At 41.3% G+C, this 56,277-nt stretch overlaps 2 protein-coding genes across 6 annotated transcripts in view; both read right to left on the bottom strand.

The window, feature by feature from the left end:
* Positions 1-5,375: 5,375 nt before the first annotated feature.
* LYSMD2 (LysM domain containing 2) lies at positions 5,376-16,781 on the bottom strand. 3 transcript variants are annotated; one of them, XM_068410721.1, is made up of 3 exons: positions 16,512-16,778; positions 10,946-11,283; positions 5,376-6,172 (listed from the first exon to the last, which is right to left on the bottom strand). In XM_068410721.1, the coding sequence occupies exons 1-3, from the start codon at positions 16,707-16,709 to the stop codon at positions 6,121-6,123; spliced, it is 588 nt and encodes a 195-aa protein (XP_068266822.1). In that variant the 5' UTR covers positions 16,710-16,778; the 3' UTR covers positions 5,376-6,120. The 3 variants fall into 3 exon arrangements, with proteins under 3 accessions (XP_068266822.1, XP_068266823.1, XP_068266821.1); XM_068410720.1 differs by lacking the exon at positions 5,376-6,172 and adding an exon at positions 6,179-8,930 and having other exon boundaries at positions 16,512-16,780; XM_068410722.1 differs by lacking the exon at positions 10,946-11,283 and having other exon boundaries at positions 16,512-16,781.
* Positions 16,782-45,270: 28,489 nt separating this feature from the next.
* LOC137668558 (tropomodulin-2) overlaps positions 45,271-56,277 on the bottom strand; it is a 22,842-nt gene continuing 11,835 nt past the window's right edge. Inside the window, exons 3-9 of one of the 3 annotated variants that reach the window (XM_068410169.1) lie at positions 54,414-54,536; positions 52,514-52,600; positions 49,054-49,184; positions 48,363-48,470; positions 47,952-48,095; positions 47,480-47,624; positions 45,271-45,343 (exon numbers count right to left, since the gene is read on the bottom strand). In XM_068410169.1, the coding sequence (XP_068266270.1) occupies positions 45,309-45,343; positions 47,480-47,624; positions 47,952-48,095; positions 48,363-48,470; positions 49,054-49,184; positions 52,514-52,600; positions 54,414-54,536 (773 nt within the window). In that variant the 3' untranslated portion in view covers positions 45,271-45,308. Of the gene's footprint in view, positions 45,344-47,479; positions 47,625-47,951; positions 48,096-48,362; positions 48,471-49,053; positions 49,209-52,513; positions 52,601-54,413; positions 54,537-56,277 lie in introns of all 3 variants that reach the window. The other 2 variants (XM_068410168.1, XM_068410170.1) reach the window with 2 other exon arrangements.

The following is a 56,277-nucleotide window of genomic DNA, read 5'->3' as shown; positions in this document are numbered from 1 at the left end:
GGAGTTTGCAACTAGAGATGTTTTTAGAAACATGGGCCTTGCTTTTCAGAAAGACTTAAAGAACCTATCATATCTCAGCATCTCTGAATATCAAGGCTGTGGTGTATTTACTGACTTTTGATCTGTGTTGAGCAGTATTATTCTGGAAAACTATTTTTTGGGCATACATATGATATCATTAGTGAAGAATTTGGTACCTCCCTCCTAAAGAATGAAAAAGGAAAACAAAAATGTTGCCCTCATTCTTCTTTCTCAACTTACAGAGTTTTTGAAGAATGGTTTATGAGATCTTTTATATTTAAGTGAATGGATAATTTTATGTATGAAGAACTCATGAAGCAAGATGAAAGGTAAAGATGTTATTAGAAAAGTACATTTTAAACTGAGTTCCAGAAGATCTAAGTCCTGAGACTTATCCCCTGCAGCAGTCATTTGTCTAAATGAACTCCAGGAAAGCCCTGTTCTCTGTACTTACAGGTTCTTCATTGATAATTGAGGTTACCCCTGCTGATTTTTTTTTTTTTAAAAACTCAAGATACAGTCAAAAAGTGTTAGCTGATGCAGAGGTCGGTAGCTGCCTGCCAATGAAGGGAGATGCTGCCTTACAGCACTGCCTGCACAGCACAAAGTTCTGTAAATGTTCAATGGGCAGATTGTTTCCTTCCTTCTTTTCTCAGCACGGTTGGAGATTGAGGAGGAGATGTGAGCAATGTTTCTTAGCCAACTGAAGTGAACTTTGAAACCTCTGCAAAACATAAATTATCAACTGAACATTAGTGGTAACAAATATTAAATGAATGTGATAGCAATGAGGTTTACCAGCATTATCTATTTGAAAACTGATGATACATAAGCCAACGAATGCTTTCTAGCATACAAAAAGTACGTCACTGCCTGCTCATACGCATCCTGATATGGATCACTGAACTGCAATATCAGTCACTAATGGTAGTATTTATTTTAAGATAAAAACTGTATCCAGAAATGTAGTCATTATAACCTTCCTGTTGGAAAAATAGTCCCTTAGAAACACTGCAGAAAATAATTAGGAAAAAGGAATTCCTGTTATTTTCAATCAGTGTATTTGTTCTCATCTAAACCCTCTAATCTTTTTTTTTTAATTATTATTTGCTACTGTTCCCAAATAACAGAATTTCTTCCTGTCCCTATAGATCTCAGTTGTTTTCTGCAACAGCTTGTGACTTACATTCTTATGTGAGTATCATACTGGAAAAGTGTACTTTTGGACTTATGAAAAAAAAACAAAACAGGAGAAAGATAACTAAGCATAGACCTTTACAGTTGGGGAAGTGGTAGTGATCTAGGATCTGCACTTAAAAAACAAAAAGGACAAACTTTCCTTCCCTAATGGCTACTTAAAAAAAAAAAAAAGGAAAATTTCTTCTCCTGTCAATATAATGAGTAGTATAACAATATTTTTAATTTTCATTGGAAGTTTGGTACTTTGGCCTCTTGGGAGTCTATGCAGGAGTCTGGTACTAATAGAAAGATGTCCTCAACTAGAAACCTGTGATCATGAACAGTTTGTGTACATAAAAAGGCTAGTAGAATATTTTTAACCTCTCAGTTTTGCAAATTTTATAGCTTCAACAAAGCATAGATGACATCATTTAGAAAAAAAAAAGTCCAAGCAATGGGTATGACCTGATTCTAGTTCAGGACCTGTTCTGTGCTTATGCTGCTGCTGTGCATCACTTGGGGTCCATACATAGACCAATTAGACCAACCCACTGACTATCTGAGAACAGAGCAAGCCCTCTGATGGAGAGATGAGCAATCTCAGCTACAGTCTTCAAACTAGATTCACTTCCCACCCTGCCCAAGCCCATTAAACTTGTTATTTGAATGCTTCAAATACTGGTGTCATTGCTGGTACAGCAAATGAACATTTTGGTAAATCCCACCTTTCAGAACTAGATGGTAAAAACACAGCCAGCCTGATGAATCACCCTGCATTTCTAAAAGGCCACAACTTAGGCTAAGTAAAATCAAGCTGAGTGATGTGAGTTTCAACCTGCACCACAGATGAGTCCTTACTTTGAAGGGAACACTTGGAGCACATTAGCATTGGACAGCTGCTGCTGGTGTGTTTAGTATGTACTTAGTAAATCATATTCTGTCAGTGCTTTCCTTTTTCCTGGTGAGAAAGGTATTTTCAACACCTGCACATCTCTGGTTCTAAACTGACAAAAATCAGTTTCTATGTTGTTTGTATCCCTGCTGGATCCTTCAGAAATCCTTCACTCCATAAATTATCACTGAAAATGTAACAAGTACAATATATATGGTATTAACCTTTTCAGCTTTTCTATTAGACTATTGTTTCTGATACTGTACTTTATTAAACACTTTACTACAAGCTACAGTAGTACAAGGCTGCTTTTGTGTGTTAAAGAGAATGCTTATTTTACATCCGCTGCCCAGCTTTTTTTTGAGGACGTCCTGCACCACGAGCAATAGGCGTTCATCGCCATGTCTGCAGGAAGGAGGATGCACCTCTGAGAATGTTAGATGCAACTACAGCACCTGATGGCTGAGTTTGCTGCGGGATTTACAGGGGCTTAGTAGCCTCCAGACACACTGAAATGAGTCCCAAATGAAAACTTCTTATTGGGTATGTCCTGCATTTCATTTTAAAAGATCCTAGTTCAAGCCTGCCCAGGTTTTGACTTTTCAAGCTTTGGCTGAAGAAATAGGTAAAAGCAAAACTACAAACATGCAGGTGTCCCACCACAGAATCACTGCAAAACATGGAATTTTACCTGCAGTGTGTGCTTCACTTCTGCCTGAAATTGCCCCATTCCAACCCTAAACCACACCTTGTAGGAGTGGTATAAATATATAAACAAAGAATGAAGTTACAAGTGTAGGAAGAATAAAGGCAGAGTAAGAAGCAAAATATACAGCATAATGTATAAACAATATATAAAATATACAGGAAAAACTGTCATTTTATTTAGTAATATGACAATGTCAATTAAGATATGAAAACATTAGTTATTTCAGTCTTAAGAACCCTTTTTTTCCAGAGCAGGAAAACTCCATCCTGAATTACTCTGACTATATTCCCGACATGCTATTTCCAGGCACCATTTTCTTTCACCTGCTCTGTTACCCTGGGGCTGAGCAGACTCGGGGTGCACTGGGTGCCTGCTGGGGGGGGCGGTGTGCCCAGGGGTGCAGCCCAGCCATGCAGCAGCAGCGCCAAGTCACAGGACCTCCTGCCAATGAAGGGGTGCGAGAAACTTGCAGAGGCACAGTAAAGCGATTTCAGATATTTTACCTATACATAAAAAATGGGCATTCAGTCCCTGATTTGTCTAAATGAATTATGGGATTATTTCATAGGGATTATGAAACACCACATCTATCTACCCGAAAACCAGGAACAGGCATTAATTGAACACAACGAAATCTAACTTTTCACTCACGCTGCAATAGGCTGCTGGGACAATCCCATGTAATCAGCGCTCAGGCGAAGGCCAGGCTGGCCCCAGCTGCTGCCCTGGGGCTGAGGAGACCCAGCTGGCCCAGGAGGGCTCGACAGGGTCCAGCTGGGACTGGGGGTTCCTCGGGGCCCAGCCGGACCAGGGGATCGTCAGGGCCCAGCTGGGCCTGGGGGCTCGTCAGGCCCCAGGGCCCGCTGGGAGGCCCCGCAGCCATAAAGAGCAGCCTCCCGTGAGTGTGGGGGAGAGGGTTGTTGCAGATTTGGGTAAGTGGGATTGGAAGAGCCAAGGAAGATGGAGTGGAAGCATAAAGCTGAGGCCTGCTCTGGCCTGATGCTGAGTTGTGTGCCCTCGGGGTGCTGTGAAGAGTGTCTGTGTAGCAGACAAGGAGCGGATACCTGCTCTGGAGCCGTGGCCAGCAAGGTAGGGCCTCTTGCAGGCAGCCTTTGTTGTTGTTCTCGGTGGTGCTAATTTTCTCCCTGTGGGAAAATGCTTGTGTGGAAGGGACAGGTTAGGTGTCTCTGCGGGGTTATGCTAATGGTTTTGCAATGGATGCCATGCTAAGTGCTGGTGCGGTGGGGTTTCCAGGGATCCTGTGGGTCAATTTAGGTGCTGCTGGCCTGAGCTGTGGGTCTGGGCTGGAATCTGTCTGCATCTGAGGCAAAGGGCCTGCAGCAGTGGGTCTCTGCCCAACTATGTCTCCAGGTTGGCACAGCTGCTTCTTCCCTTGTGGTTCTGTATGGCTTTCTCAGTCAGGAAAAGTAGATTTAAATGGTGTCACAGATCTTCTGTTGCTTGTCCTGAAGGTCCCTCCAGCCCACGAGCACAGCAGTGCTCTTGGTAAGGATGGAGTGAAATGTGGCTCTGCCAGTAGCTTGGTCAGCCTCGTGTGGCTGCTAGGAGGTGTGCTTGCTGTGCAAGTAAAGCTGTGCTTCTGACCCGCTCAGCAAAGCACCCTGGTCCTGTGTGTGCTGGGTAGGTGGGGGTATTACAATAGCAGGTCTTTGGTAGAAAAGGAGTAAATTTTTCTGTTGGATTATAAAATACAACTGGGCTTGAAGCTAGGGTCGCCTTTGGAAATTAGTTTATTCCGGCTCTAGTAATGTCCTACTGAAATTAATTGACAATACAAGTTACTATCCTGTAAGGAAAAAATACAAATCCCAATTTAAGACAAGATCTAAAACTAATTCACCAGCCTCTTCAAGAAAAATCAATGCTTCTTTTTATTCACTCTAAGCTTTCCCTGTTCTTGTTAATTTGCATGCCACTGCATACCTCCTCTTTAGGACCAGAGCTAGAGATTATTTGAATGAGCCTGCTGGGTCTGAGTTCCTGCAAGCTCTAGGGAAATACTAATTCCTGTCTAGCTTTGAATTTTTATTTCTAGTTTTAGTAAATTAATTTAACTTCCTCTATTGCTTCCATCTGAACATGTTGCAGAAAGTTTTTGCTTTGAGGGAGCAATAAACTATATAAATGAGCTGATACATAGGAAACAGCATCTGTCACAGCAGGGATCCAGCAATTCTTTACTGATAAGAGTTTTGTGAAGCTTATTGAATACTTCAGGAAAAATTGCAGGATGCTTAACAAGAAGTTGATAATGCATTACCTTCAGGAATGAATGCAGTCTGCACTCTGCCTTCCTGAGCTTCAGGTGGGGTCTGCTGGCAGCCTTGCATACTGGCCTCTCTTCTCAGAACAGCAAAGACTTACCAGTGTGGCTCTTTGTAATCTTAATACAGTTTTCTTGACTGCGCAACTAGATCAAATAGTTCTTTGAGGTCTCATTTAGGAGGGTGAGCTATATGGTAAAGGACATTATTTGCCCTGAAATTAGCATCTAATAGCTCGTGTAACTAGGCAAACCATTCTTCACAAGAAACAGACTAGAACCAAGCTGACTTCATTATGAACAGACACATGAGTATTTTTGTATTTATTAAATTAAAACCACACAAAATATAACTGCACACAAGAAAACATCTGATATTCCAATGACATATCTCACAAAGAAAAATCTCTTGCTGTAACTCTTCCCTTTTATCAGCAGAAATCCAATTTGTGAACAGTTGTTTAACCATAAAGGCTTTAACTAATGAAAACAAGTTAAATTCCCCTTTCTAGGAATACATCATAACCACACAGACACACACACACACAGAGTTCAGAGGCAAGTTCTGCAGCCCTGAAAGAGACAAAACTTCCACAGCAAATTTGCCTGTGTTTGCAGAATAAGTAAATTTCTATTATTTTCATAGTTTGTCATTTACAAGCAAACTTAGTTAATATTTTTAAATACTTAAACAAATTTCACTTTAACAAATATTTACAAAGTCTTTACTAAAGATCAACATCCTGCATAAAGATGACCTCAAGGATATATTGTTGCTACCATGCTACAGTTTGCACAGACAGGGTATAAAGGCCATTGCTAGTTTTGGAAGGCTTAAACCCTTTGTTGATATAGCATAAGGACGTTAACCTATGGAAGGCAGAAGAGGTCATAATTTCAGTGCAATTACCCATTCATGACTTGTTTTAAGTACATCACATGATGAGTCCAAAAGACTTGGTTTTTGAATTATTGACCATTTAGTTCTTTAAGAACTGATTTCATGGAAAGCTTTCAGGCCATCACATCTGTCTTCTACTGGTGATACGAAGAAGATGCATAGGGACCTTCCTCATTCTCCTCCTCTCTAAAAAGAAAATGATGATAACCATCAGATCAGGAGCATACCATGTCTCAACAGTAAAACTGTAATGCAAATGCAGATAACCAGTTTTCCTAATGGATCAAAACAGAGAAGACTGGCATTGCCTAACACGAATACTACTTGCAGTATGTTGTTGCAAGAACAGAATGCTGAAAACAAGTAAAGCTGTTTAAGTTCAACATCAGAATGTATTTAGAGTTTAATGAACTATTCTTGACACTGCCAAATCAATAAGAAATACTGTAAAGGATAAAGAAGTGGAGGGCATGCTGGAGTTCCAGCTCTTTACTGTTCCTTTCAATTTCTTTTTTTTCCTTTTTTTTTTTTTTTTTAAGTAAGCTTAGTTGTAGGCTTGTTTCAGCCTTTTGAATGGCAGGAGGTGCAAATGGACTAAATGAGGCAAGAGCAGGAACAGTCCATCATAGTTGTAGCTGGATCTGTCTTGATGCTGCAAGGATATTCCTTGAGTGGGCTCCTTGGTGTATATCAATGGCCCACAATCAACAACACAGCAGTGTGCATATGTTTAATGACTAAATAATTTTCTTCACTTTTAAGATGCTTAAAATAGCAAAGCAGTAAGTCACTGCAACATTCTCCTTCAGGCAAAGGGAAAGGAACAGCACAGCATCACAGTGCTTTGTAGCACTGTCTCTTCCTGTCTGCTGTTGCCACTTTGCCCAGGGGGTTACAGGAGCTGAAAGACATCTACTGCAAGCTATTGTATGCACTGGGCCACAATAAAAAATGGTAATAACCACTTCTGTAAAACCAAGCACACCTGAGTGTGAACAAGTAAACTTGAATCCAATGCTTGGACGCTTCCAGAATCCCCAATTAAACAAGGCAGCAATCTGAGTTTGAGTAATAGCTTTTGGAAGTCTGAAAACAGGATTTTCCACAGGCAGCCTCTTTTATTGAAGTATCTGGGTTTTTTAGCTGACAGCCAATGATGGTGAACAGTTATTGGGCAAATTAACTCAATTAGTTATTAGTGTCAAATGCTTCAACACCCTACTCTTTTTTAGGTTCAGGTCAAGGCAACTGAGTAGATGACAATATACGTCTTAGAGGTGGACTTGGCAGTGTTACGTTTACAGTTGGGCTTGATCTTAAAGGTCTCTTCCAACCTAAATGATTCTATGGTTCTGTTCCAGTGCTGCACACCAGTTAATTATACTGGCTCGTACAAGCAATAATGCTTAGAGTAGCTCTGTTCAATTACAAGGTTTTCAAAATGAGTCACTAAAAGGCAAATGCAGTAAGATGTGGCCTGTCCCAGAAGCACAGTTTATGGCCCTAGTGTTCTAGCCTACCACAGTACCACCCTAAAATACTAAGGACTATAAAGACCTTGCATTAGACCTCTGGTGTTCAACTATCTGATACAAAAAGCATCACTAAACTTAATTTCAGTTTTGGCATCCTGAAACATGTGTAACAGCGTTTTGGGCAGGATGAAGCACTACTGTATTTTCTCAAACTATTACAAGCTGCTCTTCTTCCACGTGTGAATAAAACTAATAATGGGCATTCTTCTCTAATATGCAAATATGTGAGTTAGTGACATATGCTACAAACACCTATATTAATACTTCTGCATTTCTTTTGGCCTATTATAAAAATATTGCCCCAAACTGCATCTTGGGTAAATACGCCTGATTGCAGGACTCATTAACCACTCAATGATTTCTTGCTTAATGAAGCTCTCTAGTAAAAGTAGTATTACATGCAGATCCAGCCGTATGCTTACATAAACTCTAATAGTGAAAGGCAGCTGGCACAAACTGAGTGGATCACATTCTATACTTTTTAATGCTTGTCTACTTGCATGGCTATTAAAGCTTAATATCTAGTCTAAATCTGCACCTATGTGCTCCTCAGTTTTTTCTGCCTAACAGCAAGATACTTCAGCCGGGAAGAAGCTGACTTTAGAGATTAAGTGCTCTCAAAGGAATAAAGGATCTTAAAGGTGTGACTTCAAGAGTTACGATTAAACAATGTAATTCACCTGAAGCTGTCTTTGTAGCACAAGGCAGTTTTCTGCCTATGAAACTGCCTGTAGTTTGGTCAGAATCAGTGCATGTATGTGCATGCATTCTTGGCAACTTTAAGGGAGACCAACGTAAAGAGCAATTTAAGAGATGTCGTGATTCTCTCCATCTGTCAAGTCAGGCTCACAGGTATGGTGAGAAGTTATGGCTCTTCATGTTCTGGAACTGATAGTCTGCTTCTGCTTGCAGTTTTCTTAGTTCCAATGTCCCTTTTGGTGGTGGTAGATATAACTCTAGGTGCTCCTTTCTTACTCTCAAACAGGCACTTAAGTAAACTGCAGTGTTGGTGCATGTCACATTCTAAACAGGCCTTAGCAAGGCAATCTGAATACAGAAAGCCAGAGTAGTTGGAAACACCACTCTTAATTTCATAAATGGCTTTCATGTTAAAATTGAAAATTTGCCTGTTCAGGAGGCTGGTTTACTATCATGATGGCTGTCCAGTTTTCAAGGCCCCCTGTTCCAAGCAAGGGACAAGAAAGGTATAGGCAGGAGGGTTAACAGGTCCTTTGTGGGGGGCTGCAGGAGCAGAGTAAGGAATGCTGCCACCTTCCAGTGTGGGCCCAGAAATACCATTGATGGTACATAGCTGAAAAGTAGCTCCAGGGCTTTTGGCAGTGGTTTCCCTCTACTCCTCTCTGCACGGAGTAAACATCCACTTCGGTCCTTTGGCACTTCCTGTCGGACTGTAAAAGGGTGAAGAGTTGGAGAAGATAAGGCAAGGATGGCTTTTGTGAGCCATAACTGAAAGCCAGAGGTGGTGGGGTGGAAGGTGACATTATGAAGACTTTACCAGACATATAGGAAGCTTTTCTCTTCAGAAGCTTTGGATAACATCCTACTTGGCAGACAGCCTGCAGCTCTGTACTTCATGCTTCCTGTAGCATTGTGACCAATAAAAATCTGTGCTCTATGCATAATTAACAAAATTACCTGCTAAATCTGAACAGGAGGTGGGAAAGTAACTCATCCTCCTGTATCCATTAGTTCTTTAGAGGAAACTTGGTACCAGGCCCTCATTTCCCAAGGTGTAACTTAAGCAATATAGGAAATGGATATTAGTAGCAGCACTGTATTATTTGTGCCGTGTCACTCTCTCTGTATTGGCTCTGCTTATGGTGTAGCAAGGTCTAAGTGAATTTCCTTCTGTAAATTAGCACGTTATTTTTTTGAAGGGATGTTAAAATATTTGCCTTCCTCTGGCAGGGACTGGTTTCCTGTCATCCAGCTTAACTGCTGGGTCAACACCTACTCTAACCTGTGTTAGATACGTATGTCTAATGATCTGAGAGTCAGAAGTTGCACGTTTTGATGGATGATCTATGTTGTTTCAAATATAACAAACAAGGGAATGAGTTTGAATAGAGAAGGATCTGCATTCCAACAGCTATTTTTCCTCTTTCATGTAATCAAGTCAAAAGAAATAATTGACAAGTGTTAACAAGATGTAAAAGCATTCTAGCCTTCCCTGAGACTGTAACTCTAAACCAGTGTCCTGGCAATAGAGTTGTACATGGAGCGCAATAGGTAATGAATTACCTTAAGCTGTCTTATGGGATATTTCTCCAGATGAGGCTTGTCCCATTGCTCAATGCGATATAATGCTCCCCCTCAAATTTTTGTATATTCAATTAAGTTTTTAAGTTGCTGAAATAATCCCTTAACTTTCTTTTTTAAAAAAAGATAGGACTCTACGCTCAATAGACTTGGTTCTGATAGGTTACTTTCTTCTTAACATGAAAAGTATGTTGCTTGCACTCAAAATCAGAGTATGTGAAGTGAACCAGGATAATAGAAGTTGTTTTGCATTAAACAAATCTGCAAAAACAAAGTACATATCTGCAGGCATAACCTCTCTCCAGCTCTCTGGTAAGAGAAGTGACACCAGTCCCCTGCAGCCATATCTTTTATTGTCATGAGAAAGGCCACTTCAGCATCAACCACTGAGGCAATTTCTGCAGAGAATAAATAGGTCACACAACCAGCCCAAGAGACTGCTGGTGAACAAGCTGAGGAAGCTTGTCCCAAGAACATGGGAAAACAAACACTACTGAAGTCCATTCTTGCTCTAAGTCTTTCTGTACACTCCATGGGATGCCCACACATGTGAGGGGATAATCACTGTGGCAGAGAGGTCAAAAGGTACTGCTTTTTCTAGGAGTAAAGTGTGTGGGAGCTCCTGGCTGTAGAAGAAATACTGAAGAAAAGATAGAAGTCTACAGAGGGAGGGACTACATAGGGAAAGGAGATAGGATAGCTTAACTGAAACTGCAACACAGAGAATACTTCCACAATTATGAGGCAATTTGGCACAGAAGAAAAATGTAATCATGCCTTGCTGTATGCAACCAGCTTCCACATAGGCCTTGGCTTAGTAGTCTACTGAAAACTATGGGTTTGTGTAAATAGTTGCCTACTTACATAGCAAGACATCCTGGAGAATACCGGCCTTCTAGTTTTCATGGAATATTATTGCTATTCTATAAACAATGTATTGTGAGGTGGCCTTTAGAACTGCCATATCAAGGCATCTGCTAACGGTGTGCTCTGAATATATCTGGTGCATGATAATAGCATAGCCTTGCTGTTGATAAATTAGAACTACAGATGCTGTCTGAGATACCCCACAAAGAGGGTTCAGCTTAGACTAAAAAGCCTTCAGGATGAGATTAAGATGCTTAATACTAAAAGTGGCATTTACCTGACACTGTCATCTTTTAGTTTTCTGGCTGCTTGTTTGGATAACTTAATCTGCAAGTCCAATCTCTGTAGGAAATCTTTGGCAGATAGTTCTTCCGGTGCAGTGGGCTGATTGTCAGGCTCTTGAGGACTGGGAGAAGAACTACTTTCTTCCTGAACTGTCACTAGTCCTTCATCACAAGAAGGGGAGCTGTCAACAGTTTCATTCTCAGGAGACTCCAGTGAATTAAGTCCATTGAACAGTAATGGTTTCTCTGATATAATAGGAATATTCAGGGTTTTCCTCAGAAATATACAGTCATTAGTGAACAGTTTATTTGCCCTCTTTATTTGTTCCATCTGAAAAAGATAGGGAAAATGTAAGTTATTAGGTTTTGGAAAAGTATAAAGTAGTAACTTTCTGAAGCTTTAGTAACCTTTAGTTACAATAAATCTATACTTTCTTTGCAGCAGCAATGACTTCAGGAAATGATTTTTTTTTTTTGCATTCAAAGTGATTTCAGAGTGCATGCTCTGTCTTAGCCTTGTTAACTCAACACCCAAGCTGCTTCCTTTTATGTAGACTTGACTCCAAAATATTGGTCTTTCTAAAGTCTTGCATTACCTAAAGATGCTTTTCTTGAACAGTATTGCAATCTCTATACAGGCTCACATGAACAACTTGCCAAAGAATAAAAATTCTATTGCAAAAGTGATGCTGATTTGGATTTATATCAGAGTAAGGCTCAGAATTGCTAGCAGCTGCTGTAGGTGAATTCTCTGGTAAAAAGCATGCATAATACAAACAAGGGGCGATAAAGTTACCTTAAGCATTCTAGGACATGCTAGTTATGAACAGTGAGCACCACAAGTCTTGGAAGAGCAGTATATGCCTCATTGATAATATTTTCCCCCAGCTGATGTAACGAATTCAGACTTCAGATGAAGTCCTTATTTTCAGTGAGAAGTCAGGCAGTGAAAAGAATAGGGGGACTCTTAAACACTTTGCAATCAGCTGCATAGGCTAGTGGCTGCATTTGTCCAGTAAACTGAATCTACAGTATGATCAATGGCAACCTCACATATGTAATAATGCATGGTAACAGCCACCACATAACTGTTAAATACTTTTTATGCAACTTTTGCCCAAAGTACTACTTACAACTTATCAGTACAGATGATCTCACAACAGAAGCAAGACAACAACCCCATCTTTCTCAGAGTACTAATGCATAAAGCCTCACTTGTTCTATACCTAACCTGAGAAGCTATCATTAATTCCATTGCTTTACAAGCAAAGAAAAGCTCCCAGTAAATGTTTATACTGTCTCCTTACTAAGAATGTTGTTTAAGTTCTTACTCACCAAAATTTCCCTTTGAAGTCAGTAACAGTTACAATAGCTTCCTATTTCTCAACTGCAAGCTTTAAAAAAGCATAGAAATAATTATCCATGATTATGTGACTTTAAGCTTTAGTTACAACCTGAACTCATGATTTCATTAGGAAAAGTCCTAAGTGCAAGAAAGAAAAAAGACCATTCTGGTCTCCTGGTGACTGCAATAAGCAGAAATTCCTAATCACTACAGTACTGCAATGATAAATGCATTCTAATTAAAACCTGCTTGAAACAAGTATAAAGAGAACTGAAAATACCTCTTGCCTGCATTAGAAGCGTTATTTATTTTTATTAAACTAAATAAAGCTAAACTGAGTAAGGTTACAAGACACAGGCTTTATTAATAGGAGTCTTACTGCTAGTATAATAATCCAGAAAAAGCTAAGTTCTTTAAGCACTAGCCACTCACTACTTCAAAGTATCCTCAGTTCAGCACTCAGATGATGAAAAAATTGCTCTGCCATCTTACACTTGTCAGTCTTAAAACACTTTAAACTTTGCTCTGACACTACTTGGAGTCCTTTCCAATTGCAAAAGAAAAGACCATTGTTAACAGATAACTGGCCTAACATGCCTGTGCATTTCTTACACTGAACATACTAGCAGGGGAAGCTGTCTAAAACCAAGGCAAAACAGTAGAGATGTTAGCCTGTCTTCTCTGTGCAGATGTGAGACTGTGGCCGCTTGCAGAACTGGAATAAACTCCTGCATGCAATGCAGACCTGTACTGTGTGGTAAGAGTATCTGCTGCAGTGCCATTATAGAGCTGGTGCCATGTATGGATGCATTTGCTTGGGTCCTGGAAGCCTGATGAAATCTTTCTCTGTAAAAATAAACAGGAGATTCTCTCTAGAAAGGCTAGGTGTCTGGGAGAGTGAGAGTAGTGAAAATGATGCAGTAAAGCTCAGCAGTATGCTATTTCTACCATTAAATATATAAAAATAGTATTCTCAAAGACAACCCCAACCTGTTGCTGGAGATGGCTAAGATGATGGAATGATTAGATTTAATAACCACTTTCAAAAGCTGAGTAACTAATACCCAGTGTCAGATAGTAAGCTACTATTTCAAGTAAGGGAAGCTTGTTACTCTTCCAGTTCCTGAAGTCTGGAAACTATTTTTAGTCAGCCTCATACAGTATATGGTGTATCTCTTAAGTCTTCTCCCAAGCTGAGTACCATCTGAAGGGCATAAAGGAAGCTTCACCTGACTTGGTAATGATGGCCATCAGATGCTAGCTTAAATGTCAATTGTCAAAATGTCTAAAAGTTGTCTGTCTTGATGGGTATCAAAAAATGTTTAAAATTCTAGCTGGAGCTTTTCTCTAAAAATAAAATACAAAGGCTGAAAACTGAGATCTCTACTACAGGGGAATTGGAAGGTGATGCTTCAACAGCTGATAAATAATGCACTGTACTGCCGTTCTCTATGCTACTGCACTGTAACTCTACCTCTGGTTATTTCTTGCTAAAACACCTTTTAAATATTATCTTTTGGCATTTGAAAGACTGTGCCTCTGCACTGATTAACAATGACATAGGAAATACTTGGTTCTAAAAAGAACATCACTCAGCCTTCAGCACGTTACGATAGCTGTAATATATACTGCTCCTTCTACAACTCGGTATGACTCCATACCTTCATAGGTGTATGGAGAGCAGGATTTAACACTAGTTTTCTTAGTGCTAGGAAAACTGAACTAATTTTTATTAGCTACAGACCTGTAACAGCGAAAGCATGTGCTAAAGTGTTTGCTCTTGATACTTTAACTGAAGCTTCACTAATGCATAAACTGGTGCTGAACTAATCCTTCAAAACTGCTTCTACTGACAGTGAAACCATATAGTCCTCTCCCCTCAAAAGGGATACCTTTGTATGATGGAAAACAGCATTCCAGCTGAACCATAAATATGATACTAAACATTAATTCCCAGTGTTAATTTACCCAACAGTCTTCAAAGGAATAACTAATGAACACAAGCCATACAAGATTAATAGACAGTATCTGGGGGAGAGGGGTGAAAGGCAGAGGATGAGGCCAAACAAAAAGCACACTGATCTCTCTCTCTCCCTCCCAACATTTTCACCCCTCTTAAACTGCCTATGCTATGTCATGTCAAGGCAGGCACTGGACAGGATGTTTCTGGCTGCAAAGTAACTCCCAGTGAGGAAAACCACAGGGGGAAGCTTCTAAAAACAGTAATACTGGAGGCAATGACAGCCAAAGATAATTCTGATGTTCCCATTGCAGCAACTCTCACTTCTAGCCAAGTATACAGGACACAGGAAGCAAATGCAATGACTCTTTAGAGGAAGTCAGTCCTTGTCATTGTGTGAACACGTAAGATTCTTCATTTTGCTAAAAGCAAATGTGTTTGCACACATTCCTACCCTGGGCTGAAACCCATTAAAGCAGAAACACAATGTCTGATTTCAGCTAACTTGTCATTCTTCTTAGGGACAGTTCATGTCAGTTTAACCCTTCTCAACTGAAGTCCATAATGATGCATGCAGCTCTGGTTTCTTAAGCACAATACTAGCAACACTAAATCAAGTAACATATGAGATTTTTTTTTAAAAAAACCCAGCATTTATACTTTAATAAGCTTTTGCTATGCTAACAATGCATTTAAACTCATACTATGAACAAAGTTTATGGTTCTTAAGTTAAACCTATTTTTTCAGACTGTACAGGTTTGATACACAACTTCACTTTAGCTGAAAGGGAGTTCTAAAGTGTTTAGAAATGCCTTTCTTCTAGAAAACTATTTTAGTAATCTGTTTATTTTTCACATACTGCAGCGAGCAAATACACTTCTGAATGAAGAACAACATGTCTCTGGCCTAAATGACTTAGCTTTTATCCATTATGGAAAGGCTGTCAAAAAAAAAAAAAATATCCAATGAGCAGCTCAGGCCACTTTACTTTGCCCTCTAGTGAGTAAAACTTTGTTTTAATGTGGACCGATGTAAATCCAAAGTGTCATTAGTCCTGTTGTCAAGACTTTGGTATAAAATATGGCTGTAACCTTTCTTAAGGGGAGAGAAATAGACTGTTAGCCCTTTTTCACAACAAAGAGGTTGTTGAAGTTGCTGGAAGGATTTAGTAGACCTTTCAAAACCAGAGAGGAGAAGGAAAGCGAAAACCCATTGTAGTTCAGAACCTATTAATTGGGACTGCATGCTACCTCTTCTAGAAAGAGCCCAACTGAAGGTGCTCTTAGTGGTGATGTGAAAGTGAAATTGACTGTGTACTGGTACCATGCTGTTAGCTATGTTCATCAGCTGCTTGGCCCCAGCAATTCTGCATGCTGGGACTACTGAAGCTGCGTACCTGTATGCCAGTTGGTAGCTCACTGGGCTGCAAATAAGCAGGAATGAAGGCAGGGTAGGTGAAGCTCTGCTCTCGTGGACAATGGTAGTGTGTTAGGCTGGCTGGTAGACCTACTGGACCCTGCCATGTCTTAGGCTGGCATAAGCCTTTCAATATTTTCCACAGAAAGTAAACTTTCCTTCCTGTAGGGAGTAGAAAAGCAGCAACGCTTTCAAATCAGTGTAAATCACCTCCATGACTGGAAGAATTTTTAGCTCTGAAACTACCGAAATTCTTTCTTTTTGTCCCAGCCCATGTGTCAAGCTCAATAATGATTCTTTTCAAGACTAGTTTAATTACATTGGCCTTTTAATCTGAGTGAGTGTAGTGGGGAACTGTCACGTGAGCAGAGGTTCACTGGGTGGGAGTAAGTGCATCTCCCTTCCTAGAGGCCACCGGCCAGTCCCGTGATCCCAGAGCTACCCAGTTTCAGGCCTGTGCTGGAGAGGCCCTGTGCCCTGTCTCGGGCAGTGCGGCCTTCAGCCATTTACCGCCAGAACCGGGTGCTGACCGCTCCACGTAGGTCACAATTCCCATGTCAGCATTTTGGATACTGAAACTAAAACGAGCACCGCATCCGCGGAGAGAACTGACTCTTCTGCCCACTGCGGGCAGGAAATGCTCTACGAGACACCTTCATGCTGCAGCCCCGCGGCTGTTTTTCACTTCCAGCGCCTCTTCCCCTTTTGCTTCCATTATTTACTGGCCCTAACAACTGCGCGCCCCGTTACGGGAGCCAACCGCCGCTACCGGCCCCGCAGCCCCCGGGCTGAGCCCCTCCCCGGGACGGTAGGCTGCCGCGGCGGCGCTCGCCTTACCGTGACGCCGTACTTGAGGGCGATGCCCTGCAGCGTGTCGCCGGCGCTGAGCCGGTGCTCTACGTAGCGCTCGGCCAGCGGCGCCACCACGCTCGCCGTGCTGCCGTACGAGCGGGCCTTGGTGCGGGCCAGCCGCTGCGACAGCTCGGCCTCCGACTCCGGCCCGCCCGGCGGCTCCTCCCGCAGCGACTCGGCCATGCTCCCGCCGCGCCTCAGCGACCGCGGCTCCGCGCCGGCGCCGCCACCGCCCCCCGGGGCATGGCGCGCCACCACCGCCCCTCCGGCGCCGCCCGCCCGGCAACCGCGGACGCTGCGGCCCGGCTGGCGGCAGGCCCGCCGCGCATGCGCCACCGCCCGCGGGAGGGAGTGCGCATGCCCAGTGCCGGCCTGGCGCCGCGCCTGCGCAGTGGCTGGTCTGTGCGCCTCGAGGCTTGGTGGTGCTGGCGGCCCGGGCGGGCTTGTCGGGTGTTTGGCTAATGCTCCAGCTGATAAAAAACGCACTTTTTCGTAGAAAAAAAAATCACCAAGCGAACAAAGTGTCCCCTGTTTCCATGCACCCGCTTTGTGAGGTGGCCTCCATGCAGGCCGTGGGCCTCTGCTCTGCGCTTCCCCAAAACCCCCTCTGCCTCGGCTATGTGCCTGGGGCCCCGAGGCCCACACAGAAGGGCTGAGAGTACAGAGCAGGGGATTTATTTGTCACTTAAGAAAAAGAATAAATTTCTTTGTGCTGGGTCCCGAAATCTCTATCACTCCAGTAGAGACTTGTGATGTCTCTTACCAGTTACAAAGGAGCAAGCACAGAGTACTCGTGGCTGTTGAGAATTCAACCCATTTGTCAGCTGGAAGTCCTGGCAATGCACGCTGTCATCGAGACTGAGAAGCAAAGTTTAAAAAAAAAAAAATTGTGTGTAAGTGCACAAATACAGAAGTGTAGCAATTACGCCAGATTTATTGGAATAACAGAAGTGGGAAAATGAGGAAAAACTAGGTCGCTTCCAACCTCAACCACGCTGTGATTCTGAGAAGTGGTGTATGTGTAATAAACACCTAGTTTGCTATAACTCTTTTTTTTCTGAGAAATCTTAGAAAGATAGACTTCCAGCTTGAACTTAAGCAAGATAGACATGCAAGAGGTCTTAATTGGTTTATGTGATAACCTCAGCATTCTTCAGCCCACATCCACATAATTATTTGGAAAAACAAAATGCATCATCTGACATAATATCTAGTTGTGGTTTTTAGATTAATTATGTTCAGTGGGTGGATCATGGAGTCTCTCCAAGGAATACAGTACAAAAATCAAGGCAGATATGACAAAGGTTGCTAATTTGATTACAAGTTTCCAGGCATAAGTTAGGAAAATGTAAAAGCTGCCCTGCAAGATGCATGAGTTACTGATAAGGAATGACACATCAGCACGTCATCATCACATGAGAGAAGCCAGTGTGACAATCCTAGAGTTCCTGAACAGAAGAACTGTAGGCAATGAGTAGGTACATGAGAATAGTGCAAGAAATTATATAAACTGATGGCAAAAAAAGGTTAACTTTAATTTTTCTGTAGTTCTACTGTACATTTGGGAAGTTGGAGGCTCCCCTGGGAATGTCCAATTGAGGTTATACTAGCTGTAGAAAGAGAGCACCACATTGTGACATCTCTGCTTTCAGTTCCTTGTGAGACTCCTTAATCTGCTGGGCTGCATCAGCAATTCAGCCGTGACCCACCTACCAAAACGGCTAAATTGCAGGTCAGCATTTATTAAAAATGTCTACTGTGTGTGCAGTGTGGAGTTGTGGCTCAGCTTCAGGCTGGAATGGCTCAGACCAGTTGCTTCAGCTAAAGTGGCTTTTAGTCAAGGGGAGTTGCAGTTCAATAAAATGGAAATGTTTAATGTTACTGATACGATGAGCTGAACATGCAATATCAATTAGTTTGAAAATGTGTTTGACAGGTACACTAATATTAAACGGTATTATTCCTTCTAATGTTTTCTTAAACTCTATATATGAAGTTTGTGCAATACACTTTAAATCAGCTGTCACAACTCTGAGAACAGCAACAGCATCCCTTGCATTAGTGTAAAGATACCACAGATATTTTAATGCTGAAAGCTTTACTTTAATAAAAAAACCTTTTCAAGGATATAGATGAGGTTTTTTTCTTCTGGAGTTGGTGAATTGTCTTTTCTTTGCATCAGCAATTTGTGGAGATGTTTGTTTCTTACTCCAAAATCCATATTATAGCCAGAGGAACATTTGGATCTGGGATGTTGCCAAGATACTTGATCTGATTAGCTGTCTGCCTGTTCTCTACATAAAGTTAATACCCTCTAAACCAAGAATTGAGTTAAAAATTTGAGCCAGAGCTTAAATTAGGTAACCCATTTTTACCTGTGTTTTTAATATGCATTCAGAATGAGTTACAGAAGAAGCAAGAAGTGTCTTGATAATGAGACTTCATTTTTAAGGAAGAAAATTGTGTTAGCAGGGAGAATGTGGTGTCCATGCTACTGAAATACCTTCATGGAGTGGTCTATGATCTTGTGAAAGCTAAGGGAAATACTAGCTTGCCTAGGGTTTCTTGGTTTTAAGTTTAAGACGAGAGGCTCTGAGAGGTTGTTAGTTGTCAACCCCCTCTATGACAGGTAGAAGTTGGAGCTCACTTGCTTCACAAGTGGGGGGCTTGAGTTGGCACTATGGTGCAAAGTGGCATTGTGCCTGCGCTGCCTGCTTGTTGGGTTGCCCTGTGTATGACTCCAGACAAGCTGACCGAGCTCCTCTGGTGGGCTGCAGGAAGGAACGGTTGGCACTGGTTACCCACCCCTCAAGGTGTGAGCTTTCAAGGTAGGGACATCAAACTTGCCACATTAGAAGAGTCCCTGCTATAGCTTTGGGATTCTCACTTCCCCATAGCAATATTCTCCCTCCTGATCTCTGAATCAGCAGCTTATTGACATATGTGGGTATGTCCTAATGGGCAGGGGCTATATGGCAATTAGTTTTAATTCCTTGATTTACTGCCTGCTCATGATCTTCTCTGTTCAGCAAGGGAGTCTCTTGGCACTACGGACTCCACTTCCTTCCTCCCTGCTCTCTTCTGTCCTTCCTGTTTCCCTATTACTGCTTCTGTGATTTCTTTCCCCACATTAGTTTCCAGTTCCAAGGAGCTGTACTTGCCCAAACCTGTTTCTTGCATTAAAATCAGTAATTCTTTAGGTCATGCTGGCATTGAAGTCATGTAACTGGGGATTGGACTTGACACTCTCATCAGACTTACACAGGACAGAGAAGTTCACTCCTCTGAGTCGTTGTTCCAAGGCTGGCTGCAGATGCTGTTACGTCTATTACTCATTTCACATTTGGGAGGTTACTGCTGCAACTATTACAGCTAGAAACATACTTTTAAAAATGAAAGCTTTAATCTCGGAGACCTCAGCTAATCCCTGTGGAGTGCCTGCCTGACCTAAGGGTTCCTTAGAGCTGAGTCTGAAGAAGGGGAAACCCCTTTCTGCATTTGTTTTCTCAGGGACACGTTCACACCTAGATAACATAGCTTTGCATTCTTATATAAAACCCTTGAACAGGAATTGGATAAGGACAGAAAAGATTTATGGGGGCTAATATTACAATATTTACTCATGAAGAAGTAGTTATAGATAACTCTAATGAATCATTCATTTTAGGAATTCTCCCTGCCTCTTCTGTCTTCCTGAATTTGTTCTGAGGATGAGAGTTTTCTTTTCAGTAGAGCTTCATGATGAATTTTCTAAATAATGAACAGTATTTAAGTCTGTGCAGTCCATTGACTTCCAGTTAGTACTGGATACTTAGCTGCCATTTTATCATTGAAAATCATCCATATCTGGATCAGTAAGTGCACAGTAGTCTTGATTTATTTTAAATACTATCTAGATCAACATACTAAAGTCAGCAGTCTTCTGAAATAGAGATCAGTATCAACTGAGTCTAGTTAAGGTGGCCCATATGATTTAACAGCAAAGTAAGCAGAGAAAAGAATGCCTTCTAGCTGGGTAATCATTCTGTTAATGATCAGATATACACCAGCTACTCTGACAGTAAAGAAACCCAAATTTGCTTAGTAAAGGGTTAAATGAAACAACGAGTATTTCCTAACTTTGTTTATGATGCAAGCTGAGAACATTACCATTTGTAATAGTTGTACTGATGTAGGACAGGGATGTTTTAATTTCAGGAACAATAAAAAAACTATCCTTGTGGGCTATGTGTGTGGGCAGATTCACAGTAATTAGGACAGAATAGACTGAAAGGCGGCTGCCCCCGGTAATGCGTGGTGTATCAAGCTGTGCCATCCACCTCTGCTCACGTTGCAACCTCTGATTTTAAAAAAAAAAAGTAATGTAGGACAAAGATCAGAGACAAATCCTACCCTTTATGAATAATAGCCCTGGGTTCTGCAATTAATTGCAGTGAGGAGAGAGAGTCCTGCATGAATTTCAAAAGAAAAGTAGGTTTGTCTGAACTGATGCACATTACTTAAGCTGTGCACATATTCCTCATCAAAATAAGCCCATTATGTAGCAGTAGCAGCTGTGAGCCATTATTAATATTTAACGCTCTTAGCAGGGGTTACTATGGGTTTCTGTAATAAGGTTACAAGACAATGTTGCAATATCACGTGCTGTGAGTTTGCATTCTCAGAGCTTTTTTGGCTTTGTACTAAGAGCCAGTGAAGTTTTATTTATTCCCCTTCCCTACCATTTGCAGAGGCTGAATGTCCTTGTAAGTTGCATTGTAGTGCATGATTATCCATTCTTCATTGCCTCTAGCTTTATTCATACATCACCTGCTACTTAGTAATGTGAGCGTTGCAAGTCCCATGCTGATAGGAGTCATCTCACACAGGAAAGGATGCAAGTGGTTTGGGTCCCATGGTGAGGGCTGGCTTGTGCTGTGAGAGCTGTGTTCTGTTTCCTCCAGCCATGTGGCTTTTGGTGTGAGCTGCTGGAGAATGATGATGACAGTCAGCCTCTTCTTCCTAACTACATCTTTTGACTGATATTTGTTTTCTGCATTTGCGTGCTGAAAGGGCAGGCAATTCTTGGGCGATTCATAGTTGTTTCCACTGAAAATAGGTGGGCCGAACATGCAAGATGGAATCGCCATGTTTTGCCCATCTGCATCTGAGAGGGGGCCATCCATGGCTATATTAGACCTTGGGTCATGGGGCCAGCAGGCAGTACCCAGCACAGCATAGGGGACTAGGCAGGCAGGGAGTTGATGCTGATGCTGCTTTGGAGGAGTGTGGGACAAGCTGTCCAGTGGCTCTTCAGGGACAGCCTCTGGCTTTCAGGCTCTCTTTTTGCTTAGGTCTTTTTTTAGCCTTTTTATTGTTAGTTAACTTTTCCTTTAAGTCATAAAATCCTTGGAAATCAAACTGTTTACAGCTCCAGTTAATAAGTTATCAGGCAGTGAGGTCAACAGTACAGAAAGAGGAAGCTTTTGGAGCAGCAGCATATATATCCATTAATAACACAAACTACATAAAATGCTGCTCTACACTAAGAAGCAGTTGTTAGGAAGGTGCCCTGGGACAGTATCTGCTGTCCTTCAGTGACTTCTGGGTTAAATGTATTCAACTGACAACTGAAATGTCAGGCTATATCCTTCCTTAAATTCATGCATTGCTGATGATGTATGCAACTTTGAATTAGGTGTAGCAGATGGATACATGTTGACTAACTCCATAACGTGTCAATAGCACGGTCCCTTTTACACTGTTTAGTTAGTTGTTAGTGATAGGAGGTATTGGCAACATACCTTTTACCTCCCAGGATGGCTTATAGATTTGCAGATGGTGTTGCCTTGTGTGCTTATCTGTTGTTGTCCATGTAAACCCTGCTGTAAGACAACAGCAGCACATCATGCTCATTTTGGAAGGGGATGAGTGCAGAGAGAGACACCAAAAAAGTGTTGAAAACATGGAGGTAGAAATGTGTGAAGAACAGACAACTTCTTGAGTGACTCCTGGACAGCTGACGTTTATCACTAGACCTCATGACACCGTATTTGATTTCAATTTCCAAAGTGAAATTAATGTCAAAATCGGTTCTTACGTATTGTATTAGAATATTAGTCATTGCAGAATACTTCTGAGTTTAAGCATGTTTGTACTTTAGCTTCTGTATGTTCCTATTCACACTGCCTCACTGTCCACGCTAACTGCTGCTCCCCATAAGCTTCCTCTGTTCACATGCGCCTGCACCCCAGCTATAGCCTAACTGCTCCCAGTATGCAGGATCCTCACCATTATCCCACTCTGCCATTGCTGCTGAGCCTTCTGGTGCCAGATTAACAATAATGTCTTCCTTTCCCTGCTGAATTAAAATTCAGTGCAATTAACCCCCGCTTTAGCCTCTTTTAATTAAAAAACAATGAATACAATAAATCTGGATGTAATATGATAGCTAATGGCACCTCCACTGATGTAAACCCAACAATGAGCATACGAAAGACAGCGCTCTCACGTGGGAGAGCTGTGCAAAATAGCCAGAGGGATGGCAATAAGGAAGTGCCTTGTCTTCACCCCATTACTTCTGAGTGGCTTTTTCACTCTCAGTGTTTTCAGCTGGAGAATATTTTATTGGAAAATCTGTAAACAGGTGATTCACCACTAGAAATGGTTTATTCATACAGATATTTAAAAAAAAACCCCTCAATATTAATCAGTGAGTGTTTTTTTTCTTTAAAGTGTCATTATGAACTTTGCTTTGCCAAAGTAGTTCCAGTCACAGCTCTGTCTAGAGCCAAAGGGAACTTTCTTAATTAAGTGAAGAGCCACAGAGGAAAAGACTGCTTTACTTGTGTGTGTTATTACAATTCCTTTTTTTAAGGCTTATTTTTACCAACAGTTTTGTATAGCCTGTTCTAACAGGTCAAGAATAACTTGTTTGTTTTATATATGCTTTTAGATTTGTTTTAGCTCTTACTTAAAAAAACTTAAAGACTTAAAAAAAAAAAAATCAAACAGCCCTTTTAACCCTTCCCTCAATCTTAGGGTTCAGTACAATAGCAATAAACTAGTGATTTCAAAGAGATCTGTCCTTTGTCAAAGCGTACCTCAAACTGCTTCATCAGGGAATCCAAAGAAGCTGTCCAGAAATTCCCCAAGAACATGAATGAAGTCAGCAGACATGCAAAAATCCAGATCAGAATATCAAGCTTTTCTTCTCCCTGTGCTACCTACTAAACTATACTTATTTTTCATTATGCCTGCTCATTGACCCTATTTCTCTTCACTGTCCATCCTCATCCTACATTTCCATCTTTTTGTTGCCCTTTCTCCTTCTTCCGGTTGGATCTGGCTTCAGCTATGGAGTTGAAGTAGTCTAAGACAGAATCTGAACAGCCAGTAGACTTGGTCTGTCCTCTAGTCTCAAGTGACTCCACAGATTGAAGCAAACTGGAGTGATTAGGAGTGTAACTTTGAAATTCAAGCTGTAAACCTTCAGCTGCCTACAGATATCCTAACAGTTCCCTGCCCACTTGAAAGAAGAGATATGAGAGGCATAGAGATGCTTCCTCTTGTGATGTATGCTTGCAGGGTATACATGTGTCTGGAGGAAAAAGAACTTAGAAGGAGCAGCAGTTGAAAATAAGGGGGAGTGGGTTCTGTTTGTGAATATTTTCCAATGAATATTGGAAAAACAAAGTTTAACTCTTGCCTTGGAAAGAGCAACTCAAATTAGGTTTTTGCTGTGAGTGACTTCCAAAATTACCTGTCTTCATTGAATGCAGAGGATGCCTCAGCTTACAGCTGCCCCGGGCCTGAAGGCGGCCCTTGTGATGCTCCTCTGAGAGCAGCCAGTCACTGGTAAGAAGGAAAGCTACTATTTGAATAAGAAGACAAAACAGTGACAAGGGTGCATTGAAGCTGTGTAGCAAATTTCTAACCCAAGAGCTCTCTCTGCCTTCCAGAATGTTTACTAGTGTATATTTTCTTCCTGTGGGAATATTTTAATTTGGCCTAGTTGGCCTTGTAGCTCATGTTGTCATCCAGTGTCCAAAACTGTAATATGTTTTTGGCCTGTGACTATTTTTAGCTGGTGTAAATAGGGCACTAAACCAGCAGTGTTCATGCTTTGTGTTACAGGCTTCTCACTTTGGGCATGGAGGAGTTGGCCTTAGAAGTATTATAATGGTGTTATTAGAAGTGAGAAGGTGATGATTGACCAAGTGGGTCATTGGTTTATATCCTGACAGTTTCTGAGTGCTGTTCCTTAGCTTTTAAAGTCACAGTTGTACAACTTTTTGTGATCTGGTAGAAGATAGTTGGCTGATCTGAGTGAAAACTAACTTCCCCCCCTCAGGTGAGTTGTTTCCACTGGGGAGGAGGGTGGGTGCACCTGCCTTTCCTTCTGGTAGTTAAGACATATGCAAACTAAAGTGACCATACAGTCTCTGCTCTTATTTATGTGGTATTGACCTCTTATTCCTTCATTGCTTACACTTCACTACTCTGCTTATATTGCCACCCTGTTTATATAAATACACAAAGATTTGAGATCAACCTGCAAACAAAACCCTCACGGTGAGCTAACACAGTGCGGCAGCCTGGCACCCTTCATCTTTGTTTCTACGGGTTTTTTATTGAAATGCTGCCCTCGAGTGGCGACCGGCGGGTTGATCCCAGCTGGAGATCTCCGGGCTGTTACTCCTGCCTGCCCGGTGCCCTGTGTGGCCCTGTGGGGTAACTGTCCCCGGTGCCCCGGTAGCCCCCGAGCTGGCCTTCAGCCGCAGCCCGCCGGGCAGCCTGCTCTGGGCAGTAACTGAGGCGAGGTTTGCAAGCGATGGTACAGCACAGCGGCTTGAACTCCCTGGCAGCAAGTGTCCTCAGCTGTTATAAGAAAATGGAGAACTGTAATTCTGAAGGAAATGCAATGATTTGAGATAGTGCTCTGGCCACAAGCCCTCTAAATTTAATTTATATGAATGCTTCTTCCAGTAACTCCATCCGTTGCATCATTTCTGGACTATAGTTCATGGTTTTAACATAGAAATTAACTTTGTAGAAGAGTGTTTTCCTGTGACGGGGTAAAGGTATCTGAGCTTGTCTAAGCAGTACTTCCACTGTGCTCTTCGGGTGTCCCCACGCTATTTTATAACTTCCTTTCTGTTAAACTCTGAGCAGGCTCGAGTTCATCTCTGACAACCTGACACTGACGGAGGAAATGTCACGTAGCAAAGGTCCTGTGTGAAGGTAGTCTCTGAATGAGCTCCAGAGCACCCCGACAGTTTATTGAGTCAGAATACAAGATGAAGAGTTAATAAAGGGATAAAGGTGGCTTGTGGGAAAGCAACTTGAGGGATTACTGCTTTCAGTTGTATACTGTGCCTCTCTGCCAGAGGTTACAGTCCTTATAGCAGTTTTGCTAGAAGCATGAGGATGCTGGCTCCTCAGTCGGTAAGTCATAGCTTAGTGTGCTGCTTTAACTCGGTGATGCTTGTTTTTCTGGGCCACGGAAAAGTGTGTCAGTATGTGACTTGTTTTGCCTGCAAGTTAACAAGCAAAAACAAAAAGGAGAAAGGGTTGTTATGTGAAGGGAGTTGTGTCTTTTGGGAGGGCTTTGTTTTTAGCATTCCCAGGGTGTTTGAAGAATACTCCCATGTTTCCGTGCTTCATTGTAGACCAGTTGTCCAAAGGGATGTATAATCCTACCTGTATGTTATTAACTCTTCTGGCAAGTACCAGCTGTGGCCTATTGGGAATATTCTTGTGTTCTCATCTTTTCCTAAAGACAGAGGATAGTGCTTTTCTTATGTACTGTAAACTTCTATCATCCTGTACAATGTGCAAATACCATGCTTTCTTTCTGCATTAAACACCTAATTAGGGATAAGCTTGTTTGTTCAAGCATCAGTGTGGTTTGTGGAGTCAGATATAAGTGAGTGTATAAGGTCATAATTAGAATAGTTTCTTCCTCCTCAAATAATTTCTGCTGCAGAGTCCCTTCTAGGGAGTCCTTCAGGACTGGTTATTTAAGTGCCTGAGTCTTCCCTACTTCCCTGTTCCTTCTGAATCTCTTTAGGTCCCAGTCTGCTTTTTTTTTTTTTTTTTTCCTTTTCAGCTGGTTTCCCCCCTCGCTGCTCAGCCCTCATCCCATAAAGTACTTGCTGCAATGCCCAGCTAATTCTTCCTCACTGTCCTTTGGGTGATCAGTCTTTGCAATAGTTGTGCCTCTGTGTATGAATATATGGCAGGTATGAGTATATGGAGACCTCTGAGAGTGAAATATCTATGTCAAATATTGCCAGTAGAATAATCTCCTTGATGATTTGGCTCAGCTGAAGACTGCCTGTACTGAAGAGCTCTTTTGGAAATTATTTACATCTCTATTTCTAGTTGCTGAGAGCTCCTTAATTAAGACTCTGGTACTGGCCATAAAATGTGATGATTTTTTTTTTTTTTTTTTTTTTTCAGATGATCATATTGGCACTTCATGTGCTTTTAACCAACATTATTTAAGGCCCATCAAAACAGAGTAAAGTATGGGAAGACTGGGGCATTACTACCACAGGCAAGAATATAGAAAGGAAATGCCCAGAGTGTTACGGTAGCAAACCAGGTACATACTAGTGTATACTCTGGATTGGCAAATGTGAATGCCAGACTTGCAAGCAGATGTTGCAGACAGCTAATTCTAGAGCCGAAGTTTATAAGTTGGAGTGCTTGAAGCAGTGTTTATCTCTAATATTAAGCGAGTGATAGGTCAGATGCTAAATGTCAATGACCAGGCTGTGTGTATATGGAGGTTTGGACAATGGTGGTTCCTGGAAGTAGTTAATTTTCACTTGGCTTGCAACTGAAAGTACTTAGCTGGCCAGAGCTGCAATGAGAGGAGGCAGATGCTCTCTTTCAGCTAAACTGTACTAGTTACATTAGATTTCACATTTATTTATTATGTGAATACATTTTGATACATTTAATCCATTACTTTAATTTGCATTTAATTTTGATACATTAACAACTTACAATAAATGTGAATTAATTAAATGTATCAAAATGGAAAGCCAATGTATGAAACAAAAAAACATAAAGAAAATAATTTGCTGTCACTGTGTGAAAAAGAAAAGAATCCCTGCTTGTTTCTATCAGAAGCTGTAAGAGCATACTATCACCCTGTAGCTTTCAGTTATATATGCTCACAAATGTGTTTTGGTGGGCAGGTACTCTACACAATGCCACGATAACCTTAGAGTATAACAATGCTGCATTTATGCTAAAACACCCATGAGTATATCAAAGTTTTTTTTGCACTGAAACAATGAGCGCAAACATAAGCAGTAAAATATACAGCGGTATAGATCAATAAATAGGAACGATAGATTAATATGATCAGTTGGAAAGAAATAGATGATTAGTAGTTTAGGAATCATATTTAAATCACCTGGATCTTCTGTAAGAGAAATGAGATCAAAGAAAATAAAATGTTTTGCTTGGTGGGTGGAGTGAATTGGGGATTTTTGTATGAAAGCTTTCTATAGCGATTATTCTTTTCTACAGAGTTTAGATGCAGTAAGGTGGCAGAAGGTTATGTGAGATGATGAAACCTGAACTGGAATAGGGACCATTGATTTTCTTGCTGCTTACATCAAATAATCTTTGCTTCCCTTGAACTTCAAATTTGGTCCTGCATAGCATCATCTATGCTAGTGTCTTGTGTCCTTAGAAAGGTAACTTGAAAAGAAATGAAGGGAGCAAAATGGAGAACATTAGTAAAATAGGGACACTTGCTTCCTGGAATGCAATGCAGAAAAGCATTTTTCTTCCCTTTCCTGGCTGAAATCCTCAATATACTTTTGGCTTTAGTTTCCAAGCTCAGTCCAGCATCCATTTGTTACTGTGCAATGAATCTATGTATGATACTAACTAGATGTGGCAGCTCTTTTCTAAAATAGACTGTTCCAATCTGTCACTTTATTCTTTGGCACCAGGGATTTTCATTTTCCTGAGATGAACTCCACTGCTGGCCATCCAACCCGATGGAGTGGAAGGACTGCAGAACAAACTGCTGCCAATCAGGTAATTCACCTGAACAGAGCAGTGTGCGAGAACTGCCTTGTCCTGTGAGTGTCCTGTCATTTGCACCAGCTGAACAAATATTTTCAACATGGTAAGTGAGCCAATGGGAAGAATTACCTGAAAGAGCCCAAACGTTTTATGCAAAGACCTGTGCTTTTCTTAGTCATACAAGTTTGCTGGAACTTGCCTCGCATCTTCTTTCCTGTTAAGCAATTATTTAAAGGTTCTCTGAATCATTTTGTAACTCCATGTCACATGAAGAGCCTGAAAAGGTATCTTCAGTTTCGCAGAATCAGTCTTCTGTTGTTTCCTGGTGAGCATCCCTGGCAGGTTTGTTTCATTAGGAAGCAATCATGGAATTAATTAGAATTTAGTATCAAGGTCGACTTTCTTGTAAAATTATATAAAACCCTTGAGGCCTACCTGTTTGTTACACTGGTTATGGCTTCCAGGATGCTTTTCTCCATCAAAAAATGCAGCTTGATCACAAACATAGCACCACTAAGTGATGCCTTTGTTCACTATATGTGTTGTTTGGTATATTGCTTCTAGAAGAACATGCCACATAAAGGAAAGAGAAGGTGAAGGAGATGGATTAAGGAGTAAAGAAATCCATCAGAAGAGCAAAGTGGTCAGGAGCTGTGTCTTGTCCTTGCATGTAAAAACATGAAGCTTAACTGCAGCTCCACAGCTGGGAACAAAAGCTCAAAGGCTTCAAGCATGTGTTAGGAGTAGAGTCAGAGCAGCCCTCTGGAGCCCAAGTCTCTGTAAAGCTGTGTCTGTGCCTCTCCAATGACTTTGTGTAAGGAAAAAAATAAATAATGGTTATTGTCATGATTTAGTCCTTGTCTTGCGTGGATCCTGAGGGATTAGGATGGCATTGTGGGATGGGTGTTCAGACCCTTTTGTTGCCTCTCTCCTCTCCTGCAGCATAGTGTGAGATAATGCAATTCTGCAAAAGGACCCAACTAGACTTTTCTCCTCACCATGTTTCCATGTATTTAGCCATATAGATTAAACTTGGCAAGATGACCACCATGCATCAATTCGTGCGTGCATCGAGAAACAAGAAGTACTGAATATGTTAATATCTTAAGTCTTGTGACCTAGTTGCCATCTGCTTTCATTAATAACAGTTTTAATTGTCTGTTAGGGTAAGAGGTTAATTTTCCTTCATTAAAAGTACCATTTCATACTATCAATATATTTCTGCTCACTCATATGACTGATTAGTACAAAATGTAAATTGAGTACAAAATATGCAAGAAAGAACTTTTTTAAAGTAGAATATTACCTATTAATTTCTCTTCTGGTTGAGAGAAAGATCTATTCATGTAATCAGCCCAAGTTAGTGCTGAGAAATAAGTGAAATCTAAGAAAAAATCAAGAGAGTCTGCTAAAATGATCTTTCTTACAGAAAGATATGACTGGATATCAAGTGGCTCTGAGGGCATAATTTTTGTGAAGTTGCAGGGTTTTTCACCTCCTATCAAGTGCACTTACCTATCTCAGTGAATATCTGTACAAATTGCTCAAACAGCATGGGAACTCTTACAGTAAACAATTATATGCCTCCTCGGGCAATAATGAGTGCCTTAAAATTAGCAGGCAGAAGGATAATGCTCAGCAGTAGTTCTGAGATGCTGGCTCTGAATTAGATACTAAAATTGGAATCTTATTTCACAGCTTTGAATAAGAAAAAGCTGAGTTTGAACAAGAACGAGGTGTTTTGTTTTAACTGGCAAAATTAACTTCCTTGAAGGAAAAGGTGGCGTGAACTGTGCTTCAGCTAGCTTGGTTATACAAAGATTCTTCAGCCCGTTTTACTGAAGTAAAATTAATAGACATGTTTAATCATCCTGTGAATTGGGATCAGTATTTTAGTATAGTCATAACTACAAACGAAAATGTTAATCACTGGAATTGGATTATGCAATGACCTTTTAAATCCATGGTGTTTGCAGCTATTAGACTTGCTTCAAAGTAGGAGTTGGAAAGCACTTTCAGTAGTGGACCTTTTGGAAATAGTTTAAATGTTTCTGTCCAAAAAATAACAATCAAATTGAAGAAATGCTCTTTCCAGTTACTGATTTTTGAATTCTTTGTATAATCCACACCATGAATACACGCGATGTTCTCCAGTGCCTCAGTATCCTCAAAAACCAGCAGTTTTCAGCTTTTGTTTATAAACTTCTAAACTTATCTTCCTTTTTCTTGATTAAAAGGACTTGACATTTTGGTTTTGTACTTACATTAAATCTGAAAATTGAAACAAGAAGCCCAAGTTCTTTCAGGCAGATCGTTCTCCCCAGTAGGACTGCAGCTGCTTACGAGTTGTAGTTCAGTGGCTGTGATGGTACTGGTCACCTGTATGGGGTTTCTGTGAGGAAAGCACCTGCAAAGAAAGAAGGGTTTCTGTGGAGAGCAGGAGGTGAGGAGTCCTTGCTGTGCTGCAGAGGCCGAGTGAGGTCTCTGGGCGGTCAGTCATGCCTGGGCTGGTCCTGTCAGACTGCATGTGCTTTAAGAGGTTTCTGGGCTTAAGGTCACCGGAGAGAGTAGAATACATGAAGGTAAATGCAGGTAGGCTTCTATACATTAGGTGCAATGGAGCCAGACATGTGTTTGAACTATAAAATAGAAATAATAAAGCTGCTGTTTTAGTTTCTAGTCTCCGCAATGATCACTATGCTTTTGCTAGATATTTGGTCTCTGCATGGCACACTGGGGCCTCCCAATCGGCTGAGGCTTCTAGGCTCTCTAAAATATAAATAACTGTTACAAATGCACACGCAATCTTTAGAGCTAGTTTTGTAGCTTTTAATTGACCCGAGTGATTATCTAAGCTACAGTGAGAGCACTGCCTGAGCTGTTCCAGTGCAGGGCTTAGACTCATCTTCTTAAAAGCCTCTTTATGAATCATAACTCTTTCTGTCCTTCAATAACTTAAAATCTAACAGCATTGCAAATCTTAAGATTAACAGTTCAAACCTCTTAATGATGGTTGGTTTTGACACACGTCTGAAGAAGTAGGTACCATTACTCATCCTCTCTTGGACTATATCCCTACGTTCGTTTTGTAACATCCTGTAGGTCTGTTTCTTTGTCACCAACTCCTGACCTGGCTCTGTAAACAGGCAGAGGTCTGTTGTTGAATGTTAAATTTGGCAAACAAGTAAATCAGGTAGAATGTCTATCCAGAGCTGACATTTCAACGGTGAAGCCTATGAGGATTAGACTAGGATTGAATTTATTTTTCCAAAAGTGATTACACTGAAACATTTCTCTGCAGTGGACAACATCGTGCCATACTGGTAATTCAGTCACTTTTCTAACTACATTCACTAATCAGGAATTTTCTTAGCAAATGTTTTAGCTTGCAAGGATTTCTGTTCATCATCTCTATTGCCAACATATCATCTGTGCACAAAATCTACCTTCGCTTCACTGACAGTCTGTAAAGTTTCTTTTTAAGGTATCAGTTATTACGGTAGTATATCCATGTTGGTCTTCGGTATTCTCTCAGGCTCTCTAGTCCTTTTCATAAACCCAGCTCTTGGCAGAGTAGCAGCATTTCTGTCTAGTGACTGCTGTTTCCCTCAGTCTTCCCTGCATGTGGCTTTGTTTTGGGTGGTTACATCTGTTTTGGGGATGAGGCCGCTATTGTTTCAGCTGTGCCATTACACTGAGCAGCTTAGTTCCTCTGTGTATCTGGATGGCAGTTCCTGTTTACACTGAATTTCAGGAGACTTAGGCCAGTCTATCACCATGAACAGCATCAGTTTCTACCTATTTTTATATTTTGTCTCCTAACAAGAGTGTGAACTCTGATTAGTCTGTGGTGCAGATCTTTCAAGTCAGTCTGAACTGGGTTCAAATTAAAATCATGATTCTTCTCCCAATTTGCATATGTAAATGGGATGAGATCAAAACAACAAAAGCTCGATGTTCTTTATTTAACTGGACTGGTCATTTTGAAAAAGAAGTTTGATCTTCCCTGTGTCATCCTGGCAACAATACCTGTAAATAGATTAGTTCTACCTTGTTAACATCAAGCCCCACTGTGTCTCAGGTATGAAGTGCAGGATAAGAAAAGGTCCTCTCATTGGAGAGAACGTTTTGTTAGTCACGTTTTTCATCTGCACCCAGACAGGTTTTTCCTTAGCGCTCTTTCAAGAGAAAGTGATGTTCTGGAGAAAGAATGTGTCCCTGCTCTTCCCTGAGCCAAAACAAGTCCTCAGCTCTTTAGACTATCCTCAGGAATTTCTTCTGGGAGGTTCAGTCATTTGGCCCTAGTAAGGCAAGTTCAGCAGGAGCCCTGAACCTTGGGCAAGTGTTTTCTGGGAGATAGTCAATGGCATCTGAGGAGTGGGGTAGAGAGGGAAGTCCAGGTGCTGATGTACATCACTCAGTGCTGAGATTAAAATAGGCAGCTCTTCACAAGCCAGAGCTTTTAGCTAAAGGCTTGGTTGTATCTGGAGAAGTCTTTTGTGCTATCTACATTAAAGGAAAAGCACTTCAGACTTTGAACCTTGAAGTCAAATTGTGAAGTCTTGAAAGAACAGAGCTGTGGTTGTACCCCCCCCCCCACTGCAGATCCTTTCTTGCTGTGGACATCATGCAATTAGAGGACAAAGCTGGTCTCATTCTCCTGCTTCTTATTGCCTACCTTGTATGTATTAGCAGTACCACTTATTTTTAAACCTATTTTATATGTGTAAAGCAGAGATCAACTTGAGTGCTTTTATTTAAAAGGAAAATGGAGATTCTCAACGCAGCGCCAATTACTGCTGCTAGTAGATCTGCAACCCTTTCCCTAGCAGCATAAAAACGGTTGGGAGCAGCAGGTATTGCCTGGAAAGGTAGTGCAAGGAGTTAGTGAGGAGATCTGGGCTCTGTAATATGACTAGAGGCTTCTTTTGGTGATGTAGCTGAAGGTGGGATGAACATCAGTGACCATATGCATATAGTTGTGGTATATGTAATGACCTTGTGATTAAGAACAGATTAATCCATCTTTCAACTGTTAGAGATGGTCATCATTGAGAACCCAACCCTAAAACCCTGTAATGGTAACTGTGCAAAGGCCACATACTCAGGGAATGGTGGTGTTGCTCCATTCAGCTCTGCTGGAAGAACAGGGTACAGCTGAACAGTTCTGAATACTTACAATGGGTGTGTGCTATTCTGGCTACGCAGTGATTTATAGATGAGTTTTAAAATGCTTAAATCAGGTCTGTGAGAATGCACGTTTTCACATCTGAAAAGCAAATTGCTTCATGTTTTTATTTTATTTTTTTCTGAGTATTTTCTTGTTTCATTGCACGCTTAGTTATTTAGTCTATAGAACTTACAGGCTGGTCTGTTGCTCCAGGCTGTGAACTTCAGTTCCTCATTGTTAAGAGTGGATCTTTACAGTACCTATTGTATATCTTGTCCTAAGCTGATTTTTCTTTATTAAAAAAATTAATTTTATCATCCACTCCAGGTTCATGTCTTTCCATAGTGCATGCTGTGACTGGAATTTCCTTTGTTATAAAGCGTTTTAAAAGTATCACTGCTAAAAATTGCTACCATGTAGAGAGTTAGCCTTTCTTATTGTCTTTGATTTTGCATCTCTTTCTTCTGAATGATTGCTTGTCTAGACTTTCATCTAATACTGAAACAGCAAAAAAACCCAACATTTTCAACTGTCTTCAGTTTTTACTCTGTACTATTGTGATTTCTAGCCTATGATCTTTGGATTCCTGAAGGTTAGTGGCCTACTGTCCATCTACCAGAAGATGTAAACTTATTTGTGGTAGGTCTCAGTCATCCCACTGGGAGGAGAGTGGACAAACCCTGACCTCTTCCTCCCATGATCAACAATACAACCGAGGGCATGCTTGGGAGCTTCTAATTCCAAGTATATATTTTCCTTCCTTGCTCCGATGGTGAAGGGACTTTTCTGAATGTCAGAGGCTGACAGGTGCTGGCAGTGAATCTCAGGTCTTTTAGTGATGAGCACACAGGCCCTAGGCAGATCTGCTTGGTGTCCATCGCCTTGGCACTGCCCTTCCTTGAAGCAGCGGTCATGCCGGTGGTTGTACCCAGCCCTGCTTCATCAGTGCTCCTTGAAGCTCAGGGCTTTTTCCTGTTTGGACTGGCTGTAGTCTCTGCTGTTTGTTGTCTGAAGTGTTTCAGTGGCTTGCCTAGGGAGTGTAGTAAATATTACAACTGTGGGAGAAAGGAAGGAGTGAGAATCAAGCCATTAATTAAAGGCTGCCTAGTCTGAGTAATGCAATGGTTAAAGCACAGTTGCCATGGCAGCACTGCCCCTGGATGCTCCAGCCTGAGTCACGCTCCTCCTGCTCCCCTCTGTGTGCCAGGGTGCCCGGCTGCGTGCTCGGAGAGGGTGATGCTGCTCTCGCTCCTGCCCATACTCAGACAGTGAGCAAAGACTTCAGTGACTCACAGCAGAGATCAGAGGGGAAGGAGAAGTATTACTGCAGCCCCAATGAGCTCCACTGGAAAAAAAATGCATGACTAGTTGATAAATCTTCATTGACAGAGCGGTGCGTCAGGCTCTGTAGGAGCTGCTATGGGAAACGTCAAGAGGACTTCTATCTTTAACATTTTGTTGGGTGAATGGGAAAGAAGTATTGAATGTATCTGTGCCTCAGTTTCCACCTCTGTAGTGTGTTAAGGATGCATATAGTATTTGCTGTTTAAGTACTTTTTAAATGTTTGCACCAAAACTGTTTAGCAAAATGCAGGAAACTGATTCATTAATGATTTGAAGATGGTCCAAAAATTGAAATGTCACCTGTACCAAAGGGGGAGTGCAATTGGTAGCCACCCCTTCTAAAGCAGGCTTGTTCTCCAAGTGTAAAGTTGACATTGGAGAGGATGTTCTGACGATCAGTAACCTGAGGTAGCCATTAATGCTCAGTTTAGAGAAATGTGTAAAGATGCATCACCCCAAAAGTATTTATGTGCTTTATGTATTCCTCAACTTTGCAAAAATCTCAGTGCATTTACAGTGAGGCCCACACATTCAGCCCAAATCTAGTCCTGTCTCCTCTTCAGTTAACCATAAGTAACTCGTTTGTCACCCTGGGACTTCTTTGTTACTGGAGGCAAACCTGCTGTACTCCCTGTCCCTGGCAAAGCAGCCACCAGTACTAACCTACCCAAAGCCACAGCAGGAGAGTGGGGAGCTGTATCATGCAGGGCACCCCGCTGAATGCCAGCACTTGTTTCAGAGCTAGCTTCCTCATTCCTGCTGCTTGTAAAACTTGCTGAGGGTAATGTTGTCATTTGCCTTTGCAATAAGTTGATGTTAATTAATAGTAGATGACTGTGGCATTTCCAGCAGAGTATATGTACATTCGCTGTTAAAACCCAGTGAACTAAACCCTGTTTTGTGGCAAGGATGGGCAGTAACTTACTGCTTGCTTGGGCTTTTCTTCACAGTGTAGGAATACTGTCCGTGTCCTGTGCAGCAAATAAGAAAGGTCTTCCAAATGTAGCTCAGCCTAGCAGCAGTGTTTATTCTAAACTCCTACAATGTAGATGCAGTCTGCTTAGGTACCATCAGCACACTGATGGTTACTGCAGGTGCTGGGCATGGTCTGAGTGAAAGCTGTGAAAAGGTGCTTGCTAACTTGGATAGCGATGAGGTTAAACCCTGGTCGTGCAGTGCTAGATTCCTCAGAGCTGGGACGAGAGTTTTACTGTACGTACCCTTTGTGGTATCTAAATTCTTTTGGGGGTTAATTTCCTCTTTAATTTCAGAGCAGCTTTATTCAGAGGAGGAGATTCAAAGGGTCATCCAGAGGGCTGATCAGCTTGGCTCTGGTTTAAACATTTTCAAGTAAATTAGCCTGCTGAGGTCTCCTTTGTTAAGTTCCAAGCAGAGCGAATGATTGGGCTCAATGTGAACATCCAGAAAAGGATCCAGAAGGTTGGTGCCAATGCTTTTTTAGTATCTCTGGCAGATCTTGTGTGCCAAACTGCTAGTGTGTCCAGAGGTAAACTTAATCACCAGCTCTGAGCTGATGTCCCTCCACCCCAGCTGAGCTGACAGAGACCTTAGGCTTTTCACTTCCTCTGTAGCAGGTAGATTTTACTTTTAGTGCATGGAAATATCTGCATATCTCATACCTCATTTATTTTTGCCATTGCATCACTTATTCTCTGGAACACAGTTCTAGTGTCAACTTTTTTCTTTTATTCTAAATGATGCAGGTATTTGGCCTGATTAAATTATAGGCTGGGTACTGGCATGCAATTTAAGGATATCAGATACACAAGAAGGCAGACTAGGTGGCCCCATAGTCCCTCTTATGGAAAAATGAGACCCAATAGGATCTTTATTATAAAGCAACAAGCAGTTTCAAAGCAGCAGGAGCTGACAGTAACTCATGGGCAAAGCTGTGACCTGTACCACCAGGGTGATTAAGTACACACGTGGCTTTTGCGATAGCTTATCCCACACTGGTGTGAATGGCATAGCTGGATGCTACAATCAGTGTGTGCATCACTGGAAAAACAATAAGCAAAACCTTTTGCAGGTCTTCTCCTTAGCACCCAGATCTCCTCCTTGGATAATTTTGCAGTGATTCATGCTGACTCCAAGCTAGCAAGACAGCCCAGGGAGTCCTTCACAGGGCCAGCAGGTACTTCAGCCGGTGTTTCTGGGGATTGCTGCTCTTCTCAGCACTGGCTGTGTGCAGTTTTGAGTCTTGGCTGACTTCAGGGCATGCAGGATCATGCCCCTTCTCCTTGGAAGCAGTGTGTTTTCCATTGTACAAATATTAAAAGTAACTTGTTCTGACTTGTTAATTTAATTATGGAGTCAGTTTGAAAGCCTCAGATGAGCGAAGGGAAATAATTTTTAATTGTTTTTTCTCATTGGTACAAAAATAGTATAGGAAATAACTAGGAGATATTAAGTACAACTGTCTCATTTTAATAAAAAATGTAGAGCAAATGGAAACAAATGCATTTTTATTTAAATGTCATCACAATATTTGTTTAAACCTTTTAGCCTTTCTCATCATGGAAGTGATCTTTCAAACTCTATGAATCTCTAATGCTGGACGGGACTCCAGCTCTTGGCAGGTGGCGTAACTGCTTATGTCCCTGCTGGCTGGGTTTGTCACAGCTGCTGAGCACTTCTGTCCACTTATGACCATCAGACTTCCATTTTCCTTCTGCCAGGCACTCTGGTTTTTCTCCACAGATGCATATATGAGATCAGTACTCTGCAAAAAAGCATGGTAAGGGGAGCAACTTACATGTGAGGTAACCAGGTTCAGCTTCATAAAAGTGCTCTTGACCTTATTCCAGGCTCAGAAGAGATGCCATAAACTTCCCTGCAGTGCATTTAAGAAGCTGTCACAGTAGCTAACCTGGATCAGCCAGTGTATTTGTGATGTAAAGGTGGGGAGAGCTTAACAAGAGCTTTAATCAGCTACCATTTGGTCTTCAGTTCTGAAGATCAAAATTTAAAGGAGGTTATTTTGAGGGGATATGCTTATTTTTCTAGTGAGCTTGACACATATAGTGACACTTTCGGCCCCAAGCAGCCTAAAAGCATGCAGGAATAAATACAGGAATGGAAAGAGAGGCTGTGAGGGAAGCCTCACTACCAGCTCCTGCCGATGTCTCTTTTCTGTTCCTGAACACAGAGTTAAGTGCACTGTTATAATGACAAAAACCCCAGATTTGACCTCTAAGCAACCTAGTAATGTGGATGGTGAACACCAGTGTGTGTGGTGTGCCAACACTGCTGGATTACAAACTAACCAAGAATGCCAACACCCCAGTTCACCAGACACTTGTACACAGTGACCTCTTTCTCCACCATCATCATCTGAAAGCTCTTAATGCTGATTTAGACAGATGATGAGTATATAACCCTTTCATAGAAAATGGCAGAGTTAATGCAAGATTCTCAGGGTTGGGGAGTTCTTTATATGTAGTGTTCACCAACACAGATTGAGAGTCCAGACAGCTTTTAGGTGACCTGCACCTGTGGTGACAGCTGTGAGACAAACAATTTGCAAGTATGAAATGTTGCTTCCAGTTTCTGTTCAATGTTATCAACGCAGTCATTATCAGAAAAGATTGAGAGTGAAACAATATATGCAATTGCTTTATCCGACAGCCTTGTTTTCTCATCCCTTGCTCATTGAACGAGTCCACCTAATGTCAGACTCAATAAAGTCAGGCAGCTGGCTATAAGAAACAAACAGACCGTCATTAAGGGAGGCCCCTCATGCTGCTTTTGTTTGTGCTCATCTGCTTTACTGGAATGGACAAGAAAAGCATGAATATTTAAAGCACTTTGCTGTGTCTGGGAACCAGCCGAACACAGTTCTGCTGGGTTTTTTTTCCCCTTGTGCTCTTCCTCAAAATGGAAACCTTAAATGCCATTGACTGTTCTGCTCCATTTAGACATAGACGAACATTTGCTATAGCTGAAACAGATTAGAATGACAGAGATTCCTTGGTGGTTGTTGGTTTTAATGTGCAAATGCTGTCCTCTATTAAAATGGCTAAAAAGTTGATTTGAGAGCTGCATGGTGTAGTGGTTGCTGTCCAACATCCTCACACCCAGCAGAGTACTCACTCTGGTTTCTCCCTCCAGCAGTCAGTGCTCTCTAGGAGCTGCGTTTTGATGCCAGCCTTCTGCAGGCTGGGCAGCAGCTTGACACTGGGCACAGAGTGCAGAGCCCCTGGCTGCAGCTAGAGAAACACACAGACAGATTAGAGCTACTGCAATATGGCAGAAAATTTAGTCAGCTTGCACTTCTTTCTTTGATGTTGTATTAAAACTCCCTAGAGTCTCTGTATCAGTCAAAATAGAGATGATTTTACTTTGGGTAGATGCATCAAAAGAACACAAGCAAGGGACCTTCTGCACAGCAGCAGCAGGAGATGGATGGCCAGTGGTACATGCAGCTTGCTGCAGTTCAGGCTGCTGCTCCATAGCACAGGCATGGGGAGACTGACCTGGCATTCCTTGTAGAAAACTAAGCACCTGGGGCTTGCACTGCTGTTGCTTAGGCTTGAGAGTGGAGTGAACAGATTGCAATAGAAAAGACACGAAGATGCATGCTCAGAGACTAAGAATACTATCGATCCTCTTTTTGTAACTGAAGTACGTGAAACTTCATTCTGAAAAGAAACAGGAGCAAGACAAGAAGCTGATTCCTAAACTAAAGGCTCAGAGTGAGAAGGTGGCATACAGCATCTGTGTTCCTTGGCATGTGTCACAGTCATAGTCAAAATCCCAAGGGACTTCAACACAAACCCCGTAATGAAAGGGATGCAGGACCAAAACTAGTCTTTTTGCAAAAGCTATTAAGTATATAGAAAAAAAAAAATATCTGGGAGATGGGAAATGGAGTGTGTGACCTCAGGAGCTTCTCTGCAGCTCTATTCTGATTCCCTTACGACTGAAGATCTGGGAATTTTGCTGCATAGTTCCCATGAGCCCTCCCTCTGATGTTAGGCCCTGCAAATCCCAGCAGAACCACATATAGAACCACCACACATGCCTCCTCTTCTTTCACTATGAGATTTCCTCATTTTCTTGAAGTCTCCCATCCATTTTTTGGCATGCAAGAGAGGAAAAGTAGAAAGATACAGTAAGATTTCAGAGTTAAAGTATTGACATAAGTAAAGGTGATCATTAAATGGGTAGAGAAGATGTTTTGTTTCTCTGTAGGTAAACTGTGAATTTCCCTGGGATTGCAGAGAGCACATTGTTTGTGGGGAGATGTTCTGAGGTTTCTTTTAACTGTCCTTATGTATGTGTAGTTATTTGTATTTTGCAGCATGTTTTAATGTGCAGCATAGGTTCTAAGGGTCGGCTTAACCATTTCATTAACTCTGTCTATGCCTTCAGGCACTCTACAATGTGTTTGATTCCCTTGAGGCTTAGAACCGTGTATACCCTGGAAGAAATTGGTGCATGTTCTCGGTGTCAAATTCAAATGAGGAGCCATATGGAAAATTGCTGAGACACTGTGCAGAGAAGAGAGGGCAGGAAATACGTTTGTCTCTACCTGATGCTCGTGGAAAGCTCACTTTACAGGCTTCCTGAGTAGAAGCCAGCTGAGGAGGGATAATTTGATAGAGTGCTTCTGCTGTGTTTTGGATGCAAGATCCTGATCAGACAATAGTGATTTTATGCACACAACTGCATCCAATTGAATTGGATTCTGAATTTCACAAAACAGTGAAATCTCTTCCCTGAGTTAGTGATGAAGAAAACATGAAATCTAGTTTTTGCAGCTACAATAAGTTGCACTCATTTGTTACTTCAAAAAAGAGCAGCAGCCTGCGGAGATCTGTTATTGCTTTGTCACATAATTTCAGAGCTGTAAAAATTGAAAACAGATCTAAAGAAAACATTAAGCATTGTAGAATAAGGGTCCCCATTTTTCAGTTGTCTTCACTTTTCACTGTGTACTTATTTTTAGAGGCATGGCATATATTAAAAAAAAAATAATAAAAGAATGCTAGTAATACAATTTAGTCTTGGGATATGGGGCATAATTTTCAAAAGCATGTAAGTTCCAAAAAGGGAGTTGGGCACCTGGCCAGATTCTTATGGTATGTACCTGTCTAAGGACAGGACCTTATGCATCTAAGCTTGCATTGCAGCTGGTGAGAGCTGGTACCTAGTCACTCTTGAAAATACCATGGGTTTTCATGTGTAGCTTTAGATGTCTAGATGCATCACAGAAATCTGATCCAAGGTATCTCAGATAGTGACACATTCTGAAAATGGGAGTTTTTAATTTCCCATTTATTTCCTTTAGAGAAAAGTGTATCTCTTGCTGCCTCTTCCTCTGAGAAGCTCAGAGTTTCACAAGTGTTCACTGCATTGGGAGGCAGGAAAGTATTAGGTTGATGTTTGAATGTGCAAGCCGAGGCATGGACAGGTGTGATGAACTTGGTTTAAATTTGGGAGGTCTGTTAAACTGGGGAGGAGAATCCAGGTTTCTCTGCTCCCAGTCCTGGTTCTGAGCACCCAACCATCATTCACAAAGCTCCAGCCCAGTGCATGTAATGTAGGGTGAAGGGAAGGCAAAATCTGGCAGATAATCCAGATGAGTGAAAACTGCAAGAGCCACAGTGGAAAAAGCTGCTTATCTGATGTCAGAGCATCAAGGGAGGCTTGATTCAAGGCACAAAGCCATGAGAAATTGCAAAAGCCAAATCGTTTATGAAGATTTATTTAGAAAAACCACAATGCTGGGGAGTCACTGTTACATAGCGTGGTAATTCCCTTCCTCTTGAGTAATATGCACCACACTGTGCGCATGCAATTACTTTTGTTCCAGAAATAACATCCTCATCTAGAGTTACACATGTACACATATGGTCCTTGGTGCACGCTACAATTCACATATATGTTAGGACACGCACAAAGTTGAGCTTTTCTATGAAAAAACTGTATAAAAAATACAAACCAAACTGAAGCTGTCAACACGAGAAGCAATGTGCAAAAATAAACAGTTACTCCTGAATGTTTGCTTAAGAAAAAAGGACTGTCCCTGTTCCCCATTCAGCCATTGAGTATGCCAATGTTCCTTGAAAGTAGAATTTGAAATAACTAGTCACATCCAGACCCCCTTCATGTTAGTTGCAGAGCTTTTTAACTAGCTAAATAATCCTATATTAATATGAAAATCTGCCTTCAAGGATCATCATCACGTGCTGTTTTTGTATTGATCAGATCTTTATATTGTTGCAATGTTTGATTTGTGAGGGTCAAGGCCAGGTGACAACCAAGCCTTTGTGTGGAGCACACAGAAGAGGCAGGACAGAGATGTCCCTGGTCACCAGGCCCCCTGGCAGGGGCTGGCAGCAGCTGCCTGGAGAAAATGGCCAGGGATTAGGAATTCTCCTCATGGATGCTGGAAGGAACCAGATCTCCCAGGTCCCTGCCATGGGGTGCACAGCTCCAGGTACTGTCTGCTAGTGCATGGTGGGGCTGGTGTTTGAGATGGTGCTCTTAAGTGCCTGCAGAATCCTCCCTTCAGAGGAAACATGCCTGTGCAACAAGCATGGCAGATGAAGAGACAGAGAGCCCACAGGGCCTTCCCCAGCCAGGTACCTTGGCCCATGATGCAAACTATAGCTGACATGAATGGAGCCACCTGACTATACAACCACATGCGTAGCTCTGAGAAAAGCTATAAAGGACGACATGCTGCAGACGTCAGGAAGCAGCCAGAACAATCCATCCTTGTAAAACTGCTGCATGCAAATACCAACACTTTAAATGGCAATTAAGACTAGAAATGGATTGCACTTGTTTCCCTTGAACACACATATGTACCACCCTTTAAAAAAAAAAATAACCAATAAAACCAAAATCTTCAAAATACATTAAAAAAATTGATTAATAGTTGGGATTCCCTTGGTTGCATCACAGAAAAAGAAGAAAATAGGGGCAGTGTGATTCTAATCACTGAAGTTTGTCAGCAATCACAGTCTTTTGGTTCTGGGGAAAAGGATTCTTCCTACCCATGAGACTTGAGCCTGCAAAGCCCAGTATCCCTCTGGTAAGCAGCATGTTTTTAAAGTACTGTTTATTTAAGCCCACGCGGAGTTATGACTGTGTTACAGAACTTGGCATTTTTTTTAATGGGATATCAAAGTTTTTCACGGCAAATCCTGCATGGATCCAGGGAAAATCTTGGCAAGACTTCCCTGTGTGTTACGTTTTTTACTTACAAAGCAAAGGTTTCAGCCTTATTCTGAGGAAGGGAAGGAGAGGTGGATATTGTAAAGACTGGGAGCTCTCCAGGGAAGTAAACTGTGGATACTACGCTCTAGATCACAGCTCAGCAGACGACTTTGGTAAACTATTTCAAGTGGGATTTAAGTGTACGTTATTCAGTTTGGACCCCAGTATGAAGACCAGTATCCAACAGGAAGAGTGTTGCCTTGGACCTACTCATTTCCATTATAAAAGGCACGGAGGGAGGGTTCATCCTGTTAGCTTGCACTCCAGCTCTGGTCACAAAAACATCACTCAGAGTATGTCAAACGTGTACCGACTGCTCCTGGAGCTCCCCTGGTTTCTAATCCCCCCTGGATGCCCAGCTGCACAGTGGCTCACAGCTCTCCCCCTGTGTCAGGAGTGACCATGACCTCCAGTGGTGTCCTGTCACCGGGGTGAAGGAAGCAGTGCTTCCTCCCTGGTGTCCTGAAGGAGCTCTCAGAGGAGAGGCTAGTGTTCTCTGGGTAGCAGCGCTCGCCCCAGGTGCATTCCTGCAGCTTTCTGAAAGCATTGGTGTGTGTGACACACCAAACCTGAGTCTCCCTTGGCTCTTACAGCATGGGTACGTGTAACCAAAATGAACCTCTGGCCGTTAGTCAGAGACAACCATGGCAGTGATAAAACAGTGGTAGAGAATAGTTTTTGACTGTAAAATACACAAAATGAAACATCAGACTGAATTCTTACTAAAAATTTGATGCTGTTGAGCATTGGGGTTAGCTGCTGCTTCACAAGTGTTTTCTACTGGGTTAAGATTATGTCCATCATCTGAGTTAAGGCTGTGATTTAGCAAAGCATTGGTGCATATGCTTAAATCTGCCCTTATTCAGCTAAGCACTGATGTGAATATCTAAGTGCTTTGTGATACACAGACAAACTCTAACTGGAGCCTATAAATAAGTTATGTAGCTGTCACAACTACCCTTTTAATGTTTTTTCCTGGTAGCACAGCTGTTCTCCTGGATTATCGATTTAATTAATCTTCATCTAAAAGGTCCTGAGAACAGTTCTATAATACTAACAACTGTACATAAATACCAGAACTAAAAAAAGTCAAACACATGGCTCAAAGCAAAACAAATATTGCTCAGAATACTTGTTTAGATTAAGATTAATAGCTGTAAACTGTGCATTCTAGTAGCAAATAAAAACCTGTTGGCCTAGAAAAAAAAAACACATAATATTCAAAGTCTATAGGATTGGCAGCACTAATATTACTTTACAACATGGAGTAAGGATAACAAATACCAGTGTAACATTGCAAAATGACTCACCTAACCTAAGCTTATGTAAACAAGTAGGCTTTGACAATGTTTATACATCTAGGCGTGATCCTGCACTTGAACTTGAACAGGTGGAGACCCAAGAAGCTAGAAGAGTGCTGTTCCAATGTGGTTCCAGCTGCCCAGGTCCTGCTGTAGGAGAGAGGCTCAAGGGTGTGATCCTGCAAACCTGTATTGGCATTACTAGTTCTACTCCTCGGAGCATCCTATTGCAGGAGTCAGTTCGGCAGGACTATACACATATAAGTAAGGATTATTCACAGACATAAGGCATTGCAGAACTTGGCCCTAAAATTTCTATTTTCAGCAGAGAATCCCTTACCCATACACAAGAACATATTGTAACATACGAAAAAGTGTCTAAGGGTCAGAGTCACTATGTTATGCTCGGTAACACAGTTAAGATTCTGCGGATTGGCTTCAGATATTGCAAAACATTTTTTTCATCGAAATAAAACCAACTATGAATCTTTCTCATAAAAATTAAATTAACCATGAAAGTTAAAAATGAACAGGCTCTGCTTTCAAGGCTGAATGGAGAGATTGACAGAAATAAGCAACTCCCATTGTAATGGTTTTCCAGTGCCTTCCCTTCTGACCAGTGAACAGTCTGAGATCGCAGTTGTTGGTGGCCTCCAGTCTTGCCTTGCATCCTCTATGGCATGGCTACTGCCGCTCTCCTTCCACCCGCTTTTTACGAACTAGACCAATAAAACAAGAAAAGAGCAGTTGTTATTGCTTTCCTGAGAGCCTGAGGACTCTTCTCACTGACACACTCCCTTCCCAGTAACACGAATAGGATAGAAGGAGCTTCTAAGAAATGTTCAGCAGGATTATGTCCATAAATGCCGTCATTAACAGATCTTAATGCTAAACAAAAGAATTGTATCTAAACTGCACTTTTCTATATCACAGACTGTAGAATTTCACCAAGTGTTCATATCAATACATTTTCTATAAAAATCAGATTCTGAGCTAAAGGTATTAGATGATGAAGAAATTGCCATTTCCCGTGCTTCCTCCCAATGGCTCCATTTAGATTTTTTTGTTACAGTTTTGTCATTCTTTTAAAAGCCACTGTGTTCCAGCTAAATTGATACTGGTCTGCTCTAGTCTGCATGGCACTGCTCTGGATTATTTAAGCATTAGGCATCAAAAATTAATAACTTTTGTAATTGCACAAGTGTATACTATAGGTAAGCAATAATGATATCCTTTTAGAAAATAATTTGAAGTACTCTTAAGTACTGATATCAGTGAGTATTGGCAACATGGAAAACATCATATGGGACCTTAAATTATCTGTTTAAACTTAATCAGAGCATCTGTTGATGCTCTGATTGCATCAACCATCTGATAGTAAGTTAATTAACTCTGGAATCTCACTAAAAAACAAGTAGGTTGAAGTTGACATTTAGCAAAGCAGAGAGTGATGAGCTTTGTGTTATGGGCGTGATTATTTTGACAAGCAGCCTTGTGTGAATTTTTACAGCACTTAGGAGATGTTACAGCAGGTCTAGTTGGGAAGCATTTGCTGCTCCATACCCTAATAAAAATGTATTGAGTCTTCTCTGACTTGGCCAGATAAGATTAGTGAGGTTCTCCTGTTCGTGTGATATAAAATTTGGTGTTACATCAAACTGTCATGTCCTGTTTCTGATATTGAGCTGCTGAAGTACAGAACAAAAGCAGTAAAACTGGATGAATGAATGCTTTTCACTACAGAAAGTCAATAACAACAATATATTACTACACACATCCCATTACTTTACTAGCCGGAGGTTTATTTCATAGTGCTTTCTTGGTAAACAGACGGCATTATTCCAAAGCCTACAGTGTAACATCAGTCATTTGTGTCTACTTTCAGTGTTTTGTTGCTTCATTTATTTTATTTTATTGAATTCTTTTAGGTATTCTGTCCTACTAAATCTTGAACAAAACCATACAATACAAAAGCAGGAAAATGAAGATTAAGTACAGGACATATGTCTAATGGCAAATGGTTAAATACTGGGGAAAAAGAGTCCTTTTCTTGGTGGGATGTTTCAAATACCATTCTGGGACACTAATAGTTTCAGGACCAATAGTATATCATTGGAATGCTTAGGTACTGCTAAAAATTAAAACTGAAAAAAAAAAAAAAAAGTATGCGTGAAAGAAATAGGTTCTAGCTCAACTTTTATCTTAGTTCTCACAGAGAGAAACCCAAGCTGAAGCCAGTGCAGGCATCATGGTTTGACATCCCACTTTGAAGCAGAATTGATTAAAAACACAGTTAATAATTTTTTTCCTTCTTACTGTAAACTACTCCTGCCTAGTCATCTCCTCCTTATTCTGTGTATTGAGCACACAGGGCAGAGCATGTCACACTCGGGTAAAACTTGCAAAGCTTTATTGTCGTTGCCTGTACTTGGTCACGCAGGCAGGAAAGTCTTTTTTTGTTCTCTTGGTTGAGCAGGCTTGGTCTGTCATGGACAGGGCAAAGAAGTGAGGATTTCTGTGTTCACTGAACAAACAGGATGGGTTTGGCTCTCTACTTACTGGCCAGAACAGCTGACAGGGCAGCTGAAAATCTGGCATACTTCATGGAAAAGGCTGAAGTAACTCCCCTTCCCACAAGGAGTGGGAGAAGAAGAATAGTGGCTCCTGATCATAGTAAGATCTTTGCTGTTGTCTGCTCTAGAGCCTGTGGAGCCATGCATCACCCCTCCCATATAGCAGATTGAATGTGGTAGAGTTAAAATTCAATCTTATGTACAGACAGGAAGAGTTGTGTCTAGGAAGGTCAGGGCTTGGCTCGCATAAACAAATGATGAGCAGATATAGTAGCATCTTACCCAGATCGTTGTTTTTAGTGATAGCTGCTGCTACCCTGGTTCTTGGACCTTGCTTTGTGAACTGGTATCCAAACTTGAGAATCTTGGAGTTCTCTTCCAGCATCTTGGCAATCTCCATCTCTACAGCTGTCCCCAGCTGCTGCCTCTGTTGGTGATGTGGTGAAATGTCCCCAAAAGAAAAGAAAATGTTTTTTTCATATGAGAGAGAAATAAGTGGCTATATTTCAGTACTGTGCTGCAAACTACAAAGAGAATCCCGTCCCTGGAGATTTTGCTCTGGGTTTTATATTTGGCTTTGACCAGTTTTATTTAAAAGTTTTCCACTGTTTGGTTGCATGGATATGGGACATGAGCTGCAGAACGACCGAGCCACAGAGGCTGCCTTGACTTTGCCAGAGTCCTCTAGGAGAACCCTCTGGGAATTCATATAGAAGGAAAACAAAAGTGGACTCACTCAATGCTCTCCCTTTACCTGGTTGTCAATTTTAATCTCTGTCAGGGATTCATTCTCTTTCAGTGCATCAATCAGTGCCAAAATACCCGTCCCAGTGATGAAGTTGGATTCTACATTTAGACTCTTCAGTGTTTTGTTCACTTTCAACATATCTGCAAATGCCTGAGGGGTCAAAAAGAGGGAATACAAGATAATGTCTTGAGAGTTTCAGGGAATAACAGAGAATCTGCAAAACATAGCTTAGTACCTACAAAGAAATAAAACATAAATAGGCTTGGAGAACATGGAAGTAGATCAGAAGAGATTACACTTCTACTTTGCATAGTCACAGAGGAATTCTGCAAGGGAAAATGAAGAATGTACCCTAAAGCAGACATAGACCTGCTTAAAAATTGTTGTGGCTTTTTTCCAAGCAGTGTTTAAACTTACAATAGCTACAGGGTCGTTGCTTCGAGTAGCTGCAAGGCTGAATGTCTTCACATGCGTGTTGCTTTCCAAAGCTTTTGCAAATTCTTTCAGTGTTGGAATAGGAATATTCTACATTAAGAAGATAAATCCAGTAATTAGGAAAGCCAGTCACATTGCTAGACACTGATTTTAATTATTATCAATCTGTTTAATAGCCACAGTCTATGCAATTTAAACATCCCCAATCCTTTTAAGAGTATCTCAAAGTGGCCTTCAGAGACCCGTGGAGGCCTGCACTAGGATGCGATGTCAGCACTGCTTTTAATTGGGTCAGGCCAACGCGAGCACGTGACCAATCTCCTTTCTTATTTTGCTGGTGGTTGTTCAGTCTTGGTGTGCCAGCTCCTCCTCCATTTGCATGTGTGGGCTAATTGAATTTGGCCGGTGATGATTATATAGTGCCCATGAGATCTTGCTTTACAATTTGCTAAAGGCAGCCAGAGGGAGTCACCCCTTGGGCTTTTAATTGGCATCTAATACAATATCAGGCATTGATGATCTCGGAGCCTCTACAATAGTTCCCTCCACACCCCTCTCCTGTGTTCTGCTTTTCCTGAACAGTGGAGACAAAATTTGAAGATAAAAGGCAAGAGCTTTAGAAATACTTGAATAAACTCTCCTATAATGACATAAATGAAACAACCACATCTACCTTTATGTTGTTGAGATTAATTTCTATGAGACTAGGATCATTTGCTTTTATCCTTTGTAAACTTGCTTCCACGTTGGTCGGATTAGGTGGTTCCTCAAAGATGGGCTTCACCTTTTCACCTTTCACCACATCTGCAACACAAGTTCTCATGAAACGTTGATGTGAGGAACATGCATCATCAGTAACAGTCTGGCTTTTCAATTCCCGTTTAGGTTTGTACTGTAGCGTTCAAGAAAGGGTTTATATGAACCACAAAACTTGGAAACAGGAGAATTAGTCCTGTTATCCCTGCCATGCCCTTTGTACCTTCTGTGCACCCAGAAACATGTCACTGGAGGTTGTAGTCACAGCAGCTGGGCAGTATCCTCATGGGCAAATTCCTTCTTTCTGTACAGAAGTCCCAATACAATTAATTTGAGCCACAGCAGTTTTAAAGACTATTGTATAGGATGCAATATACTGCAAGGGCTGCTTTGTTCTTCGTCTACCACCTGTAAAGGAAGATGTGCTCAAAACTTGCCCATTACATTAGTGAGAAAATGTCACTGCACCTACGTATAGACTGTGCTAACATAAAGACAGGAACATGATCAGGAGGCCCCTCAGTTTCCTTCTCTGGGCTGATGCTATCTGCCTTGCTATAAATGCAATTAGCTCTTGTAATATTGCAACATCTGCACTTTCTAAATAATAAAGCTATCAAACCATGAAAAGCAAGTCTGTCTGCCAGCGCCAGGATTTATGAAGTCTTTGAGTATTCATGCTCCAAAGAGATACAGTTTTTAATGTTGGCAGCTATAAGCTATAAATATTCTTAGAGATGCATAAAAATCATCGCTTAGAACACAATTAGTACTTCTAATTCCCACGCAGATAGTTGTGGAGATTAATTTATAAGCCCTGACCACCCAAGCCACTAGAGGGGAGAAAGGAATACGTTACTGACCACAAGTATGTGTAAACCCTTTTGTTTTATATTGCAGTCAGTGAGTTATTTTGAAGACTTGTGCTCAAGTCTCGATGTACTACGCATTTCTGTTCAGTGCAATGGGTAAAGTTTATGCCGTATCAGAGGCCAAAAGAAAAATATTCTTTAGAATTTATACTCTTAGTAGAGATGAAGTCATACACAAACCTTGAGCTGGTTTTTACTCTGCTCCCTTTTACCCTGAACTTTTTTTTTTTTTTTTACTAATTCCCTGAGAGACCTCACATGTGCCTGAATAACGCTTGAAACGGCTGGGGCCCCAAGAACAAGGGATGTTGTAAATACCTTAAACACTCGACTAACCTGTTTATATAAATAAATAAAGGGGAGCCTTTTAAATTTAGATGGCTGTATCTCACTTCAGACAACTGGGCCTTGGGAAAACAGAGGCACAGAAACCGAAAGATAAGGGAGTTGCAACAGCTGCCTCGAAGGACGTGGCCTACATGGCCTACGTGATCCTCGGACTGAGTTTGCGCAGAAGCAGGGGTCAGTCAGCGAACACAGTGAGGAAGACTACTGGCCTTCATCTGAAGACCCCTGACGACCACTAGGGAAAACGACTGCGCATGTGGAGCAGACATTTGCATATCTCATGGTTATGTAAATGAGTTCTTGGAAATCCTATGACTATGTGTAACTTTATGGTATATATTCTCTGAAAATTTGCCAAACTGGTAGAGCTCCCCAGTGCTGCCCAGTGCTGCAATAAAGAATGCCTGCTTAATAACACTCTAGTGTTATTGAGTTTTCTTTCGGACTCTTTACCCAGCTGCACCTGGCTTCCCACTTCGGTGAGGAAAGTTACAAAGCAAGGGGGTTTGGAGATTTCCAATTTTTGTATCACACTCCATCCTTCCTAGGGAGTAGAAAATTAAAAACTACTGGTAAAATGCATATAGAGAATTCACCCTATCTTGGATGCAAGGATGGAAAGTGAACAAAAAACAGCAAAGCAATTTTTGCACTTGTGGCAGCACCCTGCCAAACTGGGAGCTAGGGAGAGACTTACACCCTGTCCTCAGGTTAGACATCACTGTATACTAGGTCTAGAGTTAGCAGTATTTTTCACTTTCTACTTCTTGTTGCTTCCAATGAGTTTCATCTTGTTTCTTTAATAATGGTGCTGTTTTCTCACATTGATGGGCAACTTTTGAGATGTCTCCTTCTTTTACTGAAGCATTTCACTTGGCTAAGGAAACGTACTGCTCTTGGACCAAAGAAGAAAGTGATGTGGCAGTGATTTTCTGGGTCTTAAGTCTGTGATTGGAGCATATTTTAGCTGACTCACATAGCTGACATTTTGACTCAGTACAACAAAAATAATCTAAAATCTATGTGGATTAGCAATGGATGTAGTTGCCTGTTATGAAAGAGATGGCAGCTTGCACAGGGCTGCGCTGGAGAGGTTTGCAGAGCAGCCTTAATCCTGAGAAAAATGAAGTGACACAGTATCCTGTCTACTTTCCCACCTCCCCTTTAGTAAAGAAGGATGGAAACGAAAGTCCTTGGTAAAGATAGCTGCTGTTCTCATGGCCTTACAAGAAGAAAACATTTTTTGAGTACTGCTTCCCTAGAAAACAACATTCCACAATTTTGTCTTAAAAAGCAAAGTTTAGCCCACTTGATATCCCAGAGCTTGGAGGTGATGAGTTCTGGATAGAGGCTTGGCAGCTCTCAAGAAAAACATGGAATTCAGACGTACCCATTTCTCCCCCCATCCAGCCTCCTGTTGGTTGCTGAGCTAAGGCCTGATTCACCAAAGGTCTGTTTTAGTGCAAACATTTTTGGATTTGTTTTTAGTAGCTACAGCTGTTTCTGCTGGGGGACTTCCTGAATGATTAAGCTTCCCTGGTACCTAAGGAACCATATAACAGGCAGTGTTTAAACACGCTGCCACAGGACTAAAGTGGAGGTGGTAGATCAGAGAGAGTAGCCGGGGCAGGAGCACATCCATGCAGTCTGCCTCCCTGTGAATGCAGCTTGGTCTGACTCTGGTCAGAGATGTGACTCTGCCAGGGATTCTGCCACATTTGAGCCCCGTGGTTACAAGTCATTCTTCAGTTGCGTAAATGTAGGTACTCAGAGCGAGATGGCCTGTCCTGTGCTGTGGCCATCTCTCAGCTACAGCTCACTGTTTTCTGTCCGCTGCCTGAACTAAAGTGGAATGAAAAAATATCTGTCTTGGCTTCTGAAATACTCCCATCCTTTCAAGCACCTCTGCAGAGCCAGATATTGCTCTCTAGGAAAGCAAAGCTCCTTCAGAATAATTTATTTGCATAGTACTGTTGTCATTATAGATAATTAATTTTAAGATTGTATTTACTTTAAAGAGCTCCCCCTCATGATTAATTAGATCAATCAAGGTAAGGCCCAGTCACATTACACTAAATTAGACCAATACACACACCCTGTAGGTGTATGAGTCCCTAAAGATGACATATAGCCCACAAGAGAAATCTGCTTGCTTACTTCTCACAGTTGCTTTTCCATCCTTACTGCGGGCTCCTCCTTCATCAAATTTTGGGTTGTTGACCATGTTGTGCACTCCAAGAACAGCTAAAATTTGTAAATACCAGCAACAAGATACAATATTAATGGCAGGAACAAAGGCTGCAGAAAAGTATCTGCTACAAATTCTAGTTTAGTTCCTCAAACAAAACTCCCTTTATAAAATGTTAACTCTCTGGGTCATGCTTGCTTGTAGGGAGAGTCTGTAGTAAGAAAAAAGAGTATATTCCAGAACTTTAAAATAAATAGTGAGGATATACACTATTACGAGAGAAATGACAAAACTCTGTAAAAAAGCTGCAAAGTTATCTTTTGTGCAAATGAACTTCCATAGTGTCAGAGAATAAATTGCGCTGTGTTTGCTGATACTTTTCCCATAAATGATCTACTTGTATTTTATTCTATAGGATCATGCATGAAATAAGTTATTAACTTAATGTAGTTTTTTACTTTTATCATCAGGTTTTGTTACAGAAAATATTCTTTGTTCTGTAAGAAAATGACTCTTTAGTCGCTGTTACAGACTATTTTCAGAATTCTTGGCAGTAGGTGTGCTACTTGCTGTTTTTCATTAGACTTCAATACCTACAAATTCCCTCATGAATGGCTGGACACTGACCAGAGCTGAGCAAAACTTGGAACTTCATTCCATGAACTTCCTGAGAAGTGCCAGCTGCATTATAATCTTGTGATTCCAGTGATACACCACATTCACTCAGAGCCAAGACTAATGCATCCAGAAATGTGTGGTGTAGCCAAGAAGAAGATAATCTGTACATCCTTCAATAGGACAATATAGTGGTTATGAGAGTTTTGAGTTTAATGTTGATTCAGATTAATCTAATATGCTGAAATATTTCATTTAGATTTTCCTAATGAAAAACAAAAAACTGTCAATAGAGTTGAAATTCACCCACCAAAATTTTTGTATAGAGTAGAGGCCGAAACAGATAGACCATGGACCTCAAAGAGCCCAGGGAAGGATAGGATCCACTCTGAACTGGGTGGAAAAGGCAGGAGATGTCAATGGTTCCATAAGGAGGTCTCACCACTAGGTTGAGCAGGGTCTTAGGATGGCCCATTGACATTGATCTTACCAGCCCTAGCTGGTTTGCTTTTTCCAAAACTATTGGAAGAATTTAGATAATGATCTTTTACTAGCATAAATATATGACATACCCATGATAGAAACTGCTTGAAATTCACAGGTAGCTCAAGAGCTACAGATTGTCCTTTGTTTTACTGTAGGTTCAAATGTTATCTATGCAAGTAAGTACATTTCAAAATTATTTCCTTTGTGCACACTCTAGAACATGAGGTTATACTCTGAATTAAAGGAAAATAATTAAAAGAGGTGAAGATAGCCAGGTCTAGTCAGCTGGCAGCGAATTTTCTGATTCAAGGGGTTAGATTCCAAATTTTCTCATGGATGCAGGATCTTCATCCATTGCATCATCTAACAAGTTCATCATGCCATTTGGGATGTCAGAGTTGAGAGGAGGTAGCAATAGTATGCTACAAACAATACAGATGCAGTAAGATCAATGGTCTCCACTACAATGGAAACACCCCAGCCTGAAGTCTACCATCTACGCTTCCTTTCCCCAGATCATGTCATCTGGTTCATCTTCTCCCCTTGCCTGCCACATCAATTGTAAGTAGATGAGAGAAGTCTAAAATGCAGCAGCTATCAAGTCATGCTTGAAGTCCTCTTGGGCAATGCGTGGCCCACAGGTTGGCCACCTGTCTGTATTGTGTCACAGCAGGTACTTGAGAGATGATCATGAGACACTCCTGGTGGCAGGTCCAGGCAGAGAAGAACTGAATGTGTAGGGGGAATCATATGTATATATTATCTAACCTGCAAGGTCGTAGAGCTCAGTAGCTGAAGCACTCGCCAGGGCTTCTTCTAGCTCTGGATCCAGGGTCACTTTCTCTTCTGTACGGGTTTCTATAGGCTTCTCCTTAGGTATAAATATTTTTCCTAAGAGAAGAAAAAAAGCCAGTGAGTAATGAATTATTAGAACAACTCCTCTGCCTCCTGGCAGTGGGGGAATAGGTCTGTGACAGTGGAACTGCTTGGAAATATTATCAAGTGCATCTTTTCCTCATTCTTACTTGAAGCTATCCTCCACACCAGGATATTAGTAAGAGTCTAAAAATAAAAGGTGCACATTTCTGCTCTGTATTGGTGATTGTTCATGTGGAAGCAAATTTCCTAAAATAAATCCCCAGGAGCAGTCATAGCTGGGATTTTTCTGAAGTTCCTGTGGTCTTAAATAGGCAGAATCACATCTACACAAAAAGCTTGCAGAAATGTCATTCTTATAGTTCAATGAGGCACCAGAAGCAGTTAAAACCATCCTACTGCAAGAACCTTTCAGTTTACCAAATTCCATACAGGAGCCTGAACGCTCAGCAAACCTGTTCTCTTCCAGTAATTCAGTTTGATTTCCAGCCTTTCCACCACTATTTCCCTCTGTGTCTCTTCATGATCATTCACATAAATAGCCTTTTCTTGATCATCCGTGCAGGCCTGAAAAGTCTGAACTGAACCACGTGTTCCCCAAGAAAGACTCCTGACCTGTTTGTCTCTCCTTGTATACTGCTGTTACATTGGGGTTAGCAGGTCTGTGTTTCCATGCAATATTCCCCCAAGGCTGAGATCATTAGCCCTTCTGCTGAAATGATAAAACTGTAGGATAAATCCAGAAACAACACAAAGTCTGATTATTCCTTTAGCCTGTTGTTATAGTTAACCTCTGTAGTGTGATGATGTAACTGCAAATGCTTGGAGTGAGGCCCTTTAAATCAGAGCTAGGGCTGCACTTCAGTCACCAGTGCTGCTGGGGCTTTTCTCCCACTCAGCGCTTTCCTGTGCCAAACCCATACAGTCAGTAAGACATTAGATGATGCCACATGCAACGCATGGTGTCATTGCTCTGGTAATTCTGTGAATTCCCATGTTCTACTGTCCACTGCAGAGTGGTTCCCCTCACCTTGTCCCTAACAACTATTTCTCAAACAGGCTTTAGTTAATCCCCTTGTAATGAAGCTGTGATGACCTTTGGATGCAGGTGGCTTTGGCCCACTGTCAACTTCAAATAGTCTTTTTGTGCAGCTTTGTACACTCTAGATGTAATGCTTGAAGCATATCCTGTGGCTTTCTGAAATGTCTCTAAAATAGTTTCATTTTAACTGTATTAGTGGTATTATTTTGTTAACATTAATAAATGCAGTTTTGATATTTAGTGTTGAATTACAGATGCTTTGCCTCTAGTTTTTCAACACCGACATCCATCTGTGGCTTAATTTTTCCCCATTATGGTCCAAAGTATCATTTTCATGTAGATAATACCCAATTTTCTTCATACAATATCTTTCATACAAGTTCGTCTACAGCAATTTCTATACTGTCAGCTTCCATGACTGAGGTCACCGAATAAGCTCAGGAAAAAACTTTAATGGAATTTTCTGAAACTCTGGCAAGGTTTAGTGATGCAGGATTTGAATTATTTACCCTAGAGATATTTCTACCAAGGCTAAATAATTTCTGAGTACAAAACTGGACAGAAGGTTATGTAGAAAGACAAAGACGTATCATATTATGATTCATTTTTCATGTGATATTTTAAGTAAGTCATTTTTTAAGAAGAGGCTTCTAGAAGACAAAAGCCTTTGTGGTCCAAAGGTAAGAATCATTTTCACTTGCATCACGCACTGGG

The sequence above is a fragment of the Nyctibius grandis genome, chromosome 11, assembly GCF_013368605.1.
Source record: "Nyctibius grandis isolate bNycGra1 chromosome 11, bNycGra1.pri, whole genome shotgun sequence".
NCBI classification, from domain to species: Eukaryota; Metazoa; Chordata; class Aves; order Nyctibiiformes; family Nyctibiidae; genus Nyctibius; species Nyctibius grandis.
This window is presented reverse-complemented; position numbering and strand designations above follow the sequence as displayed.

What these genes read in the sequence shown, in the direction of transcription:
- LYSMD2 (XM_068410720.1), bottom strand. Translation starts at nt 16,709, where the DNA reads ATGGCCGAGTCGCTGCGGGAGGAGCCGCCGGGCGGGCCGGAGTCGGAG. An exon ending in CCCTCAAGTACGGCGTCACG is followed by an intron (nt 11,284 to 16,511) that starts GTAAGGCGAGCG and finishes TATCTTTTTCAG; the next exon opens with ATGGAACAAATAAAGAGGGC. An exon ending in CTAAAAGATGACAGTGTCAG is followed by an intron (nt 8,931 to 10,945) that starts GTAAATGCCACT and finishes ACCCTTTTACAG; the next exon opens with TCCGACAGGAAGTGCCAAAG.